The sequence below is a fragment of the Malania oleifera genome, chromosome 5 (genome assembly GCF_029873635.1).
Source record: "Malania oleifera isolate guangnan ecotype guangnan chromosome 5, ASM2987363v1, whole genome shotgun sequence".
Taxonomy (NCBI): domain Eukaryota; kingdom Viridiplantae; phylum Streptophyta; class Magnoliopsida; order Santalales; family Ximeniaceae; genus Malania; species Malania oleifera.
Window position 1 is genome coordinate 51,899,744 of NC_080421.1, and position 72,089 is coordinate 51,971,832.

At 35.5% G+C, this 72,089-nt stretch overlaps 2 protein-coding genes across 2 annotated transcripts; one reads left to right on the forward strand and one right to left on the reverse strand.

Annotated features, from left to right (window-relative positions):
* The first annotated feature begins 8,378 nt into the window (after nt 1–8,378).
* On the forward strand, nt 8,379–21,429 carry LOC131155544 (3-ketoacyl CoA thiolase 1, peroxisomal-like). The gene is made up of 14 exons (XM_058108766.1): nt 8,379–8,778; nt 15,021–15,097; nt 15,212–15,296; nt 15,475–15,601; nt 15,864–15,962; nt 16,042–16,109; nt 16,190–16,297; nt 16,372–16,449; nt 16,535–16,667; nt 16,761–16,857; nt 19,247–19,370; nt 19,474–19,582; nt 20,824–20,907; nt 21,057–21,429. Exons 1-14 carry the CDS (start codon nt 8,680–8,682, stop codon nt 21,170–21,172), a joined length of 1,404 nt encoding a protein of 467 aa, XP_057964749.1. The 5' UTR covers nt 8,379–8,679; the 3' UTR covers nt 21,173–21,429.
* Nucleotides 21,430–50,501: 29,072 nt separating this feature from the next.
* On the reverse strand, nt 50,502–57,979 carry LOC131155100 (uncharacterized). Its single transcript, XM_058108022.1, has 8 exons — nt 57,674–57,979; nt 52,425–52,505; nt 52,243–52,331; nt 52,045–52,119; nt 51,496–51,626; nt 51,325–51,396; nt 51,150–51,212; nt 50,502–50,891 (listed from the first exon to the last, which is right to left on the reverse strand). The coding sequence occupies exons 1-8, from the start codon at nt 57,794–57,796 to the stop codon at nt 50,800–50,802; spliced, it is 726 nt and encodes a 241-aa protein (XP_057964005.1). The 5' UTR covers nt 57,797–57,979; the 3' UTR covers nt 50,502–50,799.
* Between the last annotated feature and the right edge of the window lie 14,110 nt (nt 57,980–72,089).

Consider the following 72,089-nt stretch of genomic DNA (forward strand, 5'->3'; position numbering starts at 1 on the left):
CCGGCAACCGCCCAAAGACCCCACTGCAGCATCTCCATCTTCCAACAGGTCCTCCAGCTTGTAGTAGAACCTCCAGCAGAGCAGAACTCACGGCCCCCTGCTGCCACCGTCACAGCTCCACGGCCACCATCCTCCAGTAACCTCCGATCCACCCACACCGCCGTGAGCACCAGTCGAGACCCTCATCATCTCCGGCCATCATCAATCTCTCCCCAGGACCTCCGGCCACGCACAGCAACTTTGAATACCAAACCTGAGGCTTCTCCAGCCTTCAAACAGCAACCCGAAGACTCCTCTCGTTGCTCCTTACTCGTCGCCGGCGCAATCCCGCCACACGCAGCACTGCTGCTGCCTTCCCGAACACAGCCCCTCTGTAATCTCCCCTGTACACACTCACACACCCGCACCCACATACACTTACACTCACACACACACACCGAAACACGCACCAGCATATATATGTAAAGATGTCTTTTTTTTTTATTTACTCATTTATTTATTTAGTTTTATATTATTATTATCACCTTGTTTCATTATTATTTTTTATTTGTAAATATTAATTGATTTGTTTCCATTGTTGAAGGGTTTCTTTGCAGCGGTAAATATTCTATTGCCTTGTATCTAAATGTGGTAATATTTATTGTGTGTATTTAAGTACATAATATTCTAGTTGTATATCTAGCATTCAGAACTATGGTTGTATTTATTAAAATGTTAATATTTGCATGGTAAGGGTTATATTGATGGGGCATATAATTTAATGTTTAATATGTATTTTTAGGGTGTGTTCGTTATTCGTTGTATTTATTGAGGTAAAGTTTATATTGTAAGATTTTATCATGATGGTATTTGTTAGTATTCATATTGTAAAATTTATATTGTCTTAATATGTAATATGTATTCTTAGGGTTTGGGTTGCTATCTTGTTGTGGTTCTTATCTGTAAGATATTTTTTATCTTATTCATGCTTATATTGTATGTTAACTTTATATTATATTATTAGTATTTTAGAATTTTGGTCATGTTATATATCATGTTAGGATTTTTAGTAGATTAGTTGTAGTACATGTGGTATTTTAGAACTATAGTTGTATGTGTATTTAGTATTCTAGAATATTAGTCATATTAGGTATTTAACGACTTAAGATTTATAATTAACATCATACATCTAATTTAATATTTTAGGTAACTTTTAATATAGCATCTTGTGTAATACTATATATTTATTATTATGATATTTTTAGTCTGTTAATATATAATGTATTATTTATTATGATAAGTTTAATATTTTAGGTAATATAATATATTTGGTGTTTTGGTATCATGCTATTTTGGTATATATAGTTTTATAGTAATTTGTTACGTAATATAGTATTTGTGGATATTTATTATTATTATCGTGATCGTGTGTATTATGGTATGTTTGAGATTTTTTGTTTATAACGTATATGTAGTATTTTAATATTATGGTATTGTCATCATCTTAGTCTATATTATATATTTTATATTCTACTATCATTAGTATGTTGGGTATTTTAGCTCGTGTTATATATTTAGTCTTATAGTATGGTGGTATGTTTAGAATCTTAGCAATTGCCATATATTTATATCTAGTATTTTGTATTGTGCTAGTTTTAGTATTTTAGCTTGTATTATATATGTTGATTAGTATGTATTGTGGTGTCCTAATATTCTAGTTTATTACTATTTCTTATCTTTATTATTATGTTTAACTTATTATATCTATTATCCAAAACCTCCCAAACTAGTATTTTCATACTTAGGAAAACCCATAAAATTTCTAAAATTTGGGAGTGTATTTTATAAAGTATTTTTGATTTTTAATTCCTATGATTTTAATGCTAGGGTATTGGCCTTCGGGTTTCACGTACCTTTAAGCTCTGAGGGAGTATATATGTATATATTATATTTATTTAGTTATTTATTTATTTTCCATGTGTATTTACAAATTCATAAAAGGAGTAATTTAAAGATTTTTTAAATTAACTTAGGGATAATTCTAAATTAATTAGGTACCGTTCGTAAGAACGAGCCCGTAGCGGGTGCTCGTACCTCCTGACCCCAGCTCTGGTAACGTAGGCCTATTCTACCCCTAATGGGGTAGTAATCATGTGTTCTAACCTCACTAAAAGGTTAGTGGCGACTCCAATATTCCCATTTTTCTTGAAAATATTAAAATTGATTTTCAATTTCGTCGCCCGGGGCACACGCGCTCCTGGGATGTCGCGACAAGAACGTTGACCTAAATTTGGGCGACTGAACCCAAATGAACTTAGTGTTCACGGTTGACCGAACTCCTATCCCTACTACGCAGAACCTCTCTATAGGCCACTCTCAATCACTGCCACTTTATCCACTACCTCTGTAAAAGTTTGGGCCCGAAAGCCTATGACTTGCTCAAATAAGCTCTATCTAAGGCCCTCCTCGAACTTCCTCGTCTTCCTCTCCTCATCCGGTACCAAATATGGGGAAAATTGGGACAACTCGATGAATGTAACTGCATACTGCTGTACCGTTATCGACCCCTGTGTCAAGTGCAAGAACTCTACTGCCTTTGCACTTCTAATAGTAGCAGGGAAGTATCTCTCGAAAAAAATCTCCCTAATGCAGCTCCACTTCACTACTACAGGCTTAGGTCTCTACTTCTTTAGTAGTCTCGCTGATCTCCACCAGCGTTTAGCTTCCCCAATCAATTGAATGTCGCAAACAATACCCTTTGCTCATTTGTACATAGGAGGACTGCTAACATATCTTCCATATCCTAGACCTAATTCTCAGCTACCAGTGGATCAGTCCCTCCAGCAAACGACGGGAGTCTCATACATGTGAACTATTCAATCGTGCAGCTCCACTCTCCTAAACTCCTAGCCATATCTGTCATCACTTGCTGGGTGATGCTACGTAGCACTACATTAGGGTCTCTGCCACCCATACTAGAAGGCTCTGCATCGTCACCTTTAGCCTATACACTGCTACTCCCTGGGTCCATCCTAAAAATAGTATAAAACAGTCTTAGAATTTTATCACCTTAACATCACTAACACACTCAACAAACTAGACTCATAAAATATTCCTCTACAATCATCAATCTCCAATATTCTCAATTCCAATTTAAGATTCAATCCTACCACTCAGAAACAAGAATTGGCTACTAGAATGTCAGTCTGCTTCAATTCTTCGTCTGGCATCTCCTTTATATATGCAATATAACCCTAGCAACCACCCTGAAGCAGCTTCCTCGCTTGAATTGCTAATACTAACTGGGGCGAGGTGTGCACCCGTGATCCCGTAAATCTGAATTCTTGCTCACCCGGGGGGGGGGGGGGTGCTATGGAAATCACTTCTTTTCAATAACAATCTATGCTGGCATGGTTAGCAGCCAGCCAGTCCATACCCAATATCTCATCGAATCCCTAGATATCTAATACCACAAAATTGGCTGGTAGAACTTTTTCTTGAATGCCTACTGGAGAATTTTTAAGCACTTTCCTATACCTCATTACTGATCCAGTCGGCGTAACTACTAACAATTCAACATCTAACAACTGTACCTCAACCCTAGCTAATTTGGCATATCTTGATGACACGAAAGAATGAGTGGCTCATGTGTTAAACAAAACAACAACTTTATATGGTAAGAATACTTGTCATGACGTCTTCAGCAACCTCAGCGTCTCCCGACGTCAATGCATAGACCCCTGCCGGTGCTGTATTCCTCTGTTGGCTTCCACAGGGTGCCTAGTAACCACCCGAGAACGATCTACGAATTGGTGCCTAAGCCAGCGGTCCCTGACATGACCAAACCCTATGACCGGGTCTCCCACATTGATAGCAGACGTTCTCTCCCATCCTATATTCGCGTGGATGCCTTCGGCCACATCTGGGACAAATAGGGTAAGCCTGCTCACCTTGAAACCCTCGGTGTCTCGTCATTTGCCTCTGGCCTCCACCGAACCAGTCTCCCCTCCATGGGTCCTGGCTGGGACCTGTTTCGAAACTTGGAGGCGTGAGCCTCTTCCTTTGACTCGGTACTCCCACATCTTTCTGTTCGCTCTCCTCTGCTATTGTGGCAATGAAAAGTTAATTCTTTGATATGTTTTTTTCTCTTTTAATTAAAATTTGAGAAAGGATAAAGTGGTAGGCATATATTGGTTATTTTAGTTCATGCTTTCAAAGGAATGAAGTGAAAATTTAATAATTAGAGGAGCCAATAAATGCTATATATAACTATAGGTATGTAGGTACATTCCTTTTGATTTTAACATTTAAAACCATAAAAAAATGACCAAAAAAGGAGCAAAACAAAGGTTCAAAGGCTTAGGTAGAAGGATTTGGTAGAAATTAGATATGTAGCATTCTTTGTTCAAGATTCATCCACGATTGTTTAAGATTAGATATTTAGCATTCTTCATTTACCACCCCTAGGAAGATAATGCACTACAAATGAAGCAAAAAGCAAAAGGAAAAGCTTCCATCCTTGAATTCAAGAAGCAACTTCAGTTTCTATAAAATGGTGAATTATTTTGGTATTTGGGAGTGTACAAATTTGGAATTGTGAAAATGAAATTGTGTGAGTGGACAATTTTTAGTACAGTGTCATATTATCGTAATGCATCATCAAGCAATAAGTGCAAGTTTGTAATTTACAAAGGCTAATTTAGATATCTCAAACTCTAAAAATAAGATATTAGTTCAAAATTTTTTAAATTTAAAATATTTTTAATTAGCTTAAGAAAGAAGAAGTACTAAAATTTGTAGCATTATCTTATAACTACAGAAAGTTACCAATTGTTATTGCAAAAGCCACTAAACAACTACCTTATCCCTCCTGCAATGAACTAGGTTTCCTTAATATTTTGGACTACAATCTATAGAGAGAAGACCCCATGTCACAAATCCAAAAGTGAAATATTCAGATCCAATACACTCATCACAATCCCTTTTTAAATAATCCAAAACATTTGGAGGAAGAAACATACAAGCACACCTCTCACACCATCTAAATCATGGATTTAGAACCCTAAAAATTGAATACCAATCAATGAAACAAAAAACAACGAACACCCATAAAAAATCAGCATTACTCAATGAAAAAAAATCAACAAACATTGCAAAAATTGAACTTACCAAAATCAACAAACACCCACAAAAATGAACATTACCAAGTGAACACGATCAACAAACAACACAACAATTGATGTTAATGAAACTAAATTAACAAACATCTACCAAAATTGAACATTACTTGATGGAACAAAATTGACAAAACCAATACACTCAGTAATACCAGCACAAGTAAGAAAACATAGATAGCAAAGAAGAACGTACGACTGAATACAACAACAAGCATTAAATCGATTTGCACACAAAGTTTTAGAGAGTAGTAGATTGATAGGAATATGCACCAGTTTTAGAAAACTTAAAACCCTATAAATTTTGTGGATGGGGGAAAATGAAAGGAGAAAGGAGTTTGGCCTTTTACTCTCTCTTCCCAAACTAGAAAAAAATGAAGAAAAAAAAAAATGAAATGGAAAATGAGGGAAAAGAGGATTTGTGGAAATTTATGATTAAAACTATTTAGTAACGGAAAATGTCCTCTTTTGTGACTTTTGTTCACCATTGTTGAAAAAGAAAATGGCAACAAAAACAAAAGACAAAACTACAAAGTAAATTGATCACCCATGTCGTCGCTAAAACTTTTATCATAGTTTTGGTGACAAAACTCACCATTTTCCATGTGAATAAAAAGTTTTTCGTGCTTTAAGAAAAATACCTTTAATGACAATTAACCATCTTTAGTGATAGACAATTTTATTGCCAAAAGGTAGCAAATTTATTTGTAATTAAACTTTTTTGGCTACAAAATCAATGATGAAATTGACAATCACTATTACCTTTAGCGACAACTTTCACGGTTCATGGTTGAGTCCCACTCTTCTCATAGTGATCCACATTTATAATAAACAAGATGAAACCTTCTCATCCTCAAAATTGGTTCCAGATAATATTTTAATAGTAGACAATTACATAACCAGAGCAGCAAAGAAGATAATAAATGAACATATTTCATTATGCATGTAAAATAAGATCATGTTATACACATACTTTCCTCACTATCTAATCAATCATCGAGTGAAAATCAAGTCTTCTAGCCACTTTAGTCATGCTTAAGGTTCCAAACTATAATATAAAACAATTCATCTCATAACAAAGCAAAGTATTAAAATATTATACTTGAATCCTGGAATGTACAACAGTCAATTCACTTTCTTTGTCATTAGAAATTTCACAATTAATGACACACCGAGAGGGTATGATCGTCAACTATGAAATTTTCAGTGCAAATTGCAATCCAGAATATTTTACACGCATGACCAGAATTTTATTATTCAAATTGTTTATGCACAATGTATTGTGTCGGGCACCCCACTTGTGCCAAATACCAATACTACAACTATTACTATTGAATATATAAGAAATTAAAGTAATGCAGAAACTAATAATAAAATAATAAAAAGAATAAGACAAGAAATTTATGAGGTTCGGTATAGGATTACCTATGTCCTCGGGCACCGATAATCAATCTACTACTTCTTGACAAAGTACAATTTTGAGGTGTGTTTTATAAATAAAGAGTTGAGCTCTTTATATAACTTCAACTTCAAGTCCAAAAAACACTTCTCTCCAATGTGGGACAAATAATATAGAAAATTCAAAACAACATTTTATACTAATGTGAAACTATTCTATCAATGTGGGACAAAAAACAATACAATGAACATCATTGATTGTATCTCAAGATAGGGGAACTTCCTGTGCAAACCGCAATCCAAACTATTTATTTTATTATTCAAACTATTTCTCCAAAATGAACACCATCAATTGTATTTCAAGATAGGGGGGGACACAATCAATTGTGTTAATTAATTATTAGATAATCATGGTCATGGGAGATTCCTTTTAAAATTTGAAGTTATAAATCTTGGATATTCATGGTTATGGATTCATTAAAAGTTTATATGTACACCATATCCATCATCATCTTCTATGTGTAGTCCTGTCATAATCATGAACATGGAATAAAATTTATAGAATGGCACAAAAATTTGGTCTCCAAAATCAGAAAATGCAATATAAAAACATTTGCCTGAAGTTTCAAAGTTTAAAAAATTCTATCAAGCCTTTTTTTTTTTTTTAATTAAACAAAAATTAAGCTAGATGACGGAAAACAAATTTATTACCCTGCCCCTCTCAAAAGAAATTTGAAGAGATTATTGATTCGTGTATGTGTGTGTCTATACATATAATAATTTCTAAAAACAACAATAAAAATTTCTTAAATCAATCACTAACATATGAACATGAAACAATTTATTTCAGGAAATGTACCTTACATCATAATTTTGTTTTTAAGATTCAAAGAATTTCATAATACTTGAGGACTTACCATCCTCTTCCCTTATGAGATGTGTGACTTGATGGGGCAATCACATCGAATTTAGGTCAGGGTAGGACCTCTCCCTATTGCTGAAATACGAGCACAAGGAAATCGTACCCATCACATGCTCCTTATTGCAAACAAGGCCTAAACATGCTAAAATTTTATGAATTGGTGCTTTAGGTTCATAACTATAATATGGTATTCATTTAGTTCGAATTTTATAAAATAGGTTATGTAAGTTTACAAAATTCTAATATGTATTTGATAGAAAGAAAAACAAAAGATGTACGAAAGAGAAAACATGATTTTAGTTGTGAAAAATAATTACTATTTTTTAAGAAACGATAAATACACTATTTATTTTTAATATTTTTACAAAAATTAGAAAAACAACTATTCATTTTTTTCTATTATTGTTTTCTAACTTATAATACAATCGTTGAAAATTTTAAAAAAAATAAATATGATATTTATAATTTTTAAATTTTAAAATATTATGGGGTGTGATTGGCATAGTGACATATATTGGTACCCAACATGGCATCGAATGTGAAAAATGATAGGAGTAGGACGGCGTGATTGGCATAATGACATATATTTGTAGTTTGTACCTAACATGGCATTGCATTTGCATGTTGAATCACACCAAAAAGTTCTTTTCGTGTTAATACCTTTTCCTTCTCTCATATATATATATATATATAAACAATATTTATAATTTTTATTTGTCTCAAGGAGAAAATGCAAAATATTAATTTTTAAAAAAATTTCTTAGTTACTGAACCTAAACTGGCAAAAAAGTTATAAATAAATTTGAAATTTCAAGGAAAATTTGTCTCTTGTAAAAAGATAATTTTTTTTTAATTAATTATAAAAATAAATAAATAAAAAGATATAATATACTACTGGCTTGAGTGGAGAACGTGGGCAGGGTCTATCATGTGGAAACTGGAAAGAAACAGATCAGAGAAAGAGAGAGAGCGTCTCCACGGCAAATTGCGGAGGGTGTCTTTTTTTGTTCCCACGGGAAATGGGTGACTTCCAGGTCCTCCCAATTCCTTAATGGTTGTTTCTGTGAAGTTGTTAGGATGACCCTTCTCTTCTCATTCTCCTTTCTCTCTATTTCTCTCTATAAGTATATTACATTGTAGAGCAGTAGTCTTCACTCTTGAGTGAGAGAGAGAGCGAGCGAGAGTGTGTGCGTCTCAGAGGCAGAGATGGACAAAGCTATCAACAGACAGAGAGTTCTGCTGGAACATCTTCGACCCTCGTCTTTTTCTTCAAATTCTTCGCAAACCCACAAATCTTCCGTCTCTGTGAGTCCCTTTTTTTTTTCTTTTGGTGTAGTTGGATTATGAGGGTAGCTATTGCCTTTTACTTTGTTGATTTTTTAATCTTTTGATGCTTTTGTTGTTTATCTCGCCGTTCCATTGCTGTGTTTGAATTTGATTCGAGACTATCCTGTAACTTGTTATAGTCAAATGTTTGTCCTTTTGTAACTGGGTTTTCCTTTACTGTGGATATCGCGGTCTTTATTTTAAACTTTCTGAGGTAGTGTTTGGATGCGTAGATTAAATTAGAATTACAAATACATAGATTTGTATTGGATTTCACAGAATTTCAGACTCATGGTTCGGCTAAACTGTAGGATGGAAATGAAAATTCAAAGCTAATTCAAACCTCTTGTTTGGATCAACTTAAATATGAGATATGGATTTGAACATGCCTAATTTAACTTCTAATTATCTACCAGTGTATGCATAACTATTGATTCTTTATTGAAAAAATAGTAAAATATTGAAAATAACCAGTAACCACAGCATTTTGGCATTTTAACAATGGGTTTTCTCATCATTATTGTATATAAATTATAATTAGTATTAACAACCACTAATATAATCTTCTCTAATGTTATTAAATTTTCAGTTGTTGTATTGATAATAACAATCTGTATTTTTCTATCACTAAAAATTACATAACAACATTTGTCTTTATTAATAAAATAATTAAAATTTAGATTTGCATTAATGTTATGACTTGTAATATGAATGACTCAGACAAATTTCATGTATTATTCCTCTTCATATTGACATGAAAGCACCAATAAAAAACGATTATTAAAAATTAATTTTAAATACAATTGATTAAATGACTAAAAATCAAAACTTTATTTGTACCCATAATAATCATTATTTACATCCATAAATTATTCAAGTTCATTCATATTTACAAAAAATACAAAAAACAAAAACAAAAAAACAAAATTCATTACAACCCATATAAGTTATTTTTTTTTTACAATAAAATATCAAATATAAATCTTTCATCCATAATTGTTTCTGTACCTGAAAATTGCATAAAAAAAAAAAAACAAATAAGCATGATTTATATATTTTATAAATAATTGAAGAATATATGACTTTTATTATATGGGTTGTAATGAATTTTGTTTTTTTGTTTTGTTTTGTTTTTTTTTTTTTTTGTAAATATGTATGAACTTGAATAATTTATGGATGTAAATAATGATTATTATGGGTACAAATAAAGTTTTGATTTTTAGTCATTTAATCAATTGTATTTAAAATTAATTTTTAATAATCGTTTTTTATTGGTGCTTTCATGTCAATATGAAGAGGAATAATACATGAAATTTGTCCGAGTCATTCATATTACAAGTCATAACATTAATGCAAATCTAAATTTTATATGACTTTTATTATATATATATATAGTGTTGAGTTCTTCTAGACCATCTTTTAAAAATTTAATTCATCAATAAAATCCAGACACATTGAGCAAATAGAGCCACTACACCTATATGTTTTTAGGTTGATACATGTGAACAAATGTGTTAGAAGCCTGCACACAGCATGATAGTCATATTTAGTTAACAACTTTCCACTGTTCGAATATAGTTATGTATGTCTCACATAGACAACAAATCAAAGGATGGAATGTGGAAGCAAATGTGAAAATCAATAGGGAACAAAAGTATCGAGACATATTTCCATGGATCCAACTTCTGTTATGACATAATATTCCAAATGCCTACAAGCACCTATAAAACTTCAAAACTCCATTAACAAGTGCCCCCACAGCCAATAACACAAACCCACCTCTCCAACTTCCATTATGACATCAAGTTGGGCATGTTGCATTGTGCCATTGAGTTCAATGTCAACCTAGTTCAATCCCAGCGCTTAAACAGGCTATCCATTCAAGTATAACCTAACCCCATGTAGATCTTTGACTAAAGCTGGGGGTTAAGTGAGACTAATTACATTGTCCATAAATCCACCCGTGTCATCAATACAAACAGAATATAAAATAAATTGAAATGATCCAGAAGTTCATATATGTGAAACAAAAATAGAAAACAAAAACAGGAAAACACATATTTACTCACAATCACTAGATAGATGCATTGAGGACTGTTTGTGCATACAGCTTGCTAACTTGCTCTGGCTGTGGAAAACCAAACATGTATTTATATATATAATTCATACACAATATAAAATGGGATAATAAGAAGGTAATTACAGTATTTATAACAATGTAATGTAAAATTACAGTAAAAATTTCCCTTCTCATAATCTTATGTAGGTTTAAATCTTCTCATCCAGAAAATCCTGCAATATTGCCTATCTGAACACCCCCCCCCAAAAACTCTGATTATAATGTAGTATTATCTAGCTACCTCATTCCTTTGCTTTGTTGAATATATGAGATAAATAAAAGCATGCTGTCTACAAACATGAGGTCTCTCACCCATCATCTTCTTGTTCTTTAGTCTCTCATGGTCTTTTTCTTATAATTTGGGTATGAATGTATGTCTTTCCTATATTTAAGCCTAGTGTTTTAAGCCAATCAAATTACAATGCTTTTGACAGAAGACATAATATTCAGGAAGAATCTAAAATGAAATTCCAAGAAAAAAAACTGAGAACAGATTGCCAAGATAACTTAGGCATGTTGCATTTCACTAGTGACTAGACTTAAACTCCAATTCACACTAGAATTAATGTTGAAAATATATTATATAATTCATATGCGATGATTCAGATGACATTCAAATCCGAAAGCAATCAGTGGCAAAGACTGCCATGAAATTCTTGAACAATTTAATAATGGTCAAAATGCAGCTCATGGTTTGTCTATGATGTTGGCGAAACTTATTAATATCTTCGATAGTAAAAAATATGGAAGACATGAAATTGGCTAACCTGCCTCTAAAAGCATGTTTTGAGTTTACATCAATAATCCGAATCAGCAGTTTGGATTCATTTTAAAAGCTTTCTACAAATAGCAATTAGCAAGGCAGATCCCAATTCACAAATTATTGCTTGCTTACCATTAGAGAGGTCAGAACCACACATTTACTGAAATCCTCACATTCGTGCCTCAATTCTAACAAGAAAAACAATTAAATACCAACCAAATCAAGAAAACAATGTGTGTTGCACAATGAATTCCTTATAATGGGGTGGATTTCCTGAGGATTTGTATGAAAAAGGGTCATTGTCACCTTATCCATGCATGCTTTCCTTGTTTGTCTTGCCTTGCTTTAATTCAAGATAACATCACAAAATAAATGTAAATTATCCCAACATATTTTTTATTTTATCGATGTCAATGAAAACAGATAAATGACTAAGAAGCAGATAATAGAAACTTGAAAAAAAGTTATCTTTTTTCCATTAGTTTTTGGATTAAAAGTGCATTAACATTCAAAGCTCCCACTTTTAAATTCAATCCCACAAACTTGAGAAATATATTAAACCTTAGAATCGACCTAAACTCCAACCTACCATTTCTAAATTTGAAGCGAATTGAAAAGGTTTAAAGAAACTAACTTTACATAGTTCAATATAATTAAACATTGCAAGGAGCTTCTGATATATATTAAACCTTAGAATCAACCTAAACTCCAACCTACCATTTCAGAATTTGAAGAGAATTGAAAAGGTAAAAAGAAACTAACTTTACATAGTTCAATATGATTAAACATTGAAAAAAGCTTCTGAAAAAATATGAACCCTAACTGAAAAGGAAATCCTTATAAACATAGAAGAAATTTCAAGGAATCTAGAGAATAGAGTAGCATAATTGTTAACTTACTACCATTCAAAGCCTTCTGAAATTGTTCATATCTTCAATGGAGATTTTGGATGTCCATTGAACTAGGGTAGCAGGGGACAAAAATGAAGACATGCCAGATGATAGGAAGGAGAAGAAGAAGAAGAAGAAGAAGAAGAAGACAAAAAGAAGATATGCCAGATGACAGGAAGGAGGAGAAGAAGAAAGCAGAGGGGAGGGTGTGTCTCCCTTCATAGTGGTGTCTCCCTTTGGCTAGGGTCTCAAATGGTAGAGCTCAAAGAAACCTGAAGAAAAAGAGTTCACTCCCTTCGGTGATGGTCTCAAATAGTGGACCTCAAAGAAACCGGAGTGCGTAGGGACTCTTGAATCTTGTCTAGGGCATCAAGGGAAGGTGGAGTTTAAATGGTATATGGTTATAATGAAATCCAAATGGATTTGGATTTGTAAAATCCAGCCACAGCTTGGATTTAATTTTGTGGATTTGGGTAGTAAAGGATTTGATTTGGAATCCAAATCCAAATTTAATTGTGGTTCCAAACCAAGGATTTGGAATTAGGCCCTCCAAATAAAAATCCAAATCTCCAAATCCCGGGATCCCCAAAAACAGACCCTTATTGTATTCAGTTTCTTTGTTTGCATTAAATTTTATCTAAATTCCTATCATTTCAAGTCAAAAGCTACAAATCCATGTTCTTAAGCATAGTGTTTTGTTTGAACATATTTTTAGTACCTGAATGTGAGTAAGAGAAAAAGTGGGGCTGTTTCTCCCACTGTAAGGTGCAAAATGGAGTGCTTAAATAAGGTTTTAATTGGTTTGAACCCGGCACATGGTTTGTTCGCAAGTTTCTTTTTACGAAGTGTGGATATTTTTAAGTGCATTAACACATTAAATTTCTGGCATTACAGAGATTAAATAAAAACAGCCATAAATTGCATGTTCTCCACTTTGCATAGCATTAATTGTACCCTATATGAGGGGCGTGCTGTGTTCATTGCTTTTAAGTGCTTAAAATCATATTATGAAACCCATTAAAATAATTTGCTTATGCATGTGAAAATGTGATTTGTGAATTGTAGTAGTGCCCAGGGAGCCTTCATGCGTGGGTTTGATATACATGGGTAAATGTCAATTCAATCCAAAAGCTTAAGCCATTAGGTCTTGGGCCTAATCACGTATATTAGCAACCAACCTCCCCTCTATTTTTCCAACTAGGAGCTGTTACAGTCATGCAACCAATTGCGAGCCATCATTTACGTGACTACTATCACATCGGCAAGATAAACATGCATGAACACTCCAGCCTAATTCAAGCTGTCAACTTTGATATCACTTGTTAGGACCAAGGGAGTCTTTATGGGTGGGCTTGACATGCATGTGTGAGCACCAACTTGACCCAAAAGTTTTGATCATTAGGTCTTGGGTTCAACCATGTGCCTCCACTTTATTTTTCCAGTGTGAGACAAACTCACAAATCGAATTCTCAATAGGACATGCTCCGCATCTCTTTTTATGAATATAGTCGTTTTGTCAAATGTTAATTTTTATATTAGTTTTGTCAAATGGTAATTATTGAATTTGCTACACCTGACACTCTTTATTTGTTAGGTTTCTCTCTCATGTGGAGGATGGCCCACATGTATAGATTGGTCTGCTTGAATGTCTTGGCCAATGCCCAAGTAGAATCCGTGACTAAGTGGAAGTAGAAGACCTTTATATTTGGGACTAGCCCACTTAGGTGTCATGTATGGAGTGGTTCAATAATTAATTAGTTTTGACTTGTTTGGAAGGTGAATGGTCATCTTTGGAGAAGTTAAAGGCAATAAATTTGGGAAGTTATTGTTGGAAGCTAGAATGTTTCGTGCATCCTTTGGCTTGCAGTCAGCTTGATCATGACAATTACATGGCACTTTCTCGTCCGACTAACTAAAATTTGGACAGATTGTTTGTAATTCATTGTTCTTCATTTTGGACAGTCTGATTGTCTGTTGGAGTTCTTTAGAACTGGTTTCATGGGTACGAAATCAACCTCTGTTTTCTGGGTGAGATTTCTCCATTTCTCATTCTGGATTGATTCCACCTTGTTGATGATGACTATATTGCTTTGTATACCCAGAATTTGTTATTCTTGATGATTGTAGTTGACTTTATGCCCTAGTTTCAACTAGGAAAGACCTATTGTAACCTACTATTTTGATGTTGTGAAAGATTGGAAGCAGACTTTGATCCGTGGTTTTTCCTTTCACGCTGAAGGGTTTTTCACATAAATCTTGGTGTTCTCTTTGTGATTGTGTGGCTGATTTGTGTGGTTGATTGTTGATTAATTCTGTTTTTAGTAATTAACTATTCAACACTATCCACATAGGGCCACATTGTTTTCATTAAAAAATTATTGTCAAGTTGTTCATTTGATTTCCAGAAAATAACTCTCACCCCCCACCCTCCCCACTTTTATCTTAACAGACTTCAGTTTGTTTGGCTGGGGATAGTGCTGCATATCATCGAACAGCTGCATTTGGAGATGATATTGTGATTGTGGCGTAAGTTACTTGAGTTATGAAAAAAGTCTTTTTTCTTTAAATATACAATTTTTACTTCTGTTAATTGATTATCTTCCTTCACTGTAATGTTAATTCAATTATCATGTTAAAAAGTGCATACCGAACTGCCATTTGCAAATCCAAACGTGGGGGCTTCAAGGATACCCCTCCTGATGATCTACTTGCAGCTGTTCTAAAGGTTAGATGCCTTCTATTAATTTGCTGTTGAATTTTTTTTTTTTTTTTTCTGAAGGGTTAATTTGGTGAGTGATGAAATGCCAGATACAGAGTTGAATTTTACTATAAGGAGTTGATGAAAATTTATGCCTGCTTTTTATGAATTTGGCTCATTTGTGTGCCTCCCATACTGACTGCAGGCAGTGGTAGAAAAAACAAATCTGAATCCTAGTGAAGTAGGAGATATAGTTGTTGGTACAGTTCTGGCACCTGGTTCTCTGAGAGCGTCTGAATGCAGGATGGCAGCATTCTATGCTGGTTTCCCTGGTACTTTCTGCTTGCTCCTTTTGTTGTGTATAGGTTATTAAACACCGCATGAATGTGAGATTGTTCTTATTCTTTTTCATAACCTTTGAATACATTTGCTATGTTTAATGGGATCATCACCAAAATTATGTTGTGAGGGCGAACATAGAGGATAGAAATTTTTGATTTCTGCAAAATGACCACATGTGCATTGTCCAGAGGTCTCCTTTTATATGTCTCACTGTTTATAACACTGGGTGTGTCAATTACCTGTTTTAATCAGAAACTGTGCCCATCAGAACCGTCAACAGGCAATGTTCATCTGGCCTTCAGGCAGTTGCTGATGTAGCTGCCTGCATAAAAGCGGGATTTTATGACATTGGTAAGAGTGAATCTGGCAAGTCTCCTGCGCAAGTGATTTCCTTCATATTTGACCATAACCTTCTTTGTTTGTAATGCAGGCATTGGGGCTGGATTGGAGTCCATGACAGTGAATCAGATTGGTCAGGCTCGCCAAATTAATCCCAAAGTATACCAAGCTCTTTTCTTCATATGAACATGCTTTGTTTGAGAAATGGTATCTTGAATTGGATGTGATGGTGTTAACAGGTGGAGATCTTTGCCCAAGCTCGTGATTGTCTTCTTCCTATGGGTATCACTTCTGAGAATGTTGCGCTTCGGTACGGCATTACACGGGAAGAGCAGGACCAGGCTGCTGTGAGTTCCATACATCTGCTAATAGTGTATGTTCTCTTGATGTGAGTAGTCTTGAACTGTAGTTTGCATGGCAGGTTGTGTCACACAGGCGTGCAGCTGCTGCCACTGCTTCTGGTAAATTCAAAGATGAAATTGTTCCTGTTTATACAAAGGTAATTCAAACATTAGCTTTCAAGGGAAAAGCAATCTATTTTCTTGGTGGTTTTGTTTTATGACTTGGATGATTGCTGTTCAAAGATTGTGGACCCAAAAACTGGAGAGGAGAAGCCAGTAAATATTTTTGTGGATGATGGGATTCGGCCAAACACAAACATGAAGGATCTGGCAAAGCTTAAGCCGGCATTCAAAAAGGATGGGAACACAACTGCTGGTATTGATTATGCATTCAGGGCAATATATTGAATGTCAATTGCATGCATCGAGTTTTGAATTGATGTTTTACTGTCTCTCTTTTTGTACCAAGGAAACTCTAGTCAAGTGAGTGATGGTGCTGGAGCTGTTCTCCTCATGAAAAGAAGTTTGGCTATGCAGAAGGGACTTCCAATTCTTGGTGTGTTCAGGTATATAATTTTCTGCAAGAAGGAATATTATTTGCTAGGTTATAATTACTCCGACCTAGTATGCTTCTTCGCAAGCATTCCTGAGATATGTACTTGATATGAGCCTTGAGTGCAGAGGTTGGGCTGGTCATCATTTTTTACAGCTCGACATATTTTTTGGCTAGGTTATATGTGTGCATCTGCTATGCATTTTCTCTGGTCATCAATTTCTGTTTTAGTTCCTTGGTTTAAGGCACCTATGGCATCCTTGGAATCTCATCTATTTGTGTAGAAATGGAAAAGTAAAAAACTGCATTCTTTTCTTCTTCTGGAGTAGCAACCAATTTTTTACAAATGAATAAACTTATGGAAACAAAGTAGTACATATTAGCTGAGTTTGGCCATAAAATGAAATTTAGTTTAGAGTTGGGACCTTCAGCTTTAAAAATTCTCATATTTTTCATCTTATAGAATAATTAGCATATATTTTGAAATCTCTAATAATATTGTGAAATGAGGAATCTCTGTGTGTCATGTCCATATTAGCAACACCCGGGATATTAGAACTCATATCAAACTTGTTAGAATTCGGGGAGATTTCATGGGGGCTTGATGCACTTGAAGGAGCACCAACTTGACCCAAAAGCTTAAGCCTATTATATCTTGGGCCCAACCATGTACCATCTTCCACTCTATATTTCTAATGTGGGACAAACTCACAAGTGGAATTCTAAAAAAATTCCCCTCACTTGTGAGTTCCAACCACTCTCTCTTGATTGGAAGCCATTACTTGCATGAGGAGCCATTATTCAACCATGAGAAAGGGCATGGAACCACGGGAGTCCACTTAGCATTGCTCCTCTTCCACATGTCTACATTCGTGGGAACACATGCATGAACACTCAAAGCCCAATTTGAACTCTCCCTCTTGAGCGGAAATTGTCTCCCTCATAAGAGCAAGCCCAATTCTCCAACAATTGCTCAAGTGGGCCTTAACCCTTACATGCCTCGGGTTGCATTCCACATGCCTTCAAACCAATTCTACTTTCCACGTCTTGATCCTATTTGAATTCATTACTAAGCCTACATGATCCTTATTGGCCTTAGTCATACATTTGGTCTTTTAACTGTTAGCACGTTAAGAGAGTTCACTTCACACCTCAACTTTACGGTATCGCTTGCCTAGAGTTATGAACCATTGGCTCTCATACCACTTCTTAAAATAAGGGAAGTCCTTTTAGACGCTTGATATACATGGGTGAGCACCAAATTGATCCAAAATCTTAAGCCTATTGGTTCTTGGGCCCAACCATGTATATAAGCACCCATTTTTCACTCTATTTTTCCAATGTGGGACAAATTCACAAGTGAATTTATCAACAATCTCCCCACTTGTGAGTTTTAATCACTCCCCCTTAAGCAGAAGCCATTACTTGTTATGCAACATATTAGGAGCCATTACCTAACCATAAGAAAGGGCACGAAACCATGGGAGTTCACTCAGAATCGCTCCTCTTCCACGTGTCTACATCTGTAGGAACACATGCATGAATACTCAAAGCCCAATTTGAAGTCTCCTTTGACCAAAAACAATCTCCCACATAAGAGTAAGCTTAAGTATCCACTAGCTGCTCAAGTGGGTCTTACCCCTTCCTGCGCCTTATGTGCCTCGGATAGCGTTTCATGTGCCTCTAGACCAATCCTACTCCCCACATCTTGACCCTATCTGAATCCATCACTAGGCCTAGATGATCTTTATTAGCCTTAGTCACACACTTGGTGCTCCAACTGTTCCAATTGTTAGCACGCCAAGAGAATTATCTTCACACCTTGAATTTATGATGTTGTTCACCCAAAGTTACGAACCATTAGCTCTGATACCACTTTTTAGAATTCGGGGAGTCTTCATGGATGCATGAGACACATGAAAGAGTACCAACCTGACCCAAAAGTTTAAACCTATTGGGTGTTAAGTTTTGGGCCCAACCATGTGTATAAGAACCTATCTTCCACTTTGTTTTTCTAGTGTGAGACAAACTTTTAAGTGGAATTCTCAACAAAACCAAATTTCCAATTGAGGAAGAGGACTATTTTGAAAGAAGGCACTTAAATTGGAAAATATGCACTGTACTCAATCACTAGGTGCATGTGAATTTTTGAGTCTTGAGGGGGCATAACTAGAAAAACCAAAAATGTTATTGTTTTGGAAAATATGTGAATTCCTTTTGGATTTGCTCCATTGTTTTTCATTCTTGAAAAATGTTCTCTTAAATGTTTATGCAATGTCCCAAGGGTCAAATAGTAAATATGAGTGAAATAAGAAGAACGATCCACATATAAGAAATATTAGAGGATAAATTGAAGAATATTCTGAAGATCTTTGGAACATTATCTGATACAACTCATGCAGGAGTTTTGCTGCTGTTGGTGTGGATCCTGCTGTCATGGGCATTGGTCCAGCTGTGGCAATTCCAGCTGCTGTAAAGTCTGCTGGTCTTGAACTCAATGACATTGACCTGTTTGAGATAAATGAGGTTGATGGGTTTGCGTGTTCAATTTGATAACTACGAATGTCATGGTCAAATCAGTACAAGTTCAAGAATGTTTATTTATGCAAATTTATTGTTCTTCATGCAGGCATTTGCATCTCAGTACATGTATTGCTGCAAGAAACTAGAGCTTGATCCTGAAAAAGTTAATGTCAACGGAGGTGCAATGGCTCTTGGGCATCCTTTGGGTGCCACAGGTACATAGATATCTGACACAAAGCTGGAAGGTTGTGACAGCTGTAATATTTAGTGACTGATAACTCCATATGAAGTTCCATTTTCATGTTTGAGGACTATTGCAACATTATTTGTTGGTAGATTATTTTGTGCCTAAATATTTTAGAATCTGGAACTTCTTTAGTAGCCTCAAAGGCTTGCTCCTTGTTTTGCAGTTTCCTTCCATTTATCAAAAGAAGAGATGATTTTAGTCGTAAATTGTCATATAAAAGCTTCAAAACACAAGCTTCTAGGTTTGAGGGATATCATAGACTAACCATGAGGTTTTGAGTGATTAGAGGTTTAGAAGTTCAGTTGCCTTGAATATTCTATTTCTGGTGGTTTATTTATGAAGCTTCTAAGCAATGTAAAACTGGTCCTGGATTCTGATGAGCCATTTTGAACATCATTAAGCTCGGTCAGATACCTCGCAAAGAGTGGGTGACTTCCATCATCCATAAAAACTATAGCAGTGTACGTTATACCTTCATCGGGATGCAAAGATTTATGGTCTGTCTATTATCAGCTTTTTGATAGTATTTAAGTATGAAGGATGCAATCTTGTTAGGTTACTTGAAAAATGCATAAATGCCTAGTTTTTGTGTTGAAATATGGATGGAAAATGGTTAGTGACACAGTGACACAGGCCCACATCATCTGCTGCACTGCGCCGGTACTTCCTTTTGAGTGCAAGATACTTGTGTCCCTTTATAGCTGAACCTGACCTCAAGCCTAAGATCTACCATGCCAATCGTGAACAGGCTGGTATTAGTGCACCTTTTTTTAATTGTTTCTTTCAAGAGGTTGGCTTGACATTCTTGGTCCATTGAACCAAGAACCATCGACTCCAATTTCCAAATTCATAAAGTTTTTGAGGGAACAGCAATAGAAAAACCAGACATCTAGAAATACTTTACATTATCTGCAGTTATTATTTGTGAGGTTGTCCAGCATGTCCTACTTCGGAAATTGCTGCCCTTGGAAAACTTTATCATTTCCATTCTTTACAAAGTTAGGGTTACAAGTGCTCATGTTCTAAGTTTATATATATATATATATATATATATATATAAATAATAAAAGAGGGCGGCACCTCCATTTATTTATTAATATATCCTCACTTTTGGCGGAATCTTTTATTCAAATTAGTTTTTGTTTTTTCAGATGTAAACAGCTTGGCATGTTCTTGAAAAAAATAATAACCTACTATGTTCTATATTAGGTGCTCGCTGTGTTGCGACTCTGTTGCAGGAAATGAAGCGCCGTGGCAAGGACTATCGGTTCGGTGTGGTTTCAATGTGCATAGGTAGCACCTCTATCCATTCCTGCCTTCTGACCCCTCTCTCCCCCTGTTAATCTCTCAAGATAGGTTCACGTATTGTCTTGTTGAACTGTTCCTTTTTTTTTCCTTTGATTTTCTTTATAATGGATCTTGTCTGGATATTTTCACTACAGGCACAGGCATGGGGGCAGCTGCTGTTTTTGAGAGAGGGGATTGTGTTGATGAGTTATGCAACGCTCGAGGGGTCAAAAGTAACAATCTTTTATCCAAGGATGCTCTTGGAAATTAGGAAACCAACTGTGCGTTTGATTTCTTTAATATGTGTGCTCAACCTTTCAAGTAACATTAATTAGTCCCAACTGCTTGTCCGCGGGGATCCTTTTTAAAGAAAACTATAAGGATTACCTGCGCTTCGCGGCGGGATGATGTAAAAGAAAAAATAAAATAAAATACATGTGAAAGAAGTTAAAAAATGAATATAAATATTAAGATCACTGTCAACAATTCAAATTTGTGATAATATATTTTTGTATGCTTTTACTGCAATTAGTTGCCAATTAAATCATTTAAAGAATACAACAGGAAAGGGTCTTAAGATTGCAATACACTCTGCTTCAAAAGATCAACTTTCACCACCTGTAGCGAGCTGCTGCTGATGCTGCCCTTTAGATTTAAATTTTTTGGAAGAAAATTTGCATGGTAGACAATGTATGGAACATCCAGTCATGAAATAATGAGTATAGTTAAACAGCATATATTAAAGAAAACAATTCAATGGATGCGATGATGGTGTTAAAAATAAAATGACTTCCTAAAATCAATTGAAATTTTGAGGGATGTAGGAACAAAGACAAGTATGGAGTATATCTTAGTTTTTGTAGTCCTCAACAGAGTAATTAATCTAATATGGAGCTTTGAATTGCTAACCTGCCTAACAATTATTAAAATAATTGATTTGTCTCTGGTTTCATGGCATGGAGCTATTAATTTGCTTATCCAACCTGATCATTAGAAAAATTAAGTAGATGAGGAAAAATGGTGTGTTGTTATCATAATATGGGCTAGCTATTTCAATTCTAATAAGCTAGTAAGAACAATATGATATTAGATCAGAAACCCAGTGTAACCATAGTTTCTTTGGAAAATAATCACAGAGCAAAAAATTCTAGTCTTTAAATGCAATATTTCTTGGAAGCTCGGATATTCATAATATTTAGAGTGTAAATTTTGCTGAATCTGTTTTTCACAATATGCTGCAAAATCATTCTATCAATTGACTAACTCGTTATGATTGAAAAATAGCTTTTTTAAACTCACACATAGTATTAAAGCTAATAACACAGAAATTATATATAGAAAATCCATTACCACGATAATTTACAAATGGGTTTAAACATGGACACCGCAGAAATGTGAGCATATGTGAAAAGGAAAGTGTATTCCCAAGAGGAGGTGATTGGGATTTTTAAATTTCTTTGATTAATTCTTTTTTAGTTTATTTTAAGTTCAGCAACCTCACAAGCAAAGTTGTTTTAAAATTATAAGTACAGAAGAAAATTAACTATGTAAAACTTTTATGAATGTGCATACCAAGTTATATAACCTGTCCAGCACCTCAACACAATCCAACCAATACAATCACAACACAATCCACACTAAAGAAAAATTTCAACAATGCTGTCAAGTTTCAGCACTTCTGTAACTCAAAGTAGAGTTTGAGAATATTTATTTGCTGATAAAAGTCCTGTATTTATGTACCTGTTTTCTCAACATAAACCACAATTCAAACTTCCAACAATCTTAAAAAAACTTAGACTTTAAATAAACTTTCATGTTAATTAGTCCTGGGTGTTAACCAATTAACGTACTCCCTTTAAGGTTTTCGCAATTTATATTGATCAATCAACGTACTCCCTTTCAGTTTTCGAAATCCCAAAATCAAATTAATCATTGGTTTATTTAATTTCCAATCCACGTAGTGTATATGATTAAAAATTAAAATTCAACCACGCAGTTAATATAAACAGGAAATTAAATAAGAGTAGGGAAGAGAGTGAGATGAGAGTTTTTACGAAGTTCAGCTATACCCACCTACGTCCTCGCCTTAGGCTAAACAACCCAAGGATTCCACTATAACCACTCCTTTATGGGCAGAAGCAACCTTACAATCTTTCCTTCAGTAGGCTAGAGTACGCCTCTCCAAATGATACCCCACGCTTGGTCCAAAAACGATTCAAGAACTTGAACCATATACAAAAACAAGAACAAGTTTTGATGTACAAAGACACTCTTAACAAGAGCATATTAGTACAACAATTCAGCACTAAAATATACTTCAATTCAAAATATTAATTGAAAGAGTTTGAAGCCACTTGAAATATATCACCGTGAGCTTTCTTTCTAGATTGAAAGAATTCAGTATAGGCTCAAAATTGTGTGAGAGTTTCCCAGAAAACCTCAGTAGAGAATTCAGAAAGTAATTGCACAAGAGAGCTTTTGAGAGTATTGAGAGTTTTAAGAGCAAGAAAGCTTGATTGTTGCAATGTCTTGGGGTGTTTGAATCCTTAGCCTTGGGGATGTATTTATAAATGATTAATCAAGAGTATTTCATATTCCCAAAGTGACTTGGAGTGTTTCCCAAGTTTTCATAACGGATAGTATTTAAAAAATCAAATTTGGAAAGTATTCATTAAGTTTAAAATTAAAATCTCAAATAGTCAGTCGACTGAAAAATATGTGTAAGAACCCGACCTGAGGAATGTATATTGAATAAATGAAAAGGGTAAAAAGGTAAATTTTACAGGCTTCATCAACGAAGCCGTCGTTCTCGTCGACGAAAGCTCTCGTACTCTTCGTCACCAAAATTCAGAGTCTCGTCAACGAAGAGATACCGAACGTGTTGTAAAATATCAAAATAAGGTTCATCACCGATGGAGCCGGTTCGTCGATGAAATGTATGGATGATTCATCGACGAAGGCGCCATCTCGTCGACGAGGTTGGTTGGGTCAAAGGGGCTATAAATATCCTACTTCATTGCTTCTTGACTAAGAAAGCCAAAACTCTCTCTTTCTCTCTCTCTCTCTAGAACCAACGGGATTTCTCTCTCTCTCTCTCTCTCTCTCTCTCTCTCTCTCTCTCTCTCTCTCTCCCCCTCTTCGATTCTTCACAGTTTGTCGCTTGATTCGACGATCTGATGTTATTGCATAGATCAGGGAAGGAATCTCTTCGAGAATAGTGGATCGAAAAGTCGTTTCGAGGATTTTTAGGTTTTGACCTAAAATCGAGGTAAAAGTCTGATTTCAATTTCATTTCAGAATATGTGCAGTAGTAAGAACTGTAAGGAAGTATTGTTCTTGGTTGTTTAGGTTTTGATGTCTCGGTTCGTAGTTTTGGAGCTGTAGAGTTCGTAGTTTGGTAAACCTGTAGTTTACGATCGTATGTATATTTTGGTTACTTATTTGGAAAAATCTATCAGGTAAAAATGCGAGATTTCTGGGTTATAGTTTTCGAGAAAATTTGGGGGTTTCGGGTATCATCTCTATTTTGTTGGAGAAATCGTATGTTGTATTAAAAATGTAGTATTAAGATGACCATACCCATATTTGTATTAAACTGTAGTTTTGAACTGAAAATGATATGATTTGTTGTATACCAAATAAGTGTGGAATGAACTATTGTATGCAAAATGTTCTAGGTTTTGTAAAAACAGCTAGGGGCGGCTAATTACCGTACGTTGATGAGTATAGGGACATGAGTCCCAAAATTGTTCCAGGTTTTGTAAATCAGTTAAGGGAGGCTAATTACCATACCCTGAATCATCTAGGGGTGGCTAATTACCGTATGCTGACGCTATGACTTGGCTAATTACTGTGGGCGAGAATGTCCAACTCTATATTTGAGGGTATGAAATATCGTCTGTTCTTTCCGGCTAGTCACCGATGGGTGTGCGCTACACCGTAGTGGCAACGGTATTGCTGTGAGGCTTTGGTTATTACAGGTTATCGGGTGCTCGTATTGGCAACGTTATCGCTATAAGGCTTCGGTTATCGCAAGATAATTGGATGCTTAGTGTGATGACACTGATCATATGTTTGGGTATTGTATGTATTGGAACGGATTTGTGAAAAATAGTGGAACTATATTGAAATGTATTGAACTGTATCGTACTGTATTGCATTGTGTTATGTTTTACACTAAAATAATACTTGTATGCCACACACTGATATAACATGCTTTCTTCCTTACTGAGAGGTGTCTCACCTCAAATATACAAATGTTTTTTAGGTCTTTTGGGAAGCCGAAACTAGCATCCTAGTGTCTGAAAGCAGGGGTGTCGATTAGCTGCATTTAGTACATGTGTAAGTATGAGTTTGGTAATCGAGTTGTCATTATTGGGTTTTGTAGACACCTAGAGTATGTACTGTAATTTTGGGAACATGTATCCTAGTTCTGTACAGACTCTGGTATGGTATGATGTATATATAGAAAGAACATTTTTCGCTGCGAATTTGATGAGTATGGATATGTATGTGATTGTGTATAGGGTTTTCATGTACTCCACGGGTTCGGACTCTCATTCAGAGTAGTATCATGCATGTTTTAATTGATACGAAGACAGGTTAGGTTACTATATTCACACTTGGGACCCATCCGCGGGTTCAGAGTGTGACAGCTTGGTATCAGAGCAAAACTAGGTTGTTAGGTCTTGTAGACTTGGTTAGGCATAGTATTGTGTACATACCAGAGTATAGGATGTAGAAATGGGTAGAGTAGGTCGAGGGTTGTTTTGTTTCTAGACGGTCATTAGCAGTGTTCTGTGTTTTTCCTGGAATGACAATTTCAGTAAAATCACGGAAAACCATTAATGATTTCGTATCGGTGTGGTAGGACAGACCTGGACCCATGAGAGTTGTAGTTAACATGATTAGTTTTCAATGATTGTGTTAACTGTGTACGATAGGAATTCTAATCGATCCCTATCCTATTTTTAGAATGGATCCTAAGGATAACAACTTGGATAGTGATTCTGAGGGGACTTCAAGTGACGAGTCTCCTTCTGTGCCTCGGGGTTTGATGAGGCAAGTCTTGCAGGAGATAGGGCAAAGTGTTAGGAGACGTGAGCACTCTCCTACGGCTACAGGTTGTACCATAGAGAGGTTCACCCGTATGCACCCTCCGAAGTTTACGGGAGGACTCGATCCGATAGTAGCAGAGAACTGGGTGCAGAAGACCGAGAAGATGTTGGAAGTTATGCACTGTACTGACCAGTAGAAGGTTCTCTATTCTACCTTTCAGCTGGCAGGAGAAGCGGAGAGATGGTGGACGGCAGTGAGTCCGCTTGAGAAGTAGAGAGCTGGTCCATGTGGTATGATGTGGAGCCATTTCAAGGAGGTATTCTTCGAGAGATACTTTTCGGCTTCCACTCGTGATGTAAAGGCTAATGAGTTCTCGAGCTTGATGTAGGGAACCCTGACGGTGTAGAGATATGCCACCAAATATATCGAGTTATCTCGTTTCGCGCCGTACTTGGTCTCGAACGAGTATAAGAAGGCTCGAAGGTTCAAGAAGGGTCTGAGGAAGGACACCTGTAGGCTTATGGGGATGCTGCAGATCTGAGAGTTTTCTATTGTTGTGGATAAAGCTGCTATAGTCGAGGCTGACAGGAGATAAAGGGGTGCAAGAACAGAAGAAAAGGCTAGTATCTTCTGGTTCTCAAATTGGGCCTCGACAGGGACAGTGGAAGAAGAAGAAGAATTTTAGTTTGGGTTATCGGCAGAATACCGAGCGGTGGAGTTCTTAGGGGGGATCCATCCTTTGCACTATGCGCCAAGTGCCATAGATGGCACGATGGTGAATGCCAGCCGTTCTGGGGTAACTGCTACAACTATGGCAAGACAGGCCATATGTCTCGAAACTGTGCTACACAGATGAGTAGTGCGTCAGCACTGAGCCAAAACCATAGGAGTAATCAAGTGCCTTAGGGAAAGTATTAGGCAAACACGGCTCCAACGAGGGTGTACTCCCTTACTCCAGCAGATATGGAATGCATTGGGAACGTGGTGACAGGTAGCATGTTATTGCTTTCGAATAAAGCTGTTATTTTATTTGATTCAAGAGCAACCCATTTGTTTATATCTGCTAGTTTTGTGAAACTGTGTGGGGTTGAAACCCAAGTGATGGATGAATTGTCTGTGGCTACACCATCTGGGAGTGTAACAATCTGTAGTTAGATGTTAGGAAACTGCCCAGTGGTTATTCAGGAAAGTTTGCTACCAGGGAACCTAGTAGTGTATGACATGTGTGGATTTTATATTATACTGGGGATGGATTGACTATTCTCTAGTTATGCAGTGATTGATTGTCATAAGAAGGTAGTAGTGTTCAGACCTCCTGGGGAGCAGGAGTATAAGTTTGTGGGAAAGTGTGTGCGTTTGACGTCACAGATTTTGACAGCTATACAAGCAAGAAGGTTACTCTTAGAGGGTTATCGAGGGTACCTAGCTTACGTGAACTAACCACGTTAGGATGATGTGAAACTTGAAAATATCCGAATGGTTAACAAATTTTCGAATGTATTCCTAGAAGACTTACCCGGTTTACCTCCTGATCGTGAGGTAGAGTTTGCTATTAAATTGCTTCTAGGTAAGGCACCAATCTCGAAAGCTCCATATGGGATGGCTCCAGCGGAACTTAGAGAGTTGAAGGAGCAGTTGTAGGAACTAATGAACAAGGGCTTTATACGACCTAGTGTTTCGCCCTGGGGAGCTCCAGTATTATTCATGAAGAAGAGGGATGGGTCAATGCAAATGTGCATTAATTACCATGAGATTAACAAGGTAACAGTGAAGAATCGATACCCGTTGCCTCATATAGATGATTTGTTTGACCAGCTGCAGGGAGCGTAGGTCTTTTCAAAGATCGATTTACGGTTAGGGTATCATCAGGTGAAGGTTAGGACTGAGGATGTTGCAAAGACTGCTTTCAGAATAGATACGGTCACTACGAGTTCTTGGTCATGCCTTTTGGGTTGACTAACGCCCCGGTAGTACTTATGGACTTTATGAATAGGGTTTTCCATGAGTACCTAGATCAGTTTGTAGTGGTATTCATCGATGATATTCTAGTATATTCTAAGAGTTCGGAATAGCACGAAAACCATCTAAGGTTGGTACTTCAGGTTCTACGAGGGAAGAAGGTGTATGCTAAGTTGAAGAAATGTGAGTTATGGCTGAATTAGGTCGCGTTTCTAAGCCATGTTGTGTCGAAGGGTGGTATCTCATTTGATCCTGGTAAGATAGAAGCAGTGGTTGACTGGGTGAAAACGAAGAGTATACAGGATGTTCAGAGTTTCCTAGGACTGGCTGGGTATTACCGGTGGTTCGTGGAGAGATTCTCTAAGTTGTCTGACCCTCTGACACGGTTGACAAGGAAGGGTGTGAGATTTTATTAGAATGACGAGTGCAAGCAGAGTTTCTAGGAGTTGAAACACCGACTGGTCACTGCTCTGGTTTTAACCATCCCATCTGGGGATGGTGGTTTTGTGATTTACAGTGACGCATCGTTAAAGGGGTTGGGATGTGTGCTTATGCAACGAGGTAAGGTAATTACTTACGCTTCTCGGCAACTCAAGGAGTACAAGAATAATTACCCTACGCATGATCTGGAGTTGGCAGCAGTAGTTTATGCGTTGAAGATCTGGAGACACTACTTGTACAATGAGCAGTGTGAGATCTTCACGGACCATAAAAGCCTCAAATACTTTTTCACACAGAAGGAGTTGAACGTAAGGTAGAGGAGGTGGTTGGAACTGATCAAGGACTATGATTGCACCATCTGAGCATGCGTCAGTATCTGCAGTAGTAGGTTAGCATCATATCAGATGGGATTTGGAGAGTCTTGGCATGTAGTTGGTGGATGGTAATCATCAAACTTTCCTTACTAGTTTGGTGATCCAGTCGACATTATTTGAAAGGATTAAAGCTGCGTAGGCTAATGATGCAGAGTTAGTCGAGGTTGTAGAGAAAGTACAGTAAGGGTTGACTGGAAATTTTAACATCTCTGAGGGAGATGTGCTGAGGTTTGGGACCAGGCTGTGTGCTCCAAACGAAGAGGGTATAAAGAGGACGATTCTGTAAGAGGCGCATTGTTCTTTATATACGGTACATCCGGGTAGTACGAAGATGTATCGGGATTTGTGCGAGTCCTTCTAGTGAAGTGGCATAAAACAGGAGATTGCTCGATTTGTAGAACAATGTCTGACATGTTAGCAGGTAAAGGCTGAACATCAGAGGCCGGCAGGGCCATTGCAGCCACTGAGTATTCCGGAGTGGAAATGGGAGCATATTTCCATGGACTTTGTCACCGGGTTGCCACTAGTAGTTCACGGGCAAAATGTCATATGGGTAATCGTGGACAGGTTAACCAAATATTCTCACTTGATATCGATGAAGGTTAGCTACTCTTTGAGTAGGCTAGCAGATTTGTACGTGCAAGAGATAGTTAGAATGCATGGGGTACCGGTGTCCATTGTTTCATATCAAGACCCAAGGTTTACTTCTCGATTCTAAAGAGCTTACAGGAAATACTGGGGAAGAAGCTTACTTTCAGTACAACATTCCATCCCCAGATTGATGGACAGTCAGAGAGGATGATACATATCTTAGAAGATATGTTACGGGCTTGTGTATTAGACTTCGGTGGTAGTTGGATTCAGTTTCTACCATTAGTGGAGTTTGCCTATAATAATAGCTTCTAGGCTAGTATTGGGATGGCACAGTTCGAGGCATTGTATGGTCGGAGGTGTCGGCCTCCTTTGTATTGGGATGAGATCGGTGAACGGTAGGTATTGGGTCCCAAACTCGTACAACAGGCTTCTAAGAAGGTTGGTTTAATCAGAGTAAGGATTAAATCATCTTAGAGTCAGTAGGAAAGTTATGCAGATGTTCGCCATCATGAGTTGGAATTTGAGGTTGGGGGTAAGGTGTTTCTGAGGATCGCTCCGATGAAAGGAGTGATGAGATTCGGGAAGAATGGCAAGCTGAGCCTAAGGTATATCAGACCATTTGAGGTACTAGAGTGAGTGGGTCCGGTAGCCTACAGGATTGCACTACCCTTTGCGCTCTCGAGGATCCATGATGTATTTCACATATCCATATTGAGGAGGTACGTGCCGAATCTGTCGCATATGATTAGTTACGAGTCCTTAGAGATTGGGGATGCTTTGGCGTATGAAAAGATACTCGTTTAGATTTTGGACCATAAAGTTTAGAAGCTGTGTACCAAGGAGATACCATTAGTGAAGGTACTATGGCGGAATCACGAGGTTGAGGAAGCTTCTTGGGAGTTAGAGACGGAAATACGCCGGAAGTATCTGCAGTTGTTCTGAGTAGTAATTTTGATACCAGGGTCGGTGTGGGTATGTATGTATATATGTATGCATGTAATACTCTATTATCATAGTAGTATTGTGTGGTTAGTCTCTAGGAGAGTTTTGTAACATTGTGAGCTCTCGAGACAATGTATGTATGTAACCACGGTATTCCTCCGCCATAAGTGAGGGTATGTATGTATTTGGGACGAGGCTGTTATTTTGGTGGCCGCCGGCTCTTTCTAGAGTTGGGTATGCGTTTGGGTATGTAGTTGAGTTGGTAAATGAGAGATTACAAATTTTGAGGACAAAATTTTTGTAAGGAGGGGAGGTTGTAAGAACCCGACCCGAAGTATGTATATTGACTAAATGAAAAGGGTAAAAAGGTAAATTTTGCAGGCTTCGTCGACGAAACCATTGTTCTCATCGACAAAGCCTCTCATACTCTTCATTACTGAAATTCAAAGCCTCATCGACGAAGAGATACCGAACGTGTTGTAAAATATCAGAATAGGTTTTGTCGTCGAAGGAGTCGATTCGTTGACGAAATGTATAGATGATTCGTTAACGAAGGTGCCATCTCGTTGACAAGGTTGGCCGAGTCAAAGGGGCTATAAATATCCTATTTCATTGCTTCTTGGCTAAGAAAACCAAAACTCTCTCTCTCTCTCTCTCTCTCTTCAATTCTTCACTGTTCATCACCTGATTTGATGATCTGACGTTACTGCGTAGATCAGGGGAGGAATCTCTTCGAGAATAGTGGATCAAAAAGTCGTTTCGAGGATTTTTGGGTTTTGACCCAAAATTGAGGTAAGGGTCCGATTTCAATTTCGTTTCAGAATATGTGTAGTAGTAATAATTGTAAGGAAGTATTGTTCTTGGTTGTTTAGGTTTTAGTGTCTCAGTTCGTAGTTTGGTATTCGGGAAAAGGTAAGGGGATTTTGTTTATATCAACTTATTTTTGAAATCGAGATTGATAAACCTGTAGTTTACGATCGTATGTATGTTTTGGTAACTTATTTGGGAAAATTTATTGGGTAAAAATGTGGGATTTTTGTGTTACAGTTTTTGAAAAAATTTGGGGGTTTTGGGTATCATCTCTATTTTGTTGGAGAAATCGTATGTTGTATTAAAACTGTAGTATTGAGATGACCTTACCTATATTTGTATTAAACTATAGTCTTGAACTGAAAATGATATGATTTGTTGTATACCAAATAAGTGTGGAATGAACTGTTGTATGTAAAATGTTCTAAGTTTTGTAAAAACAGTTAGGGGTGGCTAGTTACCGTACGCTGATGAGTATAGGGACATGGGTTCCAAAATTGTTCTAGGTTTTGTAAATCAGTTAGGGGCTGCTAATTACCATACGCTGAATCAGCTAAGGGCGGCTAATTATTGTATGCTGACGCCATGACTCAGCTAATTACAGTGGGCAAGAGTGTTCGGCTCTATATTCGAGGGTGTGAAATATCACCTGTTCTTTCCGGCTGGTCACCGATGGGAGTGCCCTACACCGTAGTGGCAACGGTATCACTGTGAGGCTTCGGTTATTATAGGTTATCAGGTGCTCGTATTGGCAACATTATCGCTATGAGGCTTCGATTATCACAGAATAATTGGATACCTAGTGTGACGACACTGACCGTATGTTTGGGTATCGTATGTACTGGAACGGATTTGTGAAAAATACCGGAACTGTATTGAAATGTATTGAACTGTATTGTACTGTATTGTATTGTGTTATGTTTTATGTTTTATGTTGATATAACACTCATATGCCACACACTAATATAACTTGCTTCCTTCCTTACTAAGAGGTGTCTCACCCTGAATATACAAATGTTTTTCAGGTCCTTCGGGTAGCCGAAACTAGCATCCTAGCATCCGAAAGTGGGGGTGTCGGTTAGCTGTGTTTAGTACCTATGTAAGTGTGAGTTTTGTAACTGGGTTGTCATTGTTGGGTTTTGTAAACTCTCGGAGTATGTACTGTAATTTTGGGAACATGTATCCTAGTTCTGTATAGACTTTGGTATGGTATGATGTATGTATAGAAAGAACATTTTTCGCTGCGCATTTGATGAGTATGGATATGTATGTGATTGTATATAGGGTTTTCGTGTACCCTATGGGGTCGGACCCTCATTCAGATTAGTATCATGCATGTTTTAATTGATACAAGGACAGGTTAGGTTACTATCTTCACACTTGGGACCCATTCGCGGGTTTCGGGGTGTGACAATATGAATCAGTCGCCTGAATCTATTTAAAATACTGAGATTTTCAAAGTCAGAGCAAGTCAGTCAATTAGGAAAACACGAGTCAGTTGACTAGGTCCTTTCGGGTTGTTTCAAAATTAATTCAAACATTTGTCACTCGACTGGGAAAAATGTGTCAATCACCTGGAAACACCAAAAATTGATTTTTTTTAAAATTTATTTCCAAATTATTTTTGCTCTTTTGCTTTCCCCAAAATAATTTAAGATTTTTGAAAAGTATTTTCCAGGGTTTTTCAAAACATTGTCTCTAGGTCAATGAGATTTTAATGAACTTCAAATCTATTCAAATTATCATTTGAATGAAGTACTTACATAGAGACTCTTCTTAATCATTTGAAATTTGAGCTTCGAAATCTCTAAGCTCTTAGCAAGTCCATTTTGATGATGCTCTTATAATCTTCAAGATTTTATATTCCTTTTCCATGGAGTCTTGCAATCAGCTTTTGAACTTGAGCTTAATGACATGATTCCTGAAATTTTATTACTTGCAACAAAACATGTTAAGTGACCTTTTATTTGTTATCATAAAAACAAGATTAGTAAGCCATGTTAGGCCAACAATCTCCCCCTTTTTTATGATGACAAATAAGGAGCAAAAGTGAGTGAATCTTGATAAGGCTCCCCCTTACAATAAGCATATTTTTAACATTGTTTTGCAAGTACAATATATTCAATAGTAACAACTTCAGTTTTACATATTTCAATTATTGCAATATATCAAATATCAAATTTGCTTAATATCCTAATGTTTCAATTTTGCTTTCAAGTTTAGCTACATATCTCAATCTCAATTTTGCTCAACCCTTCTCCCCCTTTTGATGTCAATCAAAAAGAGAAAAATAACAATTAAAGGTCCAAGGTAGACACAAAGACATACACACAAAATGATATTCATAGAAAGTCTAACTTCTGTGGAAATAACTGATTGATTTTGAGTCATGTTGGCATAAAAAAATCTTAACCAGATTAGGGTAAAGACCCTTTGCTTGATAGACTACTAAAATTTTCCAACCAATTGCCCTGAACATCAGTAAAATATTTGAAAAATCAGCTATGAAGAAAGCGGTGTCGATTATCTTACCAAATATAGGATCAGTTGCTTGAAGATGGAGACGATACCTTTGTTTGGCTTGAGGAGTAACTATTTATGGATCAAGGTTATCTTCTTCTTGGTCAGAGGTAGAACCTTGATTGGCAGCCCATTTGGTTCTCGGCATATTTTTTGAATGAATAACGGCAAAAACCCTAGAAATCTGAAGGAGAAGAAATGGGAAAATGATTTTCAATCGTTTAGAGGAAGGATTTTGGGTTTAGAATCAAAGGGAATAGAAGAGAAGTGTTGGCCTTACAAGGCTTAAAATCTTGTTATCTTGTTTTGATGTTAACAAATAAGTGAAATTTAATGTATTTGTGTGAGTAATGATATTTCAAGGCTCATATATGAGAAATTAAGGTCAAAGTGCTCACAAGGATCAAATAAAGCTTAAATGAGTCAAAGCATGGATTTAAAGATGATATATTAAACCTTGAAGATTATGAGAACATGAATGAGTGAGTTGTTGAAAGCCAAGGAATATTAAAGTCAAAAGAGCCAAAGAAAGGCAAAGTGAGAAAGCTCAAAGAATATGGAAGCTTGAAGAAAATATCGACTCAATCCAAGGACAAAGCATGAAGACTCAAGAACCTAGAATGAGAAAAGTCTTAGAAGTCTTTATGTAAGTACTTTAATGTTTAAAATATCGTTTGAAATATTTTGAAACTCTTAGGTTAAATTTTTGGACCTAGATACCTTTTAAAATACTTGGGAAATATTTTTATAAGGTCAAAAATTATTTTAAAAAAGTTAGAATCATTTTTGGAATGAAAAGCACCAAAAAGAGTTTTTCCAAATGCTGTCAATTTTTATACATCCGAATTGAGGTGAATTTTTCTTTATCAAAAACTCTTTATTTTAAAATGTATTTAACATGAAAGTTGTAGGATTTTCTCTTAGCTTTCTTTTTACACTAATAACACTTAATTTGGAGTTATATAGAAAAATGTATAGCCAAAATACTAAAGTGGGGTCACTGTTGTCAGACATCTGAACACTATTCACATGAGGGACTTCAGCTGTCTGAATAGCACACAGAACCACCTCAGACGTATGAACTCATCACTTCAGACGTCTGAAGATTTTTTGAAAAAAAAAATAAAGAGGCAGTAGTTGTTCAGACGTCTGAACTCGGCACTTCAGACATCTGAACTTGACACCTCAGACGTCTAAACCCTACTTCAGACATTTGATCCTGTGTCTAGTTCATTTTTAAAGGGGTTTCAGGAACTTTAGATGAATGAACTTGAATCTTCAGACATCTGAACACTGTTCAACGGGAAAATTTTTTAAATTCTAATATTTTAAAATATAGCCGTTTGAGCTCCAAACTTTCTAAAAACTTGAGAAACTCTCTAAGGAAACTTTTGCAACATGGAAACAAGTTTGAAAGCCTATAAATACATGGTTTTGCAAATCAAATACATCCAAGAATTGAAAATTTTGTTTGTAAAGTTGAAAGCACTCTTGTTCTTACAAGTTCTCTTGCTCACTCATTGCAAAACTCTTTTGCTAAGATATTCTAAAGTGCTAATCCTTCCTCCTCTGAATTCCTACTACTTAATCCTCATCTAAGAAGGATATTGGTGAATTCTACACTTGAGCTTCATTTTATTTCATATTGATATTTTACATTGAAGTATATAAGTGCTGAAATTGTACTAAGCTCTTTGAGAGAGTATACTTGTACGCAGATCTTATCTTGTGTTTCTTGTAGTTATTTGACGTTCCAAGGATTGTTTGGATTGTTGGCTAAGCAATGGGATATTGCTTTGAGAGGCGGGCTCAAGCCTAAAGGAGTGACCGAATGAGGGGACATCGTTTGGAGAAGCGGGCTCTAGCCTAGTGAAGGAGTGTTTGAGCGTGGGATATCGCTTGTAAAGGTTTGTTCCACCAATCAACGGAACAGGTTTAGTGAATCCTTTGGTGATTTTCCAAAGGCGAGGACGTAGGCTGTGTTGAAGCCGAACCTCGTAAAAATCTCCGTCTCACTCTCTCTTTCCCTATTCTTTATTTTCAATGCATATTTAAATTGCGTGGATGGTTTAAATTTGAAAATCATATAAACTACGTATATTTGGAAATCAAACAAACTTAAGGTTTAATTTTGATTTGGGTTGCGAAAACCGAAAGGGAATACGTTGGTTACACCATATTTTTCAGAAACCATACAGGAGTACATTACTTGGTTAACATCCCAAAGATAAATTTACCAAGAGTTTATTTGAGTTCCAAATATTTGGAAAGAGTGATTGGATTCATCCATACAGGGCTTTACATCAGCAAGCATAAATTCTCATTCACTACAGGGCTTGGTTCAAATTTGGGTTATATAAACAAACAACCATCTTGAGTTTTTATATTACATAAGTGCTGTGTATTGGCTTGATTGTTTGCTTTCTAATTATAGTTGATTGGTTTGGTTGAATGATTGGATGTTTGTATGGTTAAGGGTTAAATAAAGAAACTAAGTTCTTGAGTGCTTAACAAATTAAACAAATAAGTCACGAATTGGTTAAAAGAAATAATATAAGTTTAAGAATTCTAAAAAGGAATTAAAAGAAATTTAAAAAAAAAAAAAAGCCAATTCACCCCCCCTCTTGGGAAGCTTTTCCTAATTTCAAGAAGGGTTTTAGATGAGTGGATGAACAGAGTCCAATTGACTGGAAAGAATAAAATTAGGGTTTTCGCACTAAAAATTTATAAACCCCGATGATCTAGTCGACTGGGTCACTTGAAGTTAGTCGCCTGATTGACAGAAAAATGAAATACTACAACTTAGAGGCTTGTTAGATGACTGGGAATTCTGACTCAGTCGCCTGACTCCCTGACAGAATGAAATTCAGCAGCATAGGGGCTTGTCAGTCGACTGGGAAATCTGACTCAGTCGCCTGACTCCCTAGAATTTTCAATTTTTCTCCTTTTCTCTTATTGTATTCTTTCTAAACCACTTCCCTATTGTGTAACAGTCCTAGTTCTCTTCTAATTGATATAAATCTTTCTTCTGGAAGAGGTTTCATGAAAATGTTCGCCCACTGCTCTTTTGTGTTTATAAATTCAAGCATTATATCTTCTTTTTGCACATGATCTCTTAGGAAGTGATGTATTATGTCATTATGTCAATATGTTTAGTTCTTGAGTGCGATATTGGATTTTTAGAAATGTTTATTGCACTTGTGTTATCACATTTTATTGGAATAGCTGAATATTCTAAGTTAAAGTCTTTTAATTGTTGTTCCATGTACAATGTTTGTGCACAATAACTCCCTGTTACTACATACTCAGCTTCAACAGTAGATAAAGCTATGGAGTTTTGTTTCTTTGAAAACCAAAATACTAGAGATTGTCCAAGAAAATGACATGTACCACTTGTACTTTTTCTATCAATTTTACATCCTGCGTAATCGGCATCTGAATAACTAATCATTTCGAATTTGGTGTCCTTAGGGTACCAAAGTCCTAAATCAATTGTTTCTATCAAATATCTTAGGATTATTTTCATAGCTATTTGGTGAGATTCTTTAGGAGCGGATTGAAATCATGCACACATGCATATGCTAAACATTATGTCTGGTCTACTAGTTGTCAAATATAATAGACTTCCTATCATACCTCTATAGTATTTCATATCTACTGGTTTTCCTTTTTCATCTTTGTCAAGACTTATGGAAGTACTTATGGGAGTTCCTATGGGCTTACTGCTTTCCATGTCAAATTTCTTAAGCATGTCTTTTATATATTTAGATTGATTTATAAAAGTTCCATTCTTGGCTTGTTTAATTTGTAAACCTAGGAAGTAGTTTAATTCTCCCATCATGCTATTTTAAATTCATCTTACATACATTTAGCAAATTCCTTACATAGATCATCATAAGTTGCTCCAAATATGATATCATCTACATAAATTTGGATTATAAGCATGTCATCCTTCTTAGTTTTGATAAATAAGGCACTATCAACCTTTCCTCTAGAAAACCCCTTTTCTAGTAAGAATCCACTTAGTCTTTCAAACCAAGCCCTAGGGGCTTGTTTTAAACCATATAAAGTCTTAGTTAACGTATACACATAATTAGGTTTTTGAATGTCCTCAAAGCTCGGTGGTTGTGCTACATATACCTCTTCATTTATAAAACCATTTAAAAAGGCACTCTTGACATCTATTTGATATAATTTGAATTCCTTATGAGATGCATAAGCTAAAAGCATTTTTATTGCTTCCATTCTAGCTACGGGAGCAAATGTCTCATCATAATCTATTCCTTCTTCTTGATTATATCCTTGAGCTACTAGTCTTGCCTTATTTCTTACTACAATACCATTTTCATCCTTTTTATTCCTAAATACCCATCTAGTTCCATTTATTGAATGATCATCGGCTCTAGGAACTAATTTCCATACTCTATTTCTTTTAAACTGATTTAAATCTTCTTGCATGGCTATTATCCATGAGTCATCACTTAAAGTTTCTTCAACATTCTTAGGTTCATCTTGAGATAAGAAAGCATAATGATTACATAGATTTTTCAAAGAAGATCTTGTAGTTACACCTTATGATGGTTCTCCTATGATTTGATCTTTCGGATGATTTCTTACATATTTCCATTCTTTAGGTAATTCAGAATTTTCTATAGCATTATTATTTGAATTTAATTCATTTTCTTCTTCTTTTGCTTCTACAATTTCTAAGTCTTCTGGTTTTTGAGTATTTTGAACTTCTTCAACTTTTATTATTTTATTAAATGTATTTTCTTCATCAAATGTTACATGAATTGATTCTACAATTGTAAGAGTTCTTTTGTTGTAGATTCTAAATGCTTTGTTCTTTAATGCATACCCTAAAAATATTCCTTCATCGGTTTTTGCATCAAATTTACCTAAATCATCTTTATCATTTAATACAAAGCATTTGCATCCAAAAACATGAAAGTAAGAAATGTTAGGCCTTCTACCTTTCCTAAGTTCATAGGGAGTTTTATTTAGATTTGATCTTATTGATACTCTATTTATCACATAGCATGCGGTATTTACCGCTTCAGCCCAAAAATATTTTGGTAGCTTATGTTCATTTAGCATTGTTCTTGCCATTTCTTGAAGAGTTTTATTTTTTCTTTCAAGAACTTCATTTTGTTATGGAGTTCTAGGTGCTGAAAAATTATTATTAATTCCACATTCATTACAAAATTTTTCAACTTCTTTTTTGTTGAATTCTCTTCCTTGATCACTCCTTATGTTTGAAACACTATATCCTTTTTCATTTTGAATTTTCTTGTACAAATGTATTAACATGTTACAAGTTTCATATTTGGAGGTTAAAAATAGTACCTAGGTAAACCTGGAGTAATCATCAACTATGACAAAAGCATATTGCTTGCCTCCTATGCTTTGAGTTCTAGTAGGACCAAACAAATCTAAATGAATAAGTTCTAAGGGTCTACTCGTAAAGATATATTTCTTCTTTTTAAAATTTGTTTTAATTTCCTTTCCAAGTTGGCAAGCATCACAAATTTTATTTTTTATGAATTTTGTATTTGGTAAACCTTTGACTAATTTCTTTCTAGATTAGTTTGATAATAGATCCATGCTTGCATGTCCTAGTCTTCTATGCCAAAGCCAACTGGTTTCATTCAAGGCAGTTAAGCATGTTACATTTTGAGAGATTAAGTTTTCAAGGTTTATACAATATACATTATTGACTCTATAAGCTGTAAATAACACTTCATGTTTTCTTGGGTTTTGAACTATGCACTTATCTTGCTTAAAGACTATATCAAACCCTTTATCACTAACTTGACTTATGCTTAAAAGATTATGCTTTAATCCATCCACTAACAAAATATCATTAATTGTAAAGGAGGGTTCTTTACCTATTTTATCAATCCCGACGATTTTACCTTTAGCGTTGTTACCAAAGGTCACATACCCTCCATCTTTTTGAACTAGGGTGGTGAACTTTGTTCTATCGCCGGTCATATGTCTTGAACACCTACTGTCCAAGTACCATTTTTCCTTTGATAGAGTGGTCCTAAAGCATACCTACAAGGAAGGATTTACGATGTTACTATTAGAACCCAAACCTTCTTAATTCTTTTTTAAGTCATATCTATTTTTGGTATTCACTTTCCATTCATTTTTTATTTTGACATACTTATTTTTAAGTGGACAATTAAACTTTATGTGTCCCTTATTCCTACACAAGAAGCAAGTAGTGTGTTAATGAATTTTTGTAAAAGATGTACTAGCATAGTATTTTGCTTCTTTTACAAAATATCCCATAAATAAGTTCTTCTTCTTTTTGTTTTCAATTCCATTGTAACCAATTCCTTCTTTGTTACTACATCCTTTGTTATCCAACCATTTTTTCAAAATTCTCTTTTCCTCTAGTAAAGTTGTAAATGATTTTATCTTTTTCTTCATTTTTACTTTTAAGATTACTTATTTCTAAGTCTTTCTTGTTTTCACCATTTACTTATAGTTTTACTAACTCTTGAGACATGTTGTTAACTTTCTTCATTAGATCATTAGTATGAGATTCCTTTTCTTTTTCAGCTATTTTAGAACTTTCTAGTTGATTCTAAAGATTTTCATTTTTTTTTTCTTTCAAGGTTATGTTCCTTTTAGATACTTTAATGAACCTATTGTGTAAGGCGAATAATTCAGCTTGAATTTCCTTGTATGAAGGCATACTGTCACATGAATTATTACAAGACTCTCCACTAGATTCTTCCGATGAACTATAGTAAGAGTTTACCTTAACACTATGTGCCATAAAGCACATGTTGGCAACTTCTTATTCACTTGATTCATTCTCCAATTCATTTGAGCTTGTATCATCCCATGTAGTTTTCATTGCCTTCTTTTTCTTCTTCTTGTCTTTCTTCAGCTATGGATAATCAAGTTTAATGTGTCCGACCTTCTTGAAGTTATAACATATAGGTGGTTTATTCTTAGTTTCCTTTGTGTTTGTTTCTCCTTTGTTAGTTTTTTTATCCTCTAAACTTCCCTAGGAATTTCCTATTCTTTCTAAAAAATTTTCCAAGTCTTTTAGTAATAAAGGCTAGTTTTTCATCATCTAATTCATTATCTTTGTTTTCATCACTAGAACTTTCTTTGCCAGCCTCAAGGGCTATTGATTTCTTATTGTTATTATTGTTCTTTGAATTTCTTTTGTTTATCGTCATCTCATATGTGAGAAGAGATCCAATTAACTCATCAAGGGAGGTATTTTTCAGGTTTCTTCCTTTTGTAATTGTTGTGGTCTTTGGTTACTATATCGGAAGAAATGTTGACCTAAAGAGGGAATACCCCAAAGTCAACATGAAGTCCTCTAAGGATTTTTCTAATCATTTCATATGTTGAATAATTTTTTCCCAAAGCATTTAAGGAATTTATTATGTGAGTAAACCTAATATGCATGCTAGTGATAGTTTCATCAGGATTCATCTTAAAGGCTTCATACTTGCTAGTGAGCATGTCGATTCTATTATCTCTAACATCAATCATTCCTTCATAGGTTACCTCTAACTTATCTCATATTTCTTTAGCTAACTTACATGTCATGGCCCTATTGAAATCATTAACATCTAAATCAAAATATAGTGCGTTCATGGCACTTGAGCTTACTTGTGGAGACCCGAAGAATTATGGCATTTAAATAATAAAAGAGAGAGAAAAAGGAAATTGTTAAGGGGGTCATAGCAGGTCCTCATCGACGAACACTTCTAGTTCGTTGACGAAGTGGCTTATTAGGATCATCAACGGGGTCACATGTCTCGTCGATGAGGAGTTACCAAGAGGGCTATTTCAAGGCCTGAAATTCGTCTACGAAGGTTATAAGTTCGTCAAAGAAATCCCTTCTTAACCTCGTCAACGAATTGACGTGTCTCGTCGACGAAGGCCAGTGTATAAGTATGTTAACATCGGATTTCAGCACAAAAATTTTGCATGCAACCCTTTCTCTCTCTAGATTTTCATCCCCTCTACCTTCTCTCTAAGTTTTTGGCTCGAGTTTTCACCGATTCAACAATCCGAAGCCGCCACGTCACTCTTGGGAAGATTCTCTTCTCATCTGCTGGAGTGGATCGTTGATTAGGCCTACTTGGGAACCATCTCAAAATTTAGGTAAATTAGTTAATTTTGGTTTATTAGGTTTTTGGTGTTTTTGGACTGATAAGAATATGTAGGGTAAGATAATACTGAAGTTTTGCTGGGAAAATATCAATTTTAGGATGTTGAGTTGGGGAACACACGGGGGTGATTTTGGGTATTTTGTGGGCTTCCTAGAAGGTCGGGTAAGGGGAAAAACTAAGTCAGGTTTCTTATGAAAATGTATTTACTATTTTACAGCATTTAATTTCATGTAAATATGTATATTGTAGAATTATGTTGGAAAATATGATGTTGTTCAAAAATATGATTTTCATGTATAATATCAAAAATATGATTTTAGAACAGGTTTTATGATATGAATATTACCCCTTTTGTGTGGCATGAGAACATTTACCATGAAAATTATGATGATGAAATAATATGTTTACAAAATAAGCATGTTATTATTGCTTTCAGGAAAATATTAAAATGATGCAGGAAACTAAGGATTTTATATGATATGTCGGTGTAAGGGCCGAGGATTTTATATGATATGCCGGCGTAGGGGCCGAGGTTTTATATGATATACCGGCGTAAGGGCCGATAGGTTTTATAATATATTATGTCGGTGTAAGGGCCGTAAATTTTATATGATATGTTATGCAAGGTTTTATGAAAATAATAACATGATGGATATTATTATGAAATAGTCATGTATCATTATTTGGAAATATATTATATGATATCAGAACCTGGTTGGCTTAGTTTAGGCTTTCACGAAGCACGGTACCATAGCTATTTGATCACGATCATGTATATGTTAATGCTACCACTTGTCGTAAGGGGCAGTGGGAGAACCACAATCGATGTGATTTTATGGTAGTGCAGGCGTCCCTATGGTGTCCAGACTAGAAGGGGCAGACCCATCGTAATTATAGACTTATGTTGATCTAGCGTGGCCAGCCAGCTATTGCTAGGTCCCGCCTCAGGCCGCACAACCCAGTCATGTGGGGATAAGACATGACACCAGCCAGCTATCCATCCAGGGTGTTTTTTATGTACATTTATATGAGATGATTTATATGTATAAAAATTCAGTATGTTATACCATGTTATGATAAAATATGTTTTTTCCAGATATGATACACATAGTTTTATCAAGTATGATTTATGTACTTTTATACGTACAACACGAAAATACTTATTGTTAGCTTTACCGTGATCCCAAGAGGGGGGGTGAATTGGTATTTTTAAATTTTATCTTCTAGGTATTCCTCCTAGCAGCAGTATGTTCACAAGCCTAGGGTCAATCTAGTGCAAATAATGTAAATGTACTGGAATTTAAATAAAGCAATTTAAACAATCATATAAGCACCAGAAAGCAGAAAAGAGAAGATGACACGCAGATATGTTATCGAGGTTCGGCCAACTGCCTACGTCCCCGCCTTGGCTAACCAGCACAAGGATTATCACAATACCTTGCTCACTTAAACGGGTGGAGCGGCACCTATACAAACCAGGTCAAATTACCACAGGGCTGACCTCAACCTTTACACCAATCCTTACCGGGCTGGATTACCGCCCCCTCAGGCCACGCCTGGAATCTCTCAGATATACAATCAAAGGTACAATACAATTGTGCTTTCAAGTAAAGCAGATTTGTACCACAAATGCGCACAAACACAAACACCACAAGTGATTTAAAATGTAAGCTCTGTGTGGTCTAAATATGTCAACTCTCAACTATGTTTTCTATCAGTGTAGCATGTAAGTGAGAGTGTCAATAATAATCTATGTACTTTAAAATATTCAATCAAGCGTATTCACACAGAGTATCAAACAAGCCTCAACATAATCAATCAATAGAATGTGTCAATCATACGAATATGTATATGCTTGAATGGCAAAATAGATAATCTTTGTTTTCGGTAAATGATATATTACTTGTATAAATAATACCACAAAGATTAGTGTAACAAGCACAAATATATTTTCACAAATTGTTCAATAAATTCCACAAGATATTTGAGTAAGCTTGAAATATGTTTTTGCAAGTCAAAACAAATACACACTTCCAAAGAAGTTTACCACAAGTTTTCTTAGAATAGGCTTATGAGCAAAGCCTCCTAAGAAAACTTAGGTTATGCTCTCGAGAGAAAAGTCGATATAAACACTCTAAACAATGAGAGCAAAACCTATTTGAATATACACTCAAAGCACTTACAAATGATTTTTTTTTTAAACTTGAAGAAGTGAGCTAAAGTGCTTTTGGGAAAGATTTGAGCAAAAGGAATCACAAGGAGGTATTTTTGCTTGAGAGAGATTTTCCTAATCCTTTTTGCTAATCCGTGCTTAATCCACAAAATGAAGGAGTATATATAGACATGCTGAAAATTTTGACCGTTGGGGACTTATTTGGGACTTTTGGAAAAGTTTAATGACACTTAAGAAAATTTAACCATGTTTTAAAAATTTAACCTCGGTAAAAAAAAGAGCAACCCGAGAGGTCCGGTCGACCAAAAGTGGTTCGGTCGACCAGGACTTAAGTAGCTCGGTCGACCGAGGGCATTTTGAACTGAGTGGTCGGTCGACCAGGAAAAGGCAATTTTTCAAATCTCCGAGGTTCGGTCGACCGAGGCCTTTTTGAACTGTGTGGCTCAGTCGACCGGACCGTTGGGAATCCTCCTAAAAACGCTACGGTCGACCAGGTAGTTATAGTACAATTTTGATCGGTCGACCGGGGGGTCAAAATGTTGACTCCTAGGGTGTTCGGTCGACCGAGGTCAAATGACCTGTAAGGGGTCGGTCGACCGGGCCTGGGTCAAAAAGTTGACCCGGATCGGTTTCGATCGACCGGGCCAATTTGAACTAAATTGGCCGGTCGACCGAAAGTGCACTAAGTGTGCATTTCGGTCCCGAATTGACCCAAAAGGGTTTATTTCAAGTGCCTAATAAACATATGTGCATATGTATGTGTCCTAAGGTCACTTGGGGTCCAGTTTTGGAAACACCGAAAAAGTTCGGTGTCGGTCGACCGAAAGGTCTTTCTACAGTACTCTTTCATTCATGGTTTGGTTTGAGCTTACAAAATAAATCATGCATGTGATGTGTGTGCTTATTACAAACCAAAGCCCTAATTACTATTACAGACAAATTTCACTTAGAGATACTACAATTTGAAATATGAAATTGTCTTCAAGCTTCCACATGCCCTTGAATATATGCTAGTATAAACCTGCACATGAACTCGGTATTTATTAAATACAATTGTATTTGTCATTATCAAAACCAGGGTGTGACCTATAAGGTCAACACTTATGTTGTCACACACTGATATTAGTTTATTTCCCTTATTGAGAGGTGTCTTACCACAGCTGTATAAACATTTTAGGAGCCCCGGATAGAAGAGCTGATAGAGCTCTGCAGCATTAGGGTTCAGCTGTTCTACCATGTCTGAAGAGTAAGTCATTTTGCTAGGGTCTAATAGATTTTTGGGTGGTGACCTTAGGCCACTTTTGGATATTTTTGGATACATGTATGTATATGAAAGTTGTAGTAAAACTCTGGTATTGTGTTGGTTGAATAATTTGATATGTATATGATTTTACTTTTCCTACTACTTAGGTATCCATTTTGTATTTCAGGTATATCCCTGGTACCCATGGCTCCAGGTTGATTATGATTTGTCAGGATTATTATATTGGATATTAAAATGGAAGGAGAAAAAGTTTTGGTAAATTAGGCAGGTCGTTACATTACTTGCATCATTTTATAGTCATTATCAGTCAAATCTTGTTCTTCTTTAGGCACTTCTTTTCCATCTACTAATTTAGTAGGAATGTAGTCATCATGTGTGACAACTTTCCATGTTTTCCAATCCATAGTTTGAATATAGATTCTCATTCTTTGTTTCCAAAAAGTGTACTTTGCACCGCAAAAAATAGGGGGTCTAGTTGAGAATTGTCCTTCAGAAAAAGGGGATACACCTGGGTGTGCTATAGTGATCTTTATATAACTTCTAGTTAAGATTTGCTATAACCCCACTCTGATACCAATTCAAAAGGAAGGTAATTCACAAGAGGGGGTGAATTGGGATTTTAAAATTTCTTTGATTAATTCTTTTTCAATTTATTTTAAGTTCAGCAACCTCACAAGCAAAGTTATTTTACAATTATAAGTATAGCACAAAATTAACTTCGTAAAACTTTTATGAATGTGTATACCAAGTTATATAACTTGTTTAGCACCTCAACATAATCCAACCAACACAATCCACACTAAAGAAAAATTTCAGCAATGCCGTCAAGTTTCAGCACTTTTGTAACTCAAAGTAGAGTTTGAGAATATTTGTTTTTTGGTAGGAAGCCTTGTATTTGTGCACCTATTTTCTCACTATAAATCACAATTCAAACTTCCAACAATCTTCCAAAAACTCAGACTTTAAATAAACTTTCAGTTAATTAGTCTTGGGTGTTAACCAATCAACGTACTCCCTTTAAACTTTCCACAATTTATATTGATCAACCAACGTTGTAGAGGCCCGAAGAATTATAGAAATTAAGTAAATAAAAGAAAGGAGAAAAAATGATTTTTCAAAAAGGGATTCAGCAGGGTCTCGTCGACGAGTGCAGAGTGCTTTTCAACGAACAGACTTCTTGGACTTGTCAATGGAGACTCGTGTCTCGTCAACGAGAACTTACCAAGATGGGGCTTGGTAGAGCCTAAAGTTCATCGACGAGGGCTACTAGTTCGTCGATGAACTCCCTTCACGAACTCGTTGACGAGGTGACGTATCTCGTCGACAAATCTACATTTTATAAACATACCAACCTCGGGATTTTAGCGTGAAAATTTTGCATGAAACCTTTCTCTCTCTAAGTTTCGTCTCCCCCTCATTCTCTTTTCATTTCCGGCTTCAATTCTCCCCGATTCGATGATCGGAAGCCGCCACGCTACTCCTAGGAAGATTCTCTTCAAGTTTGTTGGAGTCGTTGGTTAGGCCAACTTGTGCACCATCTCAAAATCTGGGTAAGTTGGTTACTTTAAGTTTTATAAGGTATTTAGTGTTTCTGAATTGAAGAAAATACTTACATAGAATAATACTAATATTTTGTTGGGAAAAATGTAATTTCAGGGTGTTGAACTGGAAACACCAGAGGAGTAGGTTTAGTTATGTTTGTGGGCTTCTCAATAAGTCAGGTAAGGGGATAAATTAAGTCAGCCTTTTTCATGAATTATTTACTATTATGCAGCATTTATTTTTAGAAAAATATTTATGTTATAGAACTATGTTTGTGAATACTGTTGTGGGTAAGGGAAATGATTTTAACACATTTTATAAGAAAATATGATTTCAAAACAAATTATGAGTTTATAAGGTTACTTATGTTTGTGTGGCATGAGTATAATGTTTCCATGGAAATTATGTTATATTGAAATATAATGATTTTTCCAAGATAAGCATGTAATAGTAGTTTTCAGGAAAACCCTAAAAACAGTACAAGAACTATGGTTTTAAGATTTTGTTAAATAATGCAAGAATTTATGTTTATTATGCTATGAATTATGTTTTACGTTATGAATTATACCGGAGCAAAAGCCGTGATTGTTACGTTATGATTTATACCAGTGTAAATGCCATGATTTTTATGTTATGAATTATGTCAGTATAAATGTCATAATTTTTACGTTATGAATTATGCCAGCGTAAATGCTGTCATTTTTACGTTATGAATTATGCTGGTGTAAATGACGTGATTTTTACGTTATGAATTTTTTCGGTGTAAATGCCGTGGTTTTTACGTTATGAATTATGTCGGCGTAAATGCCTTGATTATGTATGATACGTAAGAAATCATGAAATATGTTTATGTCAAATTTCTCAAATACAAAACAACTATGTTTTAATATAGAATGTATTATATGTTATCAGAACCTGGATAGTTTAGTTCAGTTTTATGAAGCACAGTATCGTAGTTATATGTTCACGATTATGAATATGTTAGTGCTATCACACATTTTAAGTAGAGTGTGGGAGATGGCAGTCGATGTGGTTTTATGGGAGTGTCGTAGTTCCCCCAGTAGTCTGACACAGGTGGAACAGACCCATTGACTTACACACATATGTTTGACTTAGAGTGGTCAGTCAGCCATTGTTAGGTCCCGCCTTTGAGCCGCACAACCCTGTCATGTGGGGGGTAAGACATGACAACAGCTAACTATCTAACTATCCTAGGTAATAATTCAAGTATGACATGGTTATACAAGATGATTTTTCAGTATAGAAATGTAGTATGTTAAACTATGTTATGATAAATCATGTTTTATTCAGATATGATACAACTCTTTATACAGTTATGAATTATGTATTGTTTATATGTATATCATGAACAATACTTATGTTGTCACTCACTGATATTAGTTTATCTCCCTTACTGAGAGTTGTCTTACCCCAACCATACAAACATTTTAGGAAATCCAGGAGAAGGGCGGATAAAGCTCCATAGTGGTAGAAGTTGGCCGAACTATCCTATTAGAAGGGTAAGTAGGTGAGATAGGGTTAGATGGGTTGTAAAGACCTGAAAATTAAAATGATTAAAATAATTAGAAAAAATAATAAATGAACTGATAAAAGGAATAGTATGAAAATAATAAAATAAAATAAAATAAAATATTAATTAATTAATTATTTATTTATTTGAATTAATAAATTAAATATATGATATTTATATGTTTATATATATGTGTGTGTGTGTGTGTGTATATATATATATATATATATATTTATTTATTTATTTATAAAAAGGTTATAATATTATAATGTTATAATATAGTATATTATATTTTATATATAAAGATAACTAAAGAAGAAGAAGAAGTACAAAACCTGAAAATTTTTATTTTTCCTGTCGTCCGTCTCCGTCTCTCTCCTTCTCTCAATTTCTCAACGAGTTTGCAGCGGATCGGGAAACGGAAGGTGTCGTTGGATTCCTGGTTCTGCTGCCGGCATTTCTATTGGAACATATTTTTCATGAGAATGATTTAAGCACTGCTCTTGAGGAAAGGTAATTTTTCCCCATTTTTTCAATTTTATTTTAAATCTGCTGTTAAATTGACTATCGGGCACCACCACATGATCTTAATCACGGTTGTCGTCATTTTGGCATAGGTAAACTTCCAATGGAGGTTTTCTAGGCCCCACTCCAAAGCGATAGTGAGATTTAAAAATTTTGACAATTTGAGTATATTTGCGGGTATTACTATTTATTTAGAAATTATGACCATAGGAAATACTTAAATAATATTTTATTCAGAAATAATTTATTGAAATTAGGAATTTAATTTTAAGATCTGAGTAAGCGCCACAGGCATCTTTTTGGGGTCCCTGTTGGCGTAGTGTAAGAAATCAAGGAGAAAATATATATATATTAAATCAAAATTTTTATGAATTTAATGAAAAAATAAATTGTGTTATATATATGTATATATGTTTCGGTATGGGTAAATGCCAACTGTTTAAATTATATTTTTCCGAATTTAGAGTTGTTTATTAGATATATATATACGAAAATGAATTGATGAAAGTGGAAAATATTTTCATAATAATTATGTAAGAAATGAATAGTATTTTCAGTATATAAGCATTAAATGTTGGTTGGCTTATTTTACAAGTATTGTATGAATTTTATTGCTAAATTGTGTGGCATGAGTAAATGTAAATTTTGTGCAAACATACGTTAAATGTATGAGATGCAGGTTACGTAATGCATTGTGAATAAAATATGATATGGACTATGTTGCTTGTGTGTGTTAATGCAACCATGTAAACAATTGAAATATGTTGGGTAAAACAGATGAAATATATTGGGTAAAACAGCTGAAAGTGGTTGGGTAAAAATGTATAACAGCTGAAATATGTTGGGTAAAACAGCTGAAAGTGGTTGGGTAAATGTTTAACTGAAAAATGCTGGGTAAAACAGTTGAAAGTGATTGGGTAAATATATAACAGTTGAAAAATGCTGAATAAATGTATGACAGTTGAAATATGCTGGGTAAATCAACTGAAAGATGTTGGGTATGAAATAAAATTAAATAAAAAAAGAAATAAGTAAAATGAAAATGAAATGTGAAATGTGAATAATATAAAATGAAAAAGAGACGAGAAGCTTGGAGGAATCGTTGGAAGCAGCCTTCGAGTCTTCGGAGAGCAAGGAGGTGCTAAAGGAATCATCAGAGAGAGAAAGCAGAGGCGATCGTCAAGGAGAAGACTCGTTGGAGGCTTCATCGAGGGAGCAGAACAGAGGAAGCTTCGTGCAAGAGGTAGGATAGGACTTTCGATGCATTCTAGATTCTGCCCTGTTTAATTTATGTTATAAACCAAGAATTCGGAAAATACGCGCCTTGACATTTATGGCGTAAAAAGGCAAGACTTTACACCTGAGGCATACACCTTCTCCCTTGAGGCATATGCTTTTTAGGAATTACACATTTCCACTAACACCATTTCCACTAACACCTTTAAGGCATTTTAGGCCCAAAACGAGGTGCGCATCAAAAATGCTTTTCAAAACACTGGAACAAACAGCTAAACATTACTGTCAAACCTTCACACTCAATCCCACACTGCTTTAGTAGATTTAAACATTAATATAACTTTTAATTGTTGGATTTCAAATCCTATATTAAGGAACTATTACTAAAGTATTACTTACAAGTATTTCTCAAAATTGACAGGGATCGTCACTTAACATAATGACAAGAGGGCAATCCAAAATATGAAATATGTAAAAGGAATAAAAAAATATAAAGATTGGATTTAAATACAATAAGTATTTGTAATAACATGCTTCAATGAATTACAGCAATCAGAAACTGGCCACTCGCTCTCGCCTAAAATAGAAAAAAGACCATAAAACAAGCCTGCCCGCATCCATATCATGAAAAAGATATTAAGGGGAAAAACACAGGTAACAAAACCCAGATTATAAACCACATTTTCTTGCTTCTAAAACAGTTTCACGAGAAAATTAACCCATTAAGACAAGGCAAGCGCTTAGCTAGAGCAAAACTGCACACTAATTCCTCATTTTGCCTAGTTTCCACGGCCCCTCGAGCGGCCACCCACCCTTCCACGACCACGGCCATAACCTCTTCCTCCACCTCTGCCTCTTTCATATCCAGCACCTGTCAAAAGCAAGTGCCTCAGCTGATCAATGGAAGATCTCACCATGAAGCATGGAGCAAATGAATAATTTTGACTACAGCCAACATCAGAATAAAACTCAAAACAGTTCAAAACCAACTTAAATAATTTCTTCATTTTCCCAAACACATCAAGTCAGAAATCAAATCAGAACCCCTGCATTGAGTATAATTTCAAAACCATATGGAATATGTTGTACAAGAACAATATATACACAAACAGGGACAAAGCATATATACCACGGTAGCCCCAACTTCTGCCTCGCCCAGCCCCACGACCCCAGTTTGAATACCCACCATTATCTATCAGGAAAAAGAATTTGATGCAAGGCAGGGTTACATACCAAAGGAAGATATGAACACAAAGTTGGATAATGAAGTAATCCCATAAAATAGGATACTGCTTAAATAATACCTTGATAGTTTTCATATCCACCCCAACCCCGACCTCTTCCCCTTCCACGACCCCGTCCTCGGCCATATGAATCTGAAAATCCCAATGCAGGAAATGTGTCAGGATAAAAATGGTAATCCTGACAACAAACTAGCAATTACTGCCTCATTTTGTCTCTGTGTCTATCATTACCTTCATTAACAGCATTGTATGGCGCATTATATTGTGCATTGTATTGTCCCCGTGCTGCTTGTTTTGGTTGAGGCTGCACTTGATAACGGTATTGTGGCTTCTGTTGTTCTACAATATATGGAGCCTGGTACCTGTGGATAAAATATTCCATTCATAATCAAAACAAAATTTGACAAAATTGAGGTGGCAAACAAATAAAAAATTTATCCACATCACAATCTTCTGCATAGTAAGACCATCTTGCCAAATGATGAATAGGGTATTGTGTTTATGCCAAATCCAAACGAGCATGTATTACCAGGAGCCGGCTGTTTTCTTGGAAAAAGATAAATGGGGTCACATGTTTATGCCAAATCCAAACAGGCATTTATAGCAGGAGCCAAGTCATCAATATTGATATCAATATATCAGCATTTATGAAAAGATGTTTGAGTTTTGGAACTAGGAAACATTTTCTGCAGCTAAAGAAAGCAGCAGTCCAATATTTGGCTACCTGATTGTACTATTTCAATATATAAAGCCAAAAATTCACATAAAACTAACTCTTACCCAGGAGAGTTTTTGTTCAGCTCTCTAGCAGACAAGGTGATTGAAATCATTGAGACATGGCGAGTCATCTCCAAACTGCATGACATTAATACAGGCATCAAACAGGTGTCAGGACACATGCCCCGCATAGGCATTCCTGTACATCTCACATACATACAGGATGATGTCCTAAAAAAAATTAAGGGACAAACGACTTACGGCACAAGCCCCTCTTCAATGGGTTCCCATACGTCAGTTATGCTTACAGAGCTGATAGCAGTATCTTGATGCAACCTCGGAATCCTCTTCTGTTTCAGATAAAAATGGCATATCAGTTCTGCTTTTATAGAATTAGGGAGGAAAAGGCTGAAGAAACAATGCTGCAAGGCACATGAACCAACCTTTATGATTTCTGCAATGGCGACTGTCTTGCTGATTGCCTGCCCCATTGCTTTCAAGACGATCTCTCTCACGCGTTTCTCCTAAATAAATATCACGAAAATATAAAAGATAATTCAGCAACATATAGTCAGGGACATAATAAACAAAGAACAAACTGTCGCCATATATAACAAAGGTATTCACAAAAAAAGAAAGAATAAACTCAATTTAGTGCTTATGGTCACATATTAAAAAATAAAATTCTTCACAACACAAACTATAAAGAAAGCAAAATAGAGGACATTCATCAAAAAACATCTTGAACAATAAGGAACCCTTTGGTATCACCATTAAAAATTATGGAATGAAACCAAAAAGAAAAACTGGAAACCAAAACTAAAAACCAAAAACAATCTGTTCAATATTTCCAAAACTAAAACAAATTAAATGCCCAACTCAGTCTCATTTTTGCCCTTGAATCAAATAACAGTTGAAAAAATATGATTAAAATAACAAAAATGCAAAAGAATGTAAATTATAGACTACTATAGGAAAACTAGAAATTAGTTAGAATCATGTTATTTAACTATTATATTTCTAAACTCACTTTTTAATGTGGTAATTGAAAATTATTAAAAACGAATTAATGATTTTTTTTTTCAAATTTTCAGACATTTTGTGGATATTTCCATTATAATTATATTTTAAATTCGCCTGGTCATTTTATTTTAATTTTAGTTAAAAATTTTGTATACAATGAATGATTTAATCTCCATAAGTTACTTCTTGATAATAAATTACTATAGCAATCAATATCCACAACTAAAAACCATAAAATCTTATTTTCAATTTCTTCGCAAAAACTGAAAGGGAACAGAAAACCCAGCAACATAAACATACACATAATATGTTCGCTTGTACATTATATAGCAATGAAAACAGATAACACAGAACAGAAACGATACCAAACAGCCCTTAAACAAACAAAAAATATGCCAAAATCACTATAGTTCTAGCTTGTTACAAAATACAAGCAGATCATAACTTAAGCAGAAAAGTAGATGAAAGTCATGCAGAAATAGTCAGATAAAAAATCTCGGCCTGTAAATCATTTTCTCACATGCCCTACAGGAAGCTACTTCCCATATGGAAATGGGACGTGGTTGCTATAGCAACAAAATTACTCCTCTCTTATTTGACTCTGAGCCAACACTCAGTCCCTCACACAAGGTAAAGTCAGGCCCGTTGGCATATTCCCCACCTCTTCCTACAAACCAAACACCTTAGCTAAGACCAGAGTCATCAAAAGTGAAATAATGTGCCTCCAGAGCCCTAAGCAAAGCGCATTAATATGGCACTCTTTAGGCACAAAAGCCATGCCTATACTGGATCATTTAGGTGCAAGAAAGCATGCATGCTTGTACAAATAATTACTTTCTCTGGCAAAGTTTCTTTTCTTTTTTTTTTTCTCTGTAGATTCAAAAATAGAAGAAAACAAATTATGTAGTAAAATATACACTAGAAATCAGAAGGGTGACCGCTACCTTGTCGATTTTTATTTTAACCTTCTGTTTTGGGCACTCTTAAGTTTATTATGTCATTTTCATAGATTTTTTACTACTATGCTTTTTCTCTATAAATTACTATATATTTCATTCCGATGTTGGAAGCTTACTTTACTCAGGTATACCCCCTAGGTCTTGTGCATTGCTTTCAGGCTCCAACAAACCTCGTCACTTAAAATAGCTTACATTATTAAAAGCACTGGCTGAGATTTTTTCCTTATTGGCATAAAAGCACCAGCTGGGAATGAACTGACCAATTCTAAAACATGGCCATGCCATCAGTACTGAGAGTAGAGTTGTGAAAAGCAGTTTCCATTCAAATGCTTCCAAAACTCACAACTGAATGATATAGTTGTTAGACCAATGGAATGTTGATTTCCACCAAAAGCCCATACCAGGTCATGTGCGCCTGGTCCAGCAAACTCCATCAGAATCCAAATTGGGCCTCTCAAAAGTGAGGGATTGATATGCCAGTATTCAATAATATGCCATGTCTAATAGCCAAAAGGAGAAAAATTATCATCGTTATAAACTGAGGAACGACATTCATGCAACCATGAGTATAGAACTCTTCAACGCTCATTGCTCAACATCTCGATAAGAAATAAGAGATGACAATTAATGGAAAATCTCCCATGGGACAACCCAATTACTTGATCTGACAGCCATGTTTTAAATAACTGAGATGACTATCCTAGAATAACAGCCAGGAGGATCTGTAGGCTAGTCTAATAACTTTAATAGGGACCATCAATATCACATGCCATGGCAATCCTTGTCATGGGAAGAAGATGGCACCAAAGAAAGGCCAATAGAAAAAATGTGGTCAGCATGGAACAATCCTGGGTCACAATACACATGTCATAGAAGATGACAGGGCCAACAAGGCTTAAGGAAGAAAAAGAACATAAGAGGCACAAGTTAAAGCAAATAAACTACACAATCCACATCTCATTTACTGTATATGAAAGGAAGGAAGATCCCACTAAACATAAACACTCCAATCATCAAGAGGTAATTTCCATCAAATTAAGACATTTATCCTCATCATGCAACAATGAAAATTGTCCTAAGTAAATTCACAAACTTGCATAAAAGGACAAACTTCAAATAGCAAAGCACATCAGAAAAAAAAATATTCTTGCACAGAGGACTATTCACTTACTCTAGTCTATAAAAGAAGGAGATGTCCTTTTTGCCCGGAAGCAATGATCAGTAGGGATTTTTCCCCCCATGAAGTTGGGTTCCCATGGGCAACTTCACCTGAGTTTTTATTATTTTCTAGATTTCTAACTCTTACTTTGCATGACGAAGCATGAAATTCAGATCATGGACTTTAATTTGTGGATTATGAATTGAGTTTCTTCCAAATTCACACAAGTCCGAATTCAAGCCCCAAAATCCATGATTCCAAAGTAAAAACTTATATAATTTTTAAAAATTTGAAATATATATATATATATATATATATATATATATATATATTTGCATTTTTGTAATTATTTTAAAATCTATACATAAAAAAGGAAATTTTGTTTTGCACATTTAAACACTATTCCCTATCTTCTTAATACAAAACTTGAAAAACTAAAAAAATAGGCCAAAATTTTTATAATTATTTGGAAAACTAAAAAATGAAAAATGGAAAATATTTTCCATTACTAAACTGACCCTTTAGTCTATTTGGTATTGTTTCTATTTTCTATTTTCATTTCTATACAGCAAAGAAACAATTTATGAAATGTGTTTGCTTACATTGCTAATTTTCAGTTTTTATTATCGGTTTTCAGTTGTTTGAAAAAAATTTGAAAATTAAATTTTATGATTTTCAATTGTTTTGACAACTTATTATCAGAATTTTTTAATAACTATAACTAAATTTTTTGAATTAAATCATTCACTTCATACATTCTCTTTAATTAAAATAAAATTATCATAGATATTTAAAATATAGTTAAAAGTAAAAACTTTCGTAAAATTTAAAAAATATTAAAAATATAATAGAAGTGTGTGAATAAGAATTGATATGCATGTCTACACACATAAGAATCCAACTATGGTCATCCATTATCTGATTTTTTTTTTGTAACCATGATATCTAAATAGCACATAATCTTAGACAACCTAATGTCCAAACCTATTGGTTTAGATTGAGAAATTGCAGCATACAAGCATGATAACCTGAGCTGAGCAACAATGCTCCCTTCATAAGTAACATATACTTAAACACCAAGATCTCACGTGGTGCCTTAAATGCAAAAGGCTACCCTAAATCAAGTCACTCTCCATTCATGCTGCTCACTCTATTCCTTCCTCCTGGAGGAAATTCTTTCAAAAGGGTAATCTGAGCCTAATAACTTTCATCTCTTACCCACATGCCCAACCAAACCCCCCCCCCCCCCTGGCTCCAATTTCACACCTTGACATCCACACCACGAAGCACATACAGTGACTCAGAGAGACAAGTGCATGGACCTGGATAAGATTAACAGAGCCTAACACCTCCCTTGTCTCATGATTGAAGCACCAAACACCAATTAATCCCGATAAATTCACGCATTATACCTCATAAGCAAACAAAACAATAATAAAATATGAAAGTGCAAAAAAGTAAAAACACTGAATTACATCCCATTCACAAGAAAATGGATCCACTGATCCTGATTATCTTCAATTCTTCACCTGTACAAAGACTATTTTCTTGTTCATTTGCCATCAAATATTAATGTATTATTTGTTCACATCCACTGTCAAACTAGGAAGAATTTCTTGAACATCTCAAAAAGACAGCACAGCCCTACTGCTATTCATTTCCTTCTAACAATCAGATGTCAATCTCTTCTGTGTATCCCTTGGTAAAATTTAATATTATGTGTTATCTGCCATATTTGATCATAATCACTTGCTCAAATAGAATCAATACTAAACAACAATTAACACACAGACCAAAAAAGTTTCAAGGGAAAATAGCTGTAAAACAGAGACAGAATAAGAAGAACCAACCAAAAGAAGCCTCAATTCCAACACCCCCCCTCTCCTGAATAAAAAAAACAAATACCAAAAAAAAACAAACAGGAAAAAAAAAAACAAATAGACAAAAAAAAAACAAAAGAAAGAAATGAAAATACTGCAGCTAGAACAATTTGATTAATGTGTTATACACACTGCAGATAGTGAGGAATTGACACTCACCGGGAGCCAACTATCGAATGTACCCATATTCCATCTAAAATTTTTTTTAAAATAAAACATTTAAGCCAGAAGCAAACTCCAATTGAAACACACTCCCGAGATCATGGCTAAAAATAAGACCTAAAAATCAAAAATGGAGGGAATAGAATATGATTATGCCATTAAATATTTGTCCATAAAAGCAATCAATAAAATAATCCAATCATTAAAAAAAACCAACAAAAAAAAAGCACAAAAACTTCACCAAAAGCAAAAACTGACGACAGTATGAACAGCCTACTAGAAGACGACCTTGTGAGGTTATAAATACACCAAAAATAAGCAAAATCCATCAAGGACCGATGCAAATACTGTCTCAAAAATTAGACACTCCACATTAAATCACAATCCATCAAATCCGAACACACAAACCCTCCCCCAAATAAAAGAAAATACAATACAATAAATCAATCTATCAGCAGATTCAGTTCATAATACCAAAGAGAAGAAGAAGAGTAAGAAGAAAAGAGTACCTGAAGAAGAGTAGTCGCATAGCTGATATAGTTCCTTATCAAACCCTGCGTCGTGATTCTGATCTCGTTCTCGTTTATGACCGACTCGGGCCTGGGTTTCTCCACTCTCTGGTACCTGTCCATGCTCTTGGCTTCAAAAAACGGAAAAACGCACAGGCGAAATAGAGAGTGAATGCTGGAGTGTAAGAAGAGCGAGGGAAGGAGAGAAACCCTAAACCCCTCGCAGTCTAAAACCTCAGCTGGTGTTAACAGCCATACGGGTCGCAATTTAAACTCGACCTGGATTTGCTAATCGTGTTTTTGGTGGGAGCAGTATCCCCAACGGCTACCAGGAAGCGTAGTCGACACCAACGGTTCAGATCTAAGGCTTAAGACGGCAGGCTTCGAGCGATTCGCTCGCGCTCCCGTAGGCGCGTTCGGCTTGAAGATTCCTATCCGGGGCCGCATCTTCCTATCGTGGGGCCATCGTAATGGGCCGCGACAGCCCGCCCAAACTCAAGGCCGTATGGGGGTGAAGGTAGCGAGACCAGTGTCCATGAATTTTGAATTTTAAATTGAAATTTATTTGTATTTAAATAAAATATTATGTAATTTTATTATATTTTATTTAAATAAAAATCAAATTTTGAAAAAAAAAAATATCTTTCCTATTACAATAATAACAACAAAACCAAATCTTAATCCCACTAAGTAGAGTCAGTTATATGAATTATTTTCCACCAATTTATACAATCATGGACTATTTCTTTTGATAGATTTAAGAATATTAAATTCTTACTCACTATTTCCTCCCAAGTTATTTTAAGTCTACTCATACCCCTTCTACTGCCCCCCACAGTAATAGAAAAAGATAATTATCTTTCCTGCTAATAGAGAAAATTAAATTTGTCTTAAAAGACTAAAACGACTTATCATTAAATAGTATTTAAATTTCTGTTTGTGTTATGTTATTATGTATCAGTGTTTTTCATTGTTGTACTTTCATAGAGGTAAATATGTTAAATTAACAATTTGAAAAAAAATATATATATCAAAGGAGACAAAGAAAGGAAGAAAATATATTTAAAAAAATAGTCATTGTACTACTATGATGAATATAAACTTAGCAACTACATTATAAAGAAAAATATTTAAAAAAAAACGTAAAATTGAAGATAATTATGGGTTCTAGAAAATATTTTCTATTTTATTTTTTAGTTTTCTAAAGAATTATAAAATTTTAACTTTTTTTATTTATTTTTTCAAGTTCATGTTAAATGGATAGATGATAAAGAGTTTTATTTAAATGTGAAAAATATTTTATTCTATTTTTAAATTTCCAAATAAATACCAAAAAGTTATTTTAAATTTTTTTTAAAATATATATATAAGGTAATATTTAGACCCATGGATTTTGAGGTCTAAATGCAGATTCATATGCATTTGGAAGAAACTTAATACATAATCAATACAAATCAAAGTTCAAGATTCGAATTCCATACTTCACAAACTAGAGTTAGAAATTCAGGAAATAAAAAAATTATAAAAAAAGATAATATTTTTGTAATTATTTGAAAAATTAAAAAAAATAATAAAATTATTTCTAGGTAAAGAGTGTCAAAACATCTTATTATTATTCATTTATTTGATAAATAAATTAGTTTTTTTTAAAAAATAAAAATAAAAATTATTTTCTACCACTAAATGACCTTAAACTTTTAATCTTAAAATAAAAAAGAAAAGAGAAGAAAAACAAATTTTCAAATTGTTAATTTACTATAAATGCCTAAAATCATTGAAATTTTCGTGTCAAATGAGTAGGGAAATTTATTAAAGCCATCTTCTCCATGGTCAAAATCAACATTTAATAAAATAAAAAAGTTGCCTTGATTATTTCTTTAATGCATCCAACTATTATTTAATGCTAGGCCTTAGGTATAGCAAGTGTAATAGCTTTAGTATAAAACATTTATTGTGGACTCATTAATGAGTTGCTTTGTTAAGAATTAAATGATATAAAAATTATCATTAAAAAAACCCAATATAGACGAATAAATTATATTTCAAATATAAAATACCAAAATTGTAACTAGTTTTGAGAACTTTTCTTAGAAACGCTTTCTGTGTCTATTCAGAAAACAGTTTTCCAGTCTTTTACCAATTAGAATGCACGGTCTCTATATCGCTAATAAATGTAAAGTTAATGACTTATTGAAAATATATTTAAAGGAAAAAATACTAATATAAAGTATGCATCTCATATCAAAATGAAATAAAAAATTAAAATAAAAAAGTTCACCTCTCCATATCAATTATGATTGTGGGTAAAGCTTATCTAGCAAGACTTGCATATAGAGGGGAGGAAAATGAAAACATAATGAATGTGAATTGTTGGATTCTCATCATTTACTTTTTCTTTCTTTTTTTCTTATTTTTTTTTCCTTCTCTCTGCAAATTTTTCATAAACAAATTTCACCTCAAGAAGTTAAAATAAGGAAATATATATATCAATGACGATAAAATTATGCTTTGTTTGGGAGCAAGAATTTCCGAAATTTAATTTAGATTTGGATGGATTTAGACAAATTTCAATGCAATTTTATATTACATCTTATTCAAATCCAATGTAAAACCAAATCTAAAATCTCTCCAAACATAAGATTAGAAATGGTGTTACCAAATTGACATAGGATTAGAAAATTTGGATTTAGATTGCAATGAAATGCAAAATTGACAATATTAAGAAAAAATAATTGTCAACATCATCACAACGAATAAAAAAGTTATCTTTCTTGAGATCAATAACTTTTTTACTTGTTGTATAGTAATGGAATGGATTCTATAAGAATGGAATTGAACCGATCACTAGATTTTGTTACTCTCCATTCAAATGTTCATTCTAGCCATTTTCTATCTCATTTCGTTTCACAAACTAAACATAATCAATGTTAAGGATATTATTTTGGTGGGGGAGGGATGATTGAAGGAAGAGGAGTTGTAAATGCTATGAATAGAGTGGAATGGTACTAAATCAAAGCAAACAATTTACTAAAAATTTGTATATAAATGAAAAGAAACAATAGAACATAAATCTCAAAGATGTTATCAACTCTAGAAATTAGATCATAATGTTTTCACTAAAAAGAATTATTGATAAAAATGACAAAAAATAAATAAATAGATTGGAAAAAACAGAGAATATGAATGAAAGAAAGTTCGTACCTACCTTGTTCACAAGAATAACCTTCTTCTTTCTCTCCTTTGATTCTCGATTCTTTTTGTAAGCCAATGATGTTGTTTCATATTTCACTCTCTTCCATTTCATCTTGTCTATGATACTCTTGACCGCATCAAAACTTTTATTCTCTATAGAAACCTAAAAAATTTTGCTATTAAATCTCCTATCAAAGTCACAAAAATCTCTCTAGCTGATCTCAATAATCATGCCATTCCATCCAACAACCATATGGATCTCAAAGTTCAGGTATTTGCACGCTTAAATTTTGAAAAAATAAAATGTAGGTAGATACTTTGAGGGTCGCAAAGTCATGTTATAGGAAATAGAGTATAAGCTCAGGAATTGGAAAGAAATACATCATATATAGGGGGTTGAGAATCGCTTCTCGGTTTAACGTTTCTCTTTAATGCACTTCAGACTCAAGAATAGGAAAGAAATACAAAATGTGGGAGGGAGTGTCGTTTCTCAGTTTAATACTCTTCTTCAATACGCTTCGAACAAAGGGGTGAGTATTAAAAGTTTGTGTGAAACAGTTAAATGTATATACAAAAATCAACTACTGTTCCAATAGAGAAAATGAGTGTACATTTTTTTTTTTGGGATCCATTGGATCGAGGCTCACCGGACTAAGCTACACAACAAAAGATACCCAACTCCAACCCTATACCCCTTTCCACACCTCCTAAAGGTTGAACTAAGACCTTTACCTTACAAATTAGAACGGATATTTAAGCTAAAAATAATAATTTGTAAAAATGACAAAAAAAGAAATAGGACAGGGAAAAGTGAGAATTAAAATGAATAGAGGTTCATATCTATCTTGTTCACAAGAGTGACCTTCATTTTTCTCTTTTCTTTGATTCTCAATTCCTTTTGTAAACTTATGATGTTGCTTCACATTTGGGAAAAATAAAATTATAGGTGGATACCTTCGTGATTGGAAAGTTAATTTATAAGGAATAGAATGTAAGCTCGAGAATAAGGAAAAAAAAAAAACATTGTATGAGACTAAGAGCCATTTTCTTGATTCAATGCACCTCTACAATGCACTTCTCGGGCTCAGGAGTAGGAGAAAAAAATACAATATAAAAAAAAGAAAATCATTTCTTAGTTTAATTGGCTTCTTCAACCTGTTTTGGACAATGAGTTAAATATAAAAAAGCTTATGTGAAATAGTAAAATGTACATACAAAAATCAACTCATGTGCAAATTAAGAAAATGATGGTATAGATCTTTTTTGGGGTCCATTGGAGGCTCCTTGGGGCATAGGCTACACAACCAAAGACAACTCATCTCTCGTCCTAACCCTTTCCATCCACCCCTCTCAAAGTTTGAATTCAAGCCTTTTAACTTGAAAAATTAGACCATGATATTTGTATTAAAAATAACTACGGGTTAAAAAGACAAATAAGGAATAAGTTAAGTAAAAGTGAGAATCAAAATGAACACAAATTTGTACTCTTTATTTGTCATTCACAAGAGTGACCTTTGGTTTTTCTCTTTACTTGGAATCTTGATTCTTTTTCTACATTGACATTATTTCACATGTAACTCTCCCTTCCCTTCCATCTCATCATCAGCACTCTTGACCTTGCAATAACGTTTTACTCTCCATCCAAGCCTCAAAATATTTGTCTTAACATCTCCAACCAAAGTTGCAAAAACCTATTTTCTAGTTTATCTCAATAACCACTTCATCCAACCACAACTACATAGATCTCAAAAATTGATTATTTGCACACTTAAAAACAAAAATGGGGGAAATAAATGATAGGTAGATGCTTTGAGGACCATAAAGTCTTGTCATAGGAAATGCAATGTAAGTTGGGGAATAGGGGGAAAAAACAAAACATAGGAGATTGAGTTTTTTTTTTTTCGTTTTAATGCTCCTCTTCAATACCTTTCAAGCTTGAAAATAGAAATAATGAATGCTTAATTCAATTTATCCAAAAAGGGTATACTTGTCCAACTATAGTGGAAAATGGTGTGACAAAGTCTAAGCTTAGATGGATGTGGGATCAAAATAAAAGACACTTACACACAATAAATGCCAAGGCAATGAACACCTTATTTTGTATCTTAGACTATAATGAATTTGATAGAGTATGCTCTTGTGATATAAAAAAGAAAATTTTGACATGTTCTAAGAACTTTTTACAAAGATATACATCATGAAAATGCTAATTTATTTGCTCGTGAATGCAACATGGCTAAAATGAAGGCAAAGGAAAAAGAAGAGGACGAGGTGGAAATTCATTTCCAGGAATGTGATTCTACTTTTGATGAAAAACTATTTTATGATGAGTTATATAATGCTTTAAATGAAATGCATACAATTTTGAAAACATTAGTATTAAATTTAAAGAGTTCGAGAGGAAATTTAATATTTTATTTTATGAAAATGAGCTTTTAAAGAAGGAAGATGAAAATTTGAAAGCTAAAAGTATCTCTAGTTCTCCTATGAATGATTTGATATTGAAAAATAAAATTTTAAAAGAGAAAAATTAAATATTTCAATCAAACTTTCAAAATTCATCTACGTAAAGGAAAATTCTAATAAAATATTAGCTAATCAAAATGGTGTTTTTGACAAATCTAAATATGAGCATCACTCTTGCAAAAGGAAATCATATGTGAACATAATATGGATACGAAGGAGTCTGGTAGGCTCGTCAAGGCTTGGGTCCTTAACTACCAAAAATAATATTTATAAAACCTAACTATTCCCGAGTTTAGTAGAAAGTAGAGAAGTCAGGTGTCGATCCATAGAAGCTAAATCGTGTAGTTGTAAACCTTTTCTCAATTAGTTTATTAATGCCTTGTGTAAAAGGAAAGAGAAAAAGATGATATTTTGCAACAAGTGAAATCTAACCAACTATAAGAAAGCGAGTAAAAACTATATTACCCTACTCTTACAAAGCAGTGCTAAGATTATAAATCAGACGCTGGACTTCTTGCCTCGACTACGTTCAATCAGGGTTACATAAGAGTACTAACCTGAGCCGTCTCAAGCCAAAACGAAAGAGAGTCATTCAAGGGCACAGGGTAGCAAGGGTGCACCAACCGTCCAGAACACTATTGGGAACCGGAGTATACCCTGTCTTAACGATCACGAACACCTCTGCGCATCCATAGCCACCTACTTATCCTGACAGAAACAATAGTAGTGTTATACGTTACTGCAACCTTTCATCATTCATCAAAACAATAAATCCAAAGCGGTAAAGGAAAGCACGTAAAAGAAAGTGGTAAAGAGAAAACAAGTAAAAGATCGATCCTTTGTATACAGTACATCTGTCACCAACACTAGAAGGAACAAGAGAATGATCATATAATATACACAGAGATTACACAAATGCCGCCAATTGTCACAGGCCATTGGACACTCTGTGCACACACCGAAATAGGAATTGAAATCTACTCTACTCCTACTCTAAGTTTGCTCTCAATGACATTTTAGGTCTCACTAACCTAAGAGAGGCCAAAAGGGAACCCAGAGCTCATGTTCGTAGTGATTACTTATAGGATCTAGGGTTTAAATATTTTGTTTCACAGTTTAGGAAAGTCTACAACATATCTCGCATAGAATATTGTCGCTATCGACCAAGTCGCTCCCATGTCTTCCTTGTGCGCACCCTGATCGATTCTCCTGAGAAAGCAAGGATTTGAATCTTCAGCATTGTCGACTTAGTCGCGCCATGGGGTCTTGCTAGTCAAGTTGATGGTTGAGGCTTGCAGGATCTCAAACTTTAGGGAATCTCAGGAACTCGACATAGTCGCACCTCATAGCCTCTCTGGTCGAGCACATCATCGAGGCTCTTAGAATTTCTAATCTCAATACTACCTCATTATCTCGATGCGGTCACCCTTGAAAGTCACTTGGTCGAGGGCTTGGTCGAACCTTACAGCAATTCTTCCTTAGCCTAAACCTTGGATTTTGCTAGTACGGACTTGGTTGCCCCTTGGGTTGCTAGTCACACCACTTGGTCGAGTAAAGTCTTCTTTTCCTTTGATGATCTGGAGCTTCAAGAGTTTGGCTAAGCATCTGATTTGAGCTTTGCATATCCCCAAATTATCCTCTAGCTTCTCGTATACTTAATTCCTTGGTTTTAACTTGTTTTTCCTTAAAAGATGAACAAACCTTGCATAGCTCTGAACAATGATAACTCTAAGTAATTACATAATAAATCAAGGATAAACAAAGGAAAATAAGGGTCTAAAATCATGCATTTTAGGGACTCATCATAACTCCTAACTTACACTTTACTAGTCCTCGAGCAAAGCAAAAGTTAAGAGAATTACTAAATCCTATCTACCTCCTCGTTCGTGGGAAACATGGCAGCATTTACCATATTGAACAAGGCTTTAAACTCCTAGGTTGATCTTAGTAGACAAGTTCTAGTCTCATGAGGGTTTCCAGAGCGATACCCATATACACCAGTTTCAATGAACATAAAACGAAAATACACACGCAACACAGATATACCATTTCACATATAAGAATATCACCTAATTACATGCGAGCTCATTTCTTCACAACTCTGACATGCACTCAACTTCGAAGCAAGTTACTCATGCAAGTCTCATCATTATATAACCATTAAGAACAATATCCTCACATAAAGTCAACCAACAATTACACTTCAGATTTAAAAAAATAGTCATATAAATTCAAGTATAAATAAGTGAAATTACAAGGCATGTGTAAAGTTTATGACTCGTCACACTTTGGACATCCAAGGACACTTACTAAACAGTCATCTTGACTCAGCCTCACTGGTAAACTCTCAAAAACACTCAAAATATGGGTTCACTCATCATATGTGAAGAGGAGTGCCATGATCAAACATCTCACATATTGTAAGGAACAAACACTAAATGTATGAAGTGGACTAATCTGAAAAAAGTCCAGCCTATTTATAACGACTTGCTTATTTTCCCATATTTATTTATATATATAAAATAACATACATAATAACCCTGTTAACCTGCTTATAAATTGGACTAATCAAGATCAACCTGGACCCATGGGTACCGAGCAAATACATGTCATACATTTCTGATACCTAAGCAGCGGAAAACATAAATTACATACATATCATCCAACCAGTCAATGTAAGAACTCGACCCAAGATATATAGATTGACTAAATAACGAAAGGGTAAAAAGGTAAATTTTGTAGGCTTCGTCAACGAAGCCATTGTTCTCGTTGACAAAGGCCCTCAGACTCTTCGTCGCCAAAATTCAGATCCTCATCAATGAAGAGATACCAAAAGTGTTGTAAAATATCGGAATAGGGTTCGTCACCGAAGGAGCCATTTCATCGACGAAATGTATGGATGATTCATCAACAAAGGCGTCGTTTCATTGACAAAGTTTGCCAGGTCAAAGGGGCTATAAATATCCTCCTTCATTGCTTCATGGCTAAGTAAGCTAAAACTCTCTCTCTCTCTCTCTCTCTCTCTCTCTCTCTAAGATTCCAAGTCGTTAGTTGCTGGAATCAATGATCCGACATTACCACGTGGATCAGAAGGAGGAGCTCTACGTTTATAGCGGATCAAAAATTCGTTTCGGGATTTTTGTGTTTGACTAAAAAATAAGGTATTTTAGTTTCGTTTCAGTATGTATGCAATAGTAAGAATTATAGTGAAGTATAGTTCTTGGACATTTAGGTTTTGGGAACTCGGTTCGTAGTTTTGGAACCGTAGAGTTCATATTTTGGTATTTAGGAAAAGGTAAGGGGATTCTGTTTATATTAGTTATTTTTTTGAAATCGAGATCGGTAAACTTGTAGTTTACGATCGTATGTATATTTTGGTTACTTATTTGGGAAAATTGATTGGGTGAAAATGCAGAATTTTTGGGTTACAGTTTTTGAGAAAATTTGAGGTTTTGGGTATTATCTCTATTTCGATTGGAAAATCATATGTTGTATAAAATGGTAGCAATGAGATGACTGTACCTATATTTGTATTAAATTGTATTTCTTGAATTGAAAATGATATGATTTGTTGTATACTCAAATAAGTGTGGAATGAAATGTTGTATGTAAAATGTTCCAGGTTTTGTAAAACAGCTAAGGGCGGCTAATTATTGTATGCTTATGGGTATAGAAACATGAGTTCCAAAATAGTTCCAAGTTTTTTAAATCAATTAGGGGCGGCTAATTACCATACGCTGATGGGTATAGGAACATGAGTTCCAAATTTTTTTCAGGTTTTGTAAATCAGTTAGGGGTGGCTAATTACTGTACGCTGACACCATGTCTCGGCTACTGTGGATGAAAGTGTCTGACTCTATATCCGAGGGTGTGAAATATCACCAGTTTGTTTCGACTGGTGATCACCAATGGGTGTGAGTGGACACCGTACTAGCAATGGTATCGCTGTGAGGCTTCGGTTATCGCAAGGTATCGTGTGCTTGAGTGTGACGAAACTGACCACATATTTGGTATCACATGTACTGGAACTGAATTGTAAAAATACTGGAACTGTATTGTGTTATGTTTTATGTTGAAATAACACTTCTATGCCACACACTGATATAACCTATTTTCTTCCTTACTGAGAGGTGTCTCACCCCGAATATACAAATATTTTTCAGGTCCTTCGCGTAGCCAAAACTAGCATCCTAACGTCCGGAAGCATGGGTGTTGGTTAGCAACTTTTAGTGCCTGTGTAAGTATGAGTTTTGTAACTGGGTTGTCAGTGTTGGTTTTTGTAAACACCCGAAGTATGTATTGTATTTTGGGAACGTATATTCCATTTATCTAAAGACCCTGGTATGGTATGATGTGTGTATAGAAAAAACATTTTCGTTGCGTATTTGATGAGTATGGATATGTATTTGATGTGTATGGACATGTATGTAATTATTTATAGGATTTACGTGTACCCCACGGGGTCAGACCCTCATTCAGTATAGTATCATGTATGTTTAAATGATACAGAGACAGGTTAGGTTACAAAAATCACACCTGGGACCCATCCGCGAGTTCGAGGCGTGACAGCTTTGTATTAGAGCAAAACCAGGTTGTTACGTCTTGTAGACTTGGTTAGGCGTAGCTTTGTGTACATACCAGAGTATAGGATGTAGGAAATGGGTAGAGTAGGTTGAGGGTTGTTTTGGTGCTAGAAGGGGACTCATTGGCGTTGTTCTGTGTTTTTCCTGGAATGGCGATTTCAGTAAAACCATGGTAAACCATTAATGGTTTCGTGTCATTGTAGTAGGAGAGACCTGGACCCGTGAGAGTAGTAATGGACATGATTAGTTTTCAATGATTCTGTTAACTATATAGAATATAGGAATTCTAACCTATTCCTATCTTATTTTCAAAATGGAGCCCAAGGATAACAACTTAGATAGTAGTTCCGAGGGGACTACGAGTGATGGGTCTCCTTCTGTGCCTCGAGGTTTGACGAGGCGGGTTATGCAAGAGATTGGGCAGAGTGTTAGGAGGCATGAGCATTCTCCTACTGCTACGGGTTGTACCATAGAAAGGTTCACCCGTATGCACCCTCTAACATTTACGGGAGGACCTGATCCGATAGTGGTAGAGAATTGGGTGCAGTAGACCGAGAAGATATTGGAAGTTCTGCACTGCACCAACCAGCTGAAAGTTCTCTATTCTACCTTTCAGCTGGCAAGAAAGGCTGAAAGATGGTGAATGGCAGTGATTCTGCTTGAGAAGCAAAGAGTTGGTCCATTTGGTATGACTTGGAGGTGTTTCAAGGAGGTATTTTCGGGAGATACTTCCCGACTTCCACTCGTGATGCAAAGGTTGATGAGTTCTTAAGCCTGAATCAGGGGACCCTGATGGTGTTGAGATATGTTGCCAGATATATTGAGCTATCTTGCTTTGCACCGTATTTGATCTCAAACGAGTATAAAAAGACTCGGAGGTTCGAGAAGGGTCTGAGGAAGGACATCCGCAGGCTTGTGGGTATGCTGCAGATTCGAGAGTTTTCTATTCTGGTGAATAAAGCCACCATAGTTGAGAATGACCTCTAGGGGGATGAGGTGGTATAGGAATAGAAGAAAAGGCCAGTATCTTCTGGTTCTCATACTGGTTCTCAACAGGGACAGTGGAAGAAGAATAAGAACTATAGTTCAGGTTATCGCCAGAATACCAAACTGCAGGGTTCGCAGGGGGATCCGTCTTCCACACCATGCACCAAATTTCGTAAATGGCATGACGGTGAATGTCAGCCATTATAGGTTAACTACTACAACTGTGGCAAATTGGGTCATATATCCCGAAATTGTCAGGCATTAAGGAGCGATATGCCTGCACAGAGCCAGAACCATGGGAGTAATCAGATGTCTTGGGAAAACTATCAGGAAAACACAACTCCGACAAGAGTGTACTCTTTTACTCCAACAGATGTGAAACACTCTGGGAACATGGTGACAAGTACCATGTTATTGCTTTCAAATAGAGCCGTTATTTTATTTGATTTGGGAACAATCCCTTCATTTATATCTACTAGTTTTGTGAAACTGTATGGGGTTGACACCCAAGTGATGGATGAGTGGTTGTCTGTAGCTACCCCGACTGGAAGTATAATGATCTGTAGTAAAATGTTAGGAAACTTCCCAGTGGTTATTCTGGGGAGGCTGCTATCGGGGAACCTAGTAGTGTACGGCATGTGTGGATTTGACGTCATACTGGGGATGGATTGGTTATTCTCTAGTCATGCAGTGATTGATTGACATAGGAAGATTGTAGTGTTTAAACCTCCTAGGGAGCACTAGTATGAGTTCGTGGGATCGTGTGTGCATTCGACGCTAGAGATTCTAGCAGCTATACAGGTGAAAAGGTTACTCTTAGAGGGTTGTCAGGGGTACCTAGCTTGTGTGAAGGAACCACCTTGGGATGATTTGAAACTTGAAGATATCCGAGTGGTTAACGAATTTCCAGATGTATTCCCAAAAGACTTACTCGGTTTACCTCCTGATCGGGAGATGGAGTTCGCTATTAATCTGCTACCAGGTAAGGCACCAATTTCTAAAGCTCCATACCGGATGGCTCCAACTAAACTTAGAGAGTTGAAGGAGCAGTTATAGGAATTATTGGACAAGGGCTTTATTCGACCTAGTGTTTCGCCCTAGGAAACTCCAGTATTGTTTGTGAAGAAAAAGGACAGATCGATGTGAATGTGCATTGATTACCATGAGATCAACAAGGTAATAGTGAAAAACTGATACTAGTTACCTTATATAGATGATCTGTTTGACCACTTGCAGGGAATGCAGCTCTTTTCGAAGATCGATCTACGGTCAGGGTATCATCAGGTGAGAGTTAGGACTGAGGATGTTGCGAATACTGCTTTCTGAATCATATATGGTCACTACGAGTTTCTGGTTATACCTTTCGGGTTGACTAATGCTTCGGCGTTATTTATGGACCTAATGAATAGGATTTTCCATGAATACCTAGATTAGTTTGTAGTGGTTTATTAACGATATTCTGGTATATTCTAAGAGTTCGGAAGAGCGCGGAAACCATCTGAGGTTGGTACTTTAGGTGCTACAGGAGAAGAAGTTGTATGCTAAGCTGAAGAAATGCGAGTTCTGACTGAATTAGGTCACATTTCTAGGCCATGTCATGTCGAAGGGTGGTATCTTAGTTGATCTTGGTAAGATAGAAGCAGTGGTTGACTGGGTGAAACCGAAGAGCGTACAGGATGTTCAAAATTTCCTAGGACTGGCTATGTATTACCGATAGTTCGTGAAGGAATTCTCGAAGTTATTTGGCCTTTTGACATGATTAATGAGGAAGGGTGTGAAATTTTTTTGGAACAACGAGTGCGAGCAGAGTTTCCAGGAACTAAAACACTAACTGGTCACTGCACCGATTTTAACCATTTCATCTGGAAATGGTAGTTTTGTGATTTACAGCAATGCATCGCTGAAGGGGGTGAGATGTGTGCTGATGCAATAGGGGAAGGTAATTGCTTATGCTTCTTGACAACTCAAGGAGTACAAGAAGAATTACCCTATGCATGATCTGGAGTTGGAGGCAGTAGTATATGCATTAAAGATCTGGAGACACTACTTATATAGTGAACAATGTGAGATCTTCACAGACCACAAGAGATTCAATTACTTTTTCACACAAAAGGAGTTGAACATGAGGTAGCGAAGGTGGTTAAAACATATCAAGGACTATGATTGCACGATTAGCTATCACCTGGGGAAAGCTAATATGGTAGCTAATGTGTTGAGTCAGAAGTTAGAGCATGCTGTGAAATTCGCATGGCCTTCCCACTGTCAAAGCTTTATAACCACTTGCTTGGCTACTCCTAGAGTAGGTTGGTCTACAGAGTTAACTGCTTTCATGCGTCCTATATCCTTTTCTAAGGATAAGTTGAGTCTCCATGCTTCCAACTGCGAAACAAAATTATGAGTAGCCCCCGTATCCACCATAGCGCGAGTACTCTTCCCATTTATCCTCAAGTCCACAAACATTAACCCTTTTGCTCGTGTAACTTTCGGTGTTTTTGCTTGCTTTTCCAATGCGTTCACCGGCCTCACTGAAGCCACCCTCAGGGCATCATCCTCTTCCTCCTCGCTTTCCACCCCTTTTCCCGAAGTAGAAGCTTGTAAGGCATTGAGTAATCTCTTGTGTTGACACTCACTCATTTTGTGAGATCCACCACACAAGTAGCATGAAATTTCACTCTTCCCCTTTCCATTGGGTGTGTTGAACCCTTGAGATGACAAAGCTTCCTTTGAGGTTGATGATTTAGAGTTGGCTCCCCCACTCTTGGGTTTGCCATTCTTGAAAGACTTTCCACTGTTTCCCTCTCTGCCAAACCGATTGGATGAAGCGGTATCATCACCAGCATAGTTAGTCAAGCGTTTTACAGCCGCTTGTGCAGTTGACAAGTCTTAAACCCTTTACCTATGAAGTTCATTTCTTGCCCATGGTTTCATCCCCTCAAGAAAATAGAACAACTTGTCCTTCTCTGACATATCCCGAATATCCAACATCAAAGTAGAAAATTGTTCCACATATTCCCTGATTGACCCCGTATGCTTGAGATCTCTTAGTTTTCTCCTTGCATTATGCTCAACATTTTCAGGAAAGAATTGGGTCTTGAGCTCTCTTTTCAAGTCTGCCCAATTATTGATTACACAGCATCCAGTTTCAATCTCTTTGTACTTGGTACGCCACCATAGTTTGGCATCACCAA

Coding starts and splice junctions, on each gene's coding strand:
- LOC131155100 (XM_058108022.1), bottom strand. CDS start 57,796: ATGGACAGGTACCAGAGAGTGGAGAAACCCAGGCCCGAGTCGGTCATA. Junction 52,120..52,242: donor ATTGAAGAGGGGCTTGTGCC/GTAAGTCGTTTG, acceptor AATGTCATGCAG/TTTGGAGATGACTCGCCATG. Junction 51,213..51,324: donor TGGATATGAAAACTATCAAG/GTATTATTTAAG, acceptor TTTTCCTGATAG/ATAATGGTGGGTATTCAAAC.
- LOC131155544 (XM_058108766.1), top strand. CDS start 8,680: ATGGACAAAGCTATCAACAGACAGAGAGTTCTGCTGGAACATCTTCGA. Junction 16,110..16,189: donor CTCGCCAAATTAATCCCAAA/GTATACCAAGCT, acceptor TGGTGTTAACAG/GTGGAGATCTTTGCCCAAGC. Junction 16,450..16,534: donor TTGTTCCTGTTTATACAAAG/GTAATTCAAACA, acceptor TGCTGTTCAAAG/ATTGTGGACCCAAAAACTGG.